Below are 72,089 nucleotides of genomic sequence, written 5' to 3'. Positions count from 1 at the left end.
GTTGTTGTTAATCTTAATGTGAGATGAGTGAGAGACTTGGCTGCATTTTACTGCAAGAAAAAAATGTATCGTTCATAAGATAGTTACTTTCACAGGAGATATTTCATCCTTATTGTTGAAGCCCTATTTTAATGCAGTGGAGTGCTGTTTTATTCTGTGCAGCATGATTGTATGGTGTTTATTCAATCCCTGTGTGTCCACATGGGTTTGATGCTAATCAGCTGTAATTGCATAATTTACAGATGATTACTGAGAAATCCTCTACTGGTCTAGCAAAGACCTTCTGTGTTGCTGGGCTCTGTAGTTTCAGGCCATCATTCTTGCGGTCCTCAGTCTTTCACAATCCCATCAGCTTGGCAAATGCCCAAAACGTATTTAGTCATGAACTCATTACTGATACAACAGGCAACAGAGTGCATGAAACACCATGCTGCCCACAGCATTCCTAAATAATATGTTCTGGAATGCTTATCTTAAATTCCATCTTGTTATTACTTTGGCACATTTGAATAAGTGGACTTGTCAACAAATAACAATCAGAAGCAACGGGCAACGTTTCATTCAGGTTATGTCATTGCCCTCCAGATTTCATCGTCCATATGTGAAAAGCATTCTGTTCATGGGAAATAAGAAACATGGGAAAAAATTTGTGCATTTTTATTAGTATTTGAGAGCAATTCATGTGTTTGATGACTAAAGGAGGCAGCGATACCAATCTGACACAGCAGCATTATGGTAGCCAAGACCAGTAGCTTCTACTCGGTACATCACCAGTGAGTCACTGCCTGATGTTATCCAAATTGCCGCTTGCCACCAAGAGAATCCTTTGACCCTGATTGGTGTGCAAAAACAGCAAGAGGTGGCCATCTAGAATTTTGGAGGCAGAAATTAAGAAACACTCCGAAGAAGTATGTTTGTGATGACTCTGTGCTTCCTTGCATCCTTTTATAAGGTACAGAAACCAATCTTTACTTGTGTATGCGTTCTGGAACCTGCTTTGTTCATCGGAAGTTACTGAAAGTGCACGTCTGTTATAAGGACCAATGTGCTCTTCAAATACATTGCTGAACAAGTACAGTACCGAGAGAGGGCTAATTTTCTGTGTGTGTGAAAAGCAGCAGCAATGTATATTGCAAACTGTGACCATGACATTTTTACATGCTTTAGAGGTTTGAAGATTTTGGTGAGATTTACAGTCTAAGATTTAAAGTGAGCCTTCACAATATTTCATGCTTTAGGAAGCAGCTATTTCAGTCATAGGATCCGTGTGTGTGGGAAGAGTGTGGGAAGGGGTGTGCGCATAACTGTGGGCCTTCTGAAAAGAGTGAGGAAAATGCTTTCTTGGTTTACACATTTTTAAAGAAAATGATGTGGTTTTAGGGTTTTGTCTTAAATCCATAGAAGTACTTCTACTCTGGGTACTGGGAAAGGCACATAGAAGGGTTAAACATGACATTGAACGTGGAATGGTGAAAGAGAAAGCATGAGTGGGTAGCAGATAAGGCAGAGACACTACTGCTGATTGTGTGTGATGTGGAATGTCATCAGTTATAAGATAAATAAAATAGGCACTCTGTGAGCTATCCCTCTTTTTCTGTCACTAGGAGTTATCTCCAAATGCAAAGCTATTAGAAGCAGGAACTATTCTGGTGTATGCAAATAGATTCTATATCCCAATACATCCAAATATACTCTTCCAAAATAATAATAAAAAAGGAACTGTAATTAAATATTTTATTGTTAGCATGGTGTTATGCTACTTGGAGAGGCAGTTGTCTGCTTTGTCTTCAATCTTAAGTGTTCCTGCATTGCTGTACTTCTCTTACTTGAGACTTTCTTCCAGGTGATACCAATTTTGCTGCACTGAATCTCTATTTATGGCCAGTCCACTGCTGAAAAGAAGACTGACGTTTTCAGCTACGCTGGGTATTTCCCATTGTAACAGCCTACTGTTTCCATAGAAATCCTTCAAAGTGTTTTAATAGAATGCGATTAATAAAGGAGTTTTGTTGACACGTTTATTCTGCCAGGTTTTTAACAATCTGATTAATGTCTCTTCAATATTCACTTCTTAAAAAAAAAAAAACAAAAACAAAAATGCAGAAAACATACAGGCTGTTTCCACGGCACATTCACTGTCCATTTCTAGGACCCCTGAATTTGTTTCTTCCTTCTCTTTTTTTTCCTTCTCACCACCCATTACCCTATCATCATTCTGTCCCTGAAAGCCCTTTTCTACATAAAATTAGTACTCACAAATCTACAGTGGTGACAGAGAGCCCTTAAATCAGACACTGAACATTTTATGATTCATCAGAAACTCTCTGTGTCTTTGAATCAAGTTACTAAATGGTGGCTGCGTTATGGGCAGAGCGAGATGTGAGTAACCCATGCCACGCATTGTCAGAACTTTTGGAGCCCGCTGGAGATACCCACATTGAGCTGAATACATTTTGTTTTAAGGGGGTGTTGATTTAAATGTTGGATGATTCACTGCCTCCTGCTGTCTCCTGCAGTGTGGGCATAATACTCATACATTTGAATGCAGTGCTTTTTAATCTGTTTCATTTAATGTCCATCCTCCTCCTCTTTGCCACCGCATGATACCAGTTACCTTGTGAAATGTTCCAGCTACTCTGCTTCACGCTCACTCCTTATCAGGCCCCAAAGTTGTACTCCAACCTTCTTAGGAGTCATAATTCTAGCTTTCAGCATCTTTGTTATTCCTGCAAGATATTATTACATATAGCTGTGTCAATCCTTCTCACGCCTTGCCTGCGTTTGCTCAGTTCACAAAAAAAAAGGATTAGTTGTCTGTCTTTGTTAAATATGACAAATAGAAAATGCTGGCAATGACACGTATTAACTAGGTTTCTAATGAAGTTTTCTGACATCTGGAAATAAGCTTTTGGTGTGAGTGTCATGATGACCAATAGAATTTTTTAAAGCAATCAGCTGACCTGTTTGTTCATGACAACAACCAAACTATTATGAGTGACTTCTAAGTACTTGTTTGTTCATAAACCTGAAAGATAATTGGAGTTCTAGCACAGAGTGAGTAGGTTCTAATTTTTTTCTACCCAGTATGTAGTTTTAAAGATTTCAAGCTAGTAACCTGCTAAGCAGAAATTCCTTGGTCTGCCAGGCTCTACAATGCCCCCCAGCCAGCGAAGCAGGAGATTCCTTAACTAAGCATGTACCTGTTTATCTTTCCTAAACAAAATGCTTTTCTCGTTTCTGACTGCCTCCAATCATTGTGCATTTTACACATCTTGAGATAAGTTTCTGAGTGTATGTAAAGCTTCCCTCACTAAGCATTTTATAAGTTAGATAAATATAGGGCTTCTTCATTGCATCTCCAAATGACTTGTGGTATGAAGCTACCTTTGGTACTTTGATTCCATTTCCACGGGACTAAGACCCTTTTTATAGCATGTGTGTCCCTGGATCACAAATGCTTTGGATCCTGAAAACTTCTTTGACTATCCTGTATTATTTTCACTGTTATCAGAATGAATTGGTGTAATTAGAACACAAACCCTTCTGGTCGCAGAGATGGGCTTCTGCCTATCAGTTGCTAAATTCTATTCGGTGTGTGTCAGAGACCAAAACTGCAGCTGACACCCAGCGATGATGATCATGTGCATGCTCTGTGCACGTCCCTGGAAAGACAGGATTTTAATGTCTTTCTGTCACGTGAGTAAGGTGCAGTTATTGCCAGGGGACTTTCACAAGAGTAACAAGCCTACCAGATATCAGGCAGTCATTGTCTAAACAGCACCTTCATGGCACTCATTTAGGGTTTTCTCCATATGACTTGTTTTGAGGCCTCAGCAGCAGTAAATAAATGTATGGATTGCTCTGTAGTTGCAGGTAAACTAAACTAAGATTTATGGGGAAACTAAGTGAGAGAAAGCACAAACTAGGAAAGTCTAAAAAAACGTGGAGGAAAACCGAGAGTAGAAAGTCAGTGGAGAAGACTGACAGCAGATGCAGTTCTGGAGAAAGACCAATGTATTGTGGTTTCTTAGCAAGCCAATCCAGCAAATGTATGCAGCCGTTACGTGAAGAAAACTGGGGAACAAATTAGTAGGTGAAAGGTAAGATATTGCACCTCTGTTCCTGTTAAAGTATCTGTTGTCCATTTAAATACTGAACAGCACAATCTTGTCTTATACATGAACCCAAGCACGCATCTTTTTAAAGCTCTGATATCACAAAAAATGCTCAATGAATGGCAGCAGGTGAATGGTATAGTATAGTATGGGTGGTTATGAGAGCTTTCAAAAACCCATTTAGGGTCTTCTGAGTTGTCTTACAGTTATTCTGCTGCTAAAATTCTTTGCTTAGGGGATAGAAACAGCTCATTAAATTAAATGCAGCTTCTTCAAGATGTGACAGAACATAATGAAGTTAATAGTGATTTGGATTAAGGAAATTTTGATACTGATATTTTTGCTCTGACTGTTGGCATATATTGAATGACTGGATAATTCCTTTGCAATGAATAATGGATCATCTTGTCTAGCATACTGTAACATTATGCAAATTCTTCACGCACAGCAGCAGTACAAACTTTGCTATTCCTTCTTGTTACATCTGGCCTGTGCTGAAATAGAGGATCTTGAATTCAGAGAAAAGGGAAGAAGGTTGTCTAGGGTTGCAGGTTTTTGTAACAGCTTTGCCATGAAGAGCATGTCTACAGAAGCTGTATGACGTTTTGTCAGATTTTCTCCATTTAGTCAGATCAGTATGACGTGAAAGTTTTGCCTGCCTTTTGTTGTTTAAGCGAAATTAAGCTCATCTTTAGCATCAATGCGCAAAGTTGCTTCAGCTGAACTATGAGCACAATGGTAGTTACACAAATCTAATGTCTCCTATCACACCCTGTGAATCTGAACATACCATGAATTTTGCTATGCCTTCATTAATATTGCTGCAGAACTTACCACTGGTAAGCATTACAGTATATGATTACTGAAAAGTGTTTTTATGTTCTCAAGTGAAAACATACAATAGCAATGTGGAGGATTGTTGAATTGGACAAAAATATTGGGAGTGGGGAGCATATTGGTTTATCTGTGTTGCCTGGGGAAATACAATTTTGCACAATTTCAAACGATCCATCCAGTAATTAATAGAAAGAAAGAAAAAAAGCCTGTGCCCAAAAAGCCTGCAGATGAAGGCTGTAATTGGGAAGCTCTGAGGAATGTCGGTACTGAGTATACTGTGAAAGTGCAAAATTTTTAGGCTTCTTCTCTCCTATTCACAGTGTGGGAACTCCTGCTCAGTGGGAGCTATTCCCCACAGAAAGGGAGAAGAATAGATCCAGCCACTAACTGGGATAATTAGATCCTTCCCTACACTGTTTTATTGACTTACACATTTGACTGACCGCATAAATAAGTTTTGCCAAATATGAAAATATGTCTTTGCCTGTGAATTTGATGGTTAGCTAAACCATGCTGACGTCAAGCTAAAAGCAGCATATACATTTTCATATGTGGGGCATTAGAAAGTTCTCTGAGGGTCTCGCATGGAACAACTGCTATCCGGGGTGCGCAGCACCCTGCCACCCAAGTCCTAGTGTGCGCTGGAGCAGCTTCAAACGCAGGCAGATAGATGAGTTTGGTGTGTCATCTTTGTACAATGCTGAGAACGCTGATGTTACCTCTCTATTAGCTGAGCTGAGGACTCAGCATCCAGGAGGAATACAGGGAAAAAAATCGTTTGGGGAGGGAAGAACAGAAGAGAGAGCAAAAAGATGGGGACTGGATAACCGCACTGTTCTCTGAAGGAAAAGGTACTTGTGTTTGCACAGAACAGGTAGGTAGCTGATTTGCAAATTCATTATTCTCTGGTTTCTTCTCAAACAGCACAGTAAGAGCTCAATTACATATTCACGGACATACGTTTTCTAGAAGGGATGGAAAGAAGCAGAGAAGGAGATTTCTGTTCCTAAGAAACCATAGCTGTAAAGAGATACCCATTCTTGTGCTACCAGTGCTTTCTACAAGGAGTGGCGAGTACTACCAGGGGCTTACTGGATGGTCGGGGACCAAGGTCATTGCTACTAGGAGCCAAGTGGAAGGAAAGAGTCTGGGAACTGGCCAGTAATCTTTGTTCTTGAAATACTTAAATGAGAGCTGTTCATTGAAATGCAGGCTCTTGTGCCTCTCTGGGAATTACAGGTGACTCTTCCTCTGCTGGGCAGTGCTAGAAAGGCTTCTGGGGAGGAATAAAGGCTGTCTTCAGAGTGCTGTCCTACATCCCCAAAGGGCACTACCTCTTCAGAGACACTACCTGAAAGTATCCCTCAAGGGATTTATTGCTTTCAGCGCTACTGCTCACACAATGCGTTTAACCCTGCTCTTCAACACAGCTCTGCCCCTTACTAGATAGGATTAAGTCCTTAGCAAGTGTTGTGTACTACAGTGGGCCAAGAGCACTTTAGGAACCTTTTCTCTTGTGTTGAATCCCAGACTTTACTCAGGCCTTAATCTGGGTGCAGGAATTGCTTGTCTATGGCCTTTTCTGACTGCAAACCAGTTTCATACTATTTAACACTTGTTATTGTCTCTTTTCCCTTAGAATCATAGAATCATAGAAAGTTTTGGGTCGGAAGGGACCCCTAGAGGTCATCTAGTCCAACCTCCCCGCAGAGAGCAGGGACACCACTAACTAGATCAGGTTGCTCAGAGCCCTGTCCAACCTGGTCTTGAATGTTTCCAGGGATGGGGCCTCCACTACCTCTCTGGGCAACCCGTTCCAGTGTTTCACCACCCTCATTGTAAAGAATTTCTTCCTTATATCCAGCCTAAACCTACCCTGTTTTAGTTTAAAACCATTACGCCTCGTCCTGTCACTGCTGTCTCTACTACAAAGATTGTCCCCATCTTTCCTATAGGCTCCCTTTAAGTACTGAAAGGCTGCAATCAGGTCTCCCCGCAGCCTTCTCTTCTCCAGGCTGAACAGCCCCAACTCTCTCAGCCTGTCCTCATAGGAGAGGTGCTCCAGCCCTCGGATTATTTTTGTAGCCCTCCTTTGGACCCGCTCCAACAGTTCCATGTCCTCCTTGTGCTGAGGGCTCCAGAGCTGGGCGCAGTACTCCAGGTGAGGTCTCACCAGAGCAGAGTAGAGGGGCAGAATCACCTCTCTCGACCTGCTGGCCACGCTTCTCCTGATGCAGCCCAGGACACGGTTGGCCCTCTGGGCTGCCAGCGCACGTTGCCGGCTCATGTCCAGCCTTTCGTCTGTCAGTATCCCCAAGTCCCTCTCGGCAGCGCTGCTCTTGATCCTTTCATCCCCCAGCCTGTATTGATAGCGGGGATTACCCCGACCCAGGTGTAGGACCTTGCACTTGGCCTTGTTGAACCTCATGAGGTTCACACAGGCCCACCTCTCCAGCTTGTCCAGGTCCCTCTGGATGGCATCCCGTCCTTCTGGTGTCTCGACCGTACCACTTCTGAGCTTGCTATAACCTAACACTAAAAATTGCTGTAAGCAGTTATGTTAAATAGGTCTGACAGAAAGAGCAGCATGAGCTATAGCAGATTATATTCTCCACATTTGTTGTCTGTTACTGCAGATATGTTAGCTTTCTGCTGTTAGTACCAAATACATATGTGTTTTACTTGCACTTCCTTTTTTGATTTGCTTGCCCTGAAGCAGCTGATTTATGTGTTTTTAAGTAGTTGGTGTAAACAAATGCAGTACATGAGAGCTTTTGCAGTAATTGTGAAACCCCTCCCAAGTCCATCTGTCCTTTGCAATTGTTCCAAGCCACAGAAAGGGGAATGTGCACGTACTTGTGTGTGTAGATATAACTATATATAGCTGAATAATAATCAAGCCTGTACTTTTCCTATGAAATTGTACTGGAAACATCTCAGTTTTAAATAAGTCATATTTTCAATACAGGATTTTTTTTTTTTTTACCTTTTCACTAGAAATTAAAAATGAAAAAAGATCACATCATACAAAGTTGCACAGTTTGCTGAAGAAATCTGAAGTGAATGTCATAAGCGAATGTACTGCCTCTTGACTTAATTTATGAGAAAGTTAGGAAAATAAGCAAAGACTGCAAATGGGGCAATATCTTCTTTTTATTTTGAGTAACTCATGATGTCAAAATACCAGAACAAATTTCTTCTTGATGCCCAAATATTCCTCTCCTCCCAGTCCAGATGTGCCCCCCCCCCAATAATACATAAAGGAATGTTTTTAGGTATGCATAATTCAATAAGTGAGCAAATTTCTCTGCGTAATGTGACAGTTAGACTTGTCCAGAAAACAGAGAAAACTTTTCATTCAGATATTTGCTGGTTCCTTTCTGAAATTTATAATTTAAAGAGCAAAACCTCTTCAATATTTCAGATATTTGAATCAGAGTGTTGTAACTGTGATGAAATGTGTATTGAAAATGTGGGACTTTTTCCCACTGAAATTTCACTGCTGATGAAAAGCATTGCCACTTTTTTCATCAGATCCAATGCCATTTTATTTAAAATGAAGTGAAACAGCAAATTCCTGACTACTTGATGGATTGTTAAACATTGTTTAATAGGTTGTCTCAGCTCGTTGGCATTTTTAAGTCTTGGGGTTTTTTCTTTTGTGTGTGTGTTTTTTCAGTATGATGATTGTAAACCCCTGTTTAGGCCATGCTGTAATACAGCTAGTGGCGTTTTGGGGATGAGATCTGAGCACCATTTAAACTAATACACATTTTGTCATTGCTGTGGAGGAGACAGCATGCTTAAATAAATTCTTCCACAACTAAGTTACACTGTTCCAAAGGTGCTGTTTAACGTCCCTATGTGATACTATAGTATTACTGGTTCTTTACCACCTAAGGAGTGCCACTTCAGTGCTTAAACATGAATTTATTTTCAGTTTTACTTCTTGCGTGTTCAAAGATGTGATATGCAAGGTCTATGTGAGCCACAGTTATTGATAATAATTTAGGACATCTCCACTGAAATATTCTAATGTGTTTGTAGGTAGAGTGTCTTGACATTTCTTTATGTCTAAATAACATATAATGAACTACAATCGCTTGTTCCTCAGCATAAATGATGGAAGCACAAATAACAACGTTGGGAATTGTTTTAATCAAGCATTTACAGTAGACTTTCTCTTCTCTTATTAATGTGATTTTAGTGGTACTTCATGTTTCCGTTTTCTTCACATAATGCTATAATTGAATGAAGCTTGGAAATGCAGAGGGAGCATTACGAGAAATATATACATAACTAAAGAGGTGAGGAGAGAAAAGAGAAAGAACATATTAAGGTCTCTGAAGGGAAAAAAAAAATCCATGTTCAGTTTGATTTTTAAGGTGAGGTATTCATCTGTTCTTAATTTATCCACACTAATACAACCTTCCCTATTCAGCTCATCATCTTCTGATGAATAATACATGAATAAATATTGCTACCTATATACTCTGTGAATGCAAAAGTAGTTTATAATTCCCCAGAAAGGTTTTATTAATAGTACGGTGTTAACCACCTTGGTTTGAGTCATAATTAAATTGTTACTGTGTATTTGTGAAACCCAAGGGAATGAAGGCAAGAGGAGGTAGAGGACAGGGAAAAAAAGACGCCCTGGAGTTAGCTGCATTAAAAGAATAAATTCTTTTTAGTCTGAGCAGGAAGCTGGTAATAGTTGTTAATGTAGTCATTCTTTAAAATAGTCTTTCAGATGATTCAGTCAGAAATCTTCATTGTGCTCTAACTATTAACAGAAACCACCTGAATTTCTGGACAGAAGTCCAGTGGAAAGAGAGTTACAATATCCAGAAGCCTCTGTAATGGCATGCTAAGTTTTCCATTGATTGGTTTCAACCCTCATATTCCCTTTTTATTTTTAGATTATAGTATTAAGGAGGGGTTGAAGGGTAGGCAAGTTTGACATCTTATGGCTTTGTTGCTTCAAAACCTATTAGAGACAAATGTATCAGTTTGAAACAAATAAATCTGATCAAGTAACATTAAGTTGTGTGATACACACCCCATTAACCTTGTGCTTCACGCTGTCTCCAAAAAGTTTGCATAGAAAGGTGGCACAGCAGGTCACTAGCAGGACCAGGAGTGAAACCTGAAGATGCAAAATACCACTCAAAGTCCCTGTGTTCCTTCATCAGTGTGCAAACTTTGTGGGTGATAAAATCCAAGGGACCTCTGGCAGCAAAGCAGAGGGAATTCTGCTCTGAGTATAGCTGCATGGATTGGGCAGAGGAAAAATCCTGGTAAACAGTGGAAAGCACCAGTAAATAAATACAAATGTAACTGTCTGAACTCCACTGAACCCTGACAGTGGCAATTCGCTCCCAAAGAATACCTATTTGTCATTCCACCCACTGCTGTGCTATAGCCGACACTGAAAACATATTAGGAAAGCGTATGTAATGTTCAAGGCATCTTCAGGCTCTTTCAGATGTAGGAAAATCCAGACTGGGTTGCTCAACCACCTTTTCTACCAAAACACCAGCTGGAGAAGAGCTCCTAATTATTTGGAACTCAGTGTGCTAGTATGAGCCTGAACAGATGAAGACTACACCGAGCCAAATTGCCCTTTCACACTACCTTTACGCTGATACAACATCACCGACTTAGAAACCATGAAGTGACAGATGAGTGGATCTGCATATCCAATGTAGTGTGCAGAGAGAAATGAAAACTTTTTCTTTAAAGTGATCTGTAGGAACTGCTTGGGGCAGGGGAAGGAGGAGGAAGCACAAAATACAAGGTGGTCAAAAAACTGAAAGCAAGGACTTCATGGAGGAGGAGGAGGGCTGCTCACGAGAGGGACAGAGCTCCTGTGTTTAGAGGCCTCTGTGTACGGTGCGCTTTTCTTACTGTCGTGCCTGTAGTATGCCGCAAACACAGAAACACTCCGTCAGTGTTTGCAATGGGTGATTTATCGTTCCTCTACTGTGTTACGTCCAGGTTAAGCTGCATGAGTACTGAACGTGCATGCCGTAAATAACAACGTTCATTCAGGAAGCTGCAGAGGTTTTGGCAGCCACTTCAAAATTAACACAGATACTTGGAGGCTTAAGGGACTTGGACACATTTTGTTCTCTGTGAGAACAACACTCCACCCTGTTATCTCCGGCCGTGAATTGATTCGTGTGGGAATTTTCACAAAATCTATTTAAGGAAATAGAATTTTATAAAATTAATCTTTCTGGAATTGTAACGCTGCTGGTTTCGCTTTTCCTTTAGCCCACTCTAGCATGGAATTGGCTGGATTGTACCACTTCACTATTTAGATTCATATAGCTCTAGGCAAAATCTCAGGCAGGGAATATGTGTATCATCCCTGAAACCACTGATCGCAACACTGTTAACGTGACTTATCGATCTGTATATTTTCAGCAAGAAAAGCTAACAGAGTTGGACCCACTTCATTAGCAGAATGCAACTGTGAGCTCCTGAAGCGTAAATTAAATCTGTCCTTGCTGCCTTTATCTGGCTCTCCAAGCTACAGAGGGAGTGTTATTAAACCTTTTCTTTACACTGCAGAGCAGCATTACTCTTTGGAAGATCTCCAGCAGACGCTGAAATGAGCTCTTTGGGGGTGGCTCTCCACAGCTCTTACTGCTTTCTTAGTGACACGCAGTCAGAAGAGGGGAGTGCGTATAGGCAAGGTTTGGTTTGCCTCCGTGCAAAAGCCTTGAACTTCCCTAAGAAGTCCTCTCTGCTCTAAGATGCCCGAGAATGAAAGCCCTAGTTCAATCAAGCTGCTTGTGAAATGCTAAAGCTAAAAGAATAGGCAGCAAACGGTAGACTATTGTTTTTTTCAGGCGTTGTAAACAGGTAAATAAAAATTCAGCAATCTGTAATTTAGAATGTAATCTCAGCACTATAAACCTGCTAGCGTTATTCAGTATTGATTTATGATTTATGTAGAAACAGTATAGACAATGCACTGAATACGCTATTCAGGGCTTACGGTTTCACCTGTGGAGAGCTTACAGCTCCTGTGTATGCCAAGGAAAAAATGTGATTATAGATAGGACTACAAGGAAGCTTGTATTATCAAACAGGCAATAGCATGTCACATCTTTCAGTCTTTAAAACTGGCATTTTTAACAAAAGATGTCAGTTTAATTTAGTTCTTAAGCAGAGGACATAGGCAAATATTTTCCAATTCTTTGGGCCACAGGCCCAGAGCACGGAAATAAATTCTGATGAGTCCTGTCACCACGTTGCAGTTCCAACATTGCTGTTTTCTGAAATGAAGCAGACCCATGCCACCCTTTGCTGTGCTAACGTAGCTCCAGATGCTTCCAAAGAGTTTCAGTGAGGCTGCATTATAGTGGGAGCCATCATACAGGAGGCACATGGGGAATGCAAGGGGTGTTTTGCCCCACGTAGCTGGTTTGAGATAAGTTATGAGCTCATGAATCAGGAAAACAAGTTTCTTTCAGTTCATGCTCTCTGCCGGGTTCTCTTCTTGATGCCCACTCTTATAAACATAATTATTCTGCATTCATAGCACTGGAACAAGAGCAGGGTTTGAGAATCTGAATATAAGCTGTGGAAACTGCCTCAATGTAAGGATGAGGAAAGAAGAAAGTCACAAAGTAAGTGCTGCAGCTTCTGTGTGTTTAGGAAGGAAGAGTTCTATCATGAGCTGCCGTTGGAGGAGTTTTCTTCCTTTATTGTGCCAACTGGCAAACCTCTTACTGAAACTTCTGTGTCAGTTGTCAGCATTACTACCAAAAATCAGTTGGCTGGTGTAATCTTTTTGTTTAGATAATTGTGATCCACTGTAGAACAAAAGATTTACGTCATCTGCAAAAGTATGCCAGTTTGCAGAAAGTGCATGGAGTTTGATTTTTTGTTATTGTTGACATTTTCCTTTCAGCCATTAATACTTATAAAGGAGCAAAATCTCTCAGTGCAGCTTGCCTGGTGATTGCATTCAGGTTAGACATTTAGAAACAAATACTGCTAAGCTATAGCATTGTGGCTAATGGTAGGTGAAGGTTGTCTTGTGTGAACTGGTCACAGAGGTGGGCGCATACCTTCTGCATTTTTCCTCTGTTTTTCTGAAACAATACATTGTGAATCGGAGAACACTTCATTTAGCATAAATTGTGCAACAAACGGCTCACCTAAGGGAAATGGAGCACACTGCTTAACCGCAAAGATTAAAAATATTTTTTCAGTTTTTCAGATCTCGCTAATAATTACACAATTAATGGTGTCTTTGTTTCAGCCTCTTATAGACGCAATGCAGGTATTTGGGAAAATAACTCTGCTTTCCCGAGACCCCACCTGCATCCAGTTCTGGGGTCCCCAGCACAAGAAAGACATGGACCTGTTGGAACAGGTCCAGAGGAGGACCATGAAAATGGTCAGAGGGCTGGAACACCTCTCCTGTGAGGAAAGGCTGTGAGAGTTGGGGTTGTTCAGCCTGGAGAAGAGAAGGCTGTGGGGAGACCTTACTATATATTTCCAGTATATAAAGGGGACTTGAAAGACGGAGAGAGAATTTTTACCAGGGTCTGTAGTGAGAGGACAAGGAGCAATGATTTTAAACTGAAAGAGGGTAGATTTAGACTTGACATAAAGGAGGAATTTTTTTACAGTGAGGACGGTGAGACGCTGGAACAGGCTGCCCAGAGAAGTGGTGGATGCCCCATCATTAGAAGTGTTCAAGATCAGGTTGGGTGGGGCTTTGAGCAACCTGATCTAGTGATAGATGTACCTCCGCATGGCAGGGAGGTTGGACTAGGTTATCTCTAAAGGTCCGTTACCAACCCAAACCATCCTGTGATTCTGTGAATATTAGACTTTCATTTATTTCTGCCAAGATACTAGGTCCAAAGGGAAAACCATGTGATCCAAAACTGGGCACAATTGTTCTCCCTTCTGCTGCCCAGCTGCCTTGACTTCAGTGTGAGTTCAGTCATTTTCTAGTAATGTTGATAGAAATGGTATTCATTTCATCTTAAGAGAGGAACTTTAATATAGTGCAAATAAGAAATTATTACCCAATAATGAAAGTGTCCTGGGCAGTGAATTTGGAATTAATCTTCTTCCAGTGGCTTTATACTGTGTCCATAAAAAATAGCACCACATACAGGCATTTTTCAGTTACTGTGGTTTATCAACTGATAATATTAAGAAGATTTTGTAAAAATCTGAATATTTGAGTGTATGTTTCATGTAATTCTCAACTATGCTTAGGAAATGAAAGTAAACTTATGTGTAAAAGTATTGTTTCCCACTATCTTTTAATGAAAACTTGGATCTGGTTGCTGATCAAAATTTTCAGATCAGCAGTGCTAGGTACTAAGCTCATACTTCTTCCTAAAGTACTAGAAGTAGATGTTTGTTCTTTATTTCCCTTGAGGGAGATTTTTTCCTAAGGGTTTGTCACAAGAGTTTTTTAGTTTGCTCCATGATTTCATTGCTATGACAATAGAAACACAAGTAACATGGCTGTGGTTCCAGTAGTTACCAGTGCTATGTTAAAGAACACAGTTATCACCCTCATAAGTATTTTAATTTATCTTCTGATGTAGATCTAAATAGCACTACACCCCTAGATCCTTCAGTGAGCATTGAAAATACAATAAATTGAATTATGTTAGCTACCCCACAGCAGAATAATCACTGAATTTTACACTACTTCATCTAATATAATTATTATTTACCTGTTAGTTCAGAAACAATTCACTATGGTTCCTGGTTAGCAGGATTCTTATGTGGATGCCTAACTCCTGTCTTCAATTCTTATTAAAATCAGTGAAAGTATGTAAGTGCTTAAAACTCTGTGTTTTGAAATACTTTCCTGAGTCAGATTTGTACACCTTAAAGCAGTGGAAGTATTTTAACTGACATTAGTAAGAACTGTATGGGAATACAAGGTACAATAATAAGCGAATTTTTCCCATGAGTGGTATGTAGGGGTCTCATACTTGTCTTAACAACGTGTATGTGAACTGAATATGCTATATTTTTTTGTTCTGTTGAACTCTTGCAGAAGACTTGGTGTAGCTGCGCTAATATATTTTTTGTGGGAACAGCTTCAAGGAAGGAGATCTTCTTTCATTTTTCCCTTTTAGATGAGTAAATAGGTACTTCCATCTTGGAGCAAGGAATGTCTGGTTTTGGTTGGTTATATTTTTCTATCCCCCAGCCAACATACAACCTCAAATATGCATATGCATTATGGATAGTGATTAAGGTTTACTTAGTAGAAAGCATGAGTTATATATTCAGTTTTGCCCACAAAATAAAGTCCTTTCTTCCAAAGGAATGTCCACATTTCTGCTATGCTGATCTGGTTAAAGGGCACAGGACTTCCTGTAATTTCCATGTTTTGTTGTGTATTTTTCTTTCATCTTTCTTTAACAGTTCATAGAGAAGCTTTTCTATTTTCTAATTTTAAATACTTCCTTGGATAAACTAATGGGATGCAAGAAGGAAGTTTGTCTTATTCAGTAGCCAAAAATAAACATAATTGGAAGTTTGCGGAAGGACATCTTACTGGTCTGGGTCTGGATCCGGATCTGTAGTTGTTGTTGATGTGGTGGTGTCTCCTGCAGCGTCAGGCAAGTAGGTGGAATGGGGCAGGTGGTATGGCTAATTGCCTTCATGTTTATCATGTCTTGCATGAGGGTTTTTATATCAAGACACAGGATGAATGGATCATTAGGAGTTTGGCAAGAGTGTTTTGTGGGAAGAGTAGCCTAGAAGGAATACCACTGTAATAAGCACAGCATAAAATCTAAAGATAAGTGGAAGAGAGCAATGGCAAAACACACTGTTTGTATCAGCTTAAACTTCTGAACTCATAGTTTGGAGAACTGAGAGCGATAGTCATTATCTGTCTAGGATCTGCTTGGGTCATTGAAATCTTGTACCCACAGCCTGTGTGCAGACGGAATTGTCATTGCGTTTCATCTGATAGACAGCAGGACAGAAATTTTAGGCCACCATCGTCTAGATTGCATGATAATGTTCACTAAGGTGATTTCACAATATGTGAAACAGTTGGTCATTTCAAATCCTTTTTAACCTCTTCTCACTATCACTAATAATGAATCAGTGATTCAGTCATTTTGAGGACTTCATCTTCGAAAGATTTTACAGACTTTGAAGTAATTTCTCCACTCAATTTTTCTCTCTTTAATCGAGCAGTATAGAGGAACCCAATCCAGGCACCCGCTAGGAATCATCTGCTGGATGTTGCAGATGCATCTGGGAATCCCCAGCACAGCAGAACTTTACTGGCTCCCCTAGTTGCCCCTGCATGCGCCCCAACCACAGTCCACCACGTATCTGCATGCACCATGGTTTGACAGCACAAATTTCTTCCACAATTTCTGCTAGCAATGTGCTGTTCAAGTGTTCTTCTAATGGGTGGCTTATGGCATTTTTATGCAAATCACTGTATGTCCAGGATTCTAAAGAAGGACACTTCTTAGTTTGGGCTTATTTTTTCAGAAGAACATTCCTAATAAATTCTAGTTAAGGCTTTCACTAGCAATTCCTTCCTCACTCAGAAAGTCTCACATTGTGCTGGCATGAGTGTTGTTTTGTTTGGGTTTGGGGTGAGGTGTTTTTTTTTAGCTTTTTAGTTACCTGTTACTTATGGTGAGCATTCTTGTTCTGTTATCACACACAGTACAGCTTACAACAGTGAATGATATCTGTCCCAATATTTATAAAAACCTGCTTCTTAAGTACTTGCTTACTCAGTTTAAAGGTCACATGGGCAGAACGTGAAATATCATACAGCTGGGCTGAATATCATATCCACTGAACAGCTGGTTATTCTAAATGTTTAGGAGGTACTTCTCTGTGTGATCCCTAAATCTCTGCTCCTTCTCCCTCTTCCATCTTTCTACAGCCACCAACTTGCCTCTCCTAGTTTTTTTTCTGATTAATCATTTCTGTTGAAGACCTAAGTTTGGACTCCCCTTTTTTCCTTCTTTTTTTTTTTTTTTTTAATCTTAGCTTTTGTGCTTTTGACACAGATATTCAATATATAGCCATCTACTTCACTTCATATTGTTTTAATGAAACCCATCTTGCACAGCTACACAGGAGTATATCCAGCATTTGTGACATTTTGACTAACTGAGATCATGAACAGTAACAGAGGTAGTAGAAGACTCAAAGCCTCCATAAAAACAACTGGAAATAGGAGCAAAAATGTGCAACAAACTGAACAACTCCCTGTACCCCCTGCCCCTGACCTGAGCGTCAGGAGAGGCAGAGCTAATTCAAAACTGCAGTTGAACAAATAAACTGTGGAAGATAAAAAGCAGCCCTTTGAAGTTAGAAAATATAACTTATGTTCTCTTGTTTTCCTTTTCTGGATGTCTTGGAGGCAATTCTCCTCTCAGTTCATTGGAAATGGCTAGTCTGCGTATTTTGGTATGTGAATTACTGGCAACTATCTCTTGCATAGTTATTTAACTAGAGAAAAACGTTAACTGAGTAATTGAATGTAATAAAATTCTTCAGTGATAGTAAAGACAGAGGTCCATAGGCCCAACCTAAGAGGAAGAATTGATCTTAGAAAGCAGTTTTACGTTGCTGGCATGAAAGTGTGGCCTAGCAAAAACTGACTGGGCTCTGCTTCTCGTGTTCAAAGGAGGAGAAACAATGAAGCACCATGTTATCTGGTGGGAAAATATTATAATCCAGTTTAACTTTGAATAGTATTATCCTAGTGAACAGAAGTCAGGTCAGATCAATTTGAGACCCAAAATTGTTTCACAAGCCCACTTCAGCATGTTAAAGCTGCCTTTGCCCTCACAAGGGTATTTTGAGGATTAATGTCCTGTCAGCACTTTGAAAATGTAAAGTGCTAAGTATATATTATTATAACCCTTTCCATTTATTACTTTTATTGATGGTCTCGTGGTTTCCATGACGCTATGTTGATTTGCACGGGATTTTCCTGCAGTGTGCATTTCATCTCATGAAGAGTAAAAAAACAAATAGTTCTTTTTAGGCCTTGTGCTTTGTTGGATATCCTCCAGTTACTGGGGGACTTGTTTATGACCCACTATCTCTGTGCCGTGAAAGCCGTACTGCAATACATTATGCAGCTGTTTGTTTTTAGCTTTGTTTTCTCAACTGTATAAGCCTCTGCTGCTACTGAGACCAGTGTGCTGCTTCTAACTGACTCCTAAGGGGTGCCTGAGTGGAAAGCAGACTCTTACCACTCACTGAACTCCCTGTGTTTTTTACAGTAGGTGCCTTTTTCCGAAAGCTGCTTCGGTGTGTTGAAGGAGTGGGGCTGAAGCCAAGCTTGTCAATCACTGGCAATCAGGAAAGATCTTGCTTGTTGAAGTTCAGTCCTGTTTTTTCTGCCTCTTCTGGTACTGGTATTACAGCCAGACCTCCTGGTGGCCGAGCCTTTCTGAGGAAAATTCCAAACTTTATTTCAAAATTTTAGATTTACAGTTTGGCTCAGTAACATGTCTGTCTAATTCCCAGCCAAGTCCCCAGGCGGCATTTACTTTTGGAGCAGTTTGCCTCCTCAGCTCTGCTTTCCTGCAGACTTCAGGGATTAAGTTAGTCCAAGAAAAGCCAAAGGCGTATGAAACCACGTGTACCTTTTGCTTCCTCCTCTGTTGAGAGTCTCAGCAGGGAGGTTGGCCCCGATCTGTCAGCAGCGTTCCCTCAGCTGACAGCCTCAGCCAGGTGGGTTTTCCTTGGCCCCTATCTCCCCTTAAGAAAAGACATAGAGAGAGTTGGAAGCCATGGCTGCAGGACAGCCAACCCCCCTCTTAGAGATGGACACGTGACAGGGCACAAGCGCAGCAGGTTGTGCCTGAAAGCATGCGTGAATTGCCACACAATGCAGATACCAAAGCTATCCAAGTCTATGTTGTTGTCACACTTCTGACATGTTTAGGGCCTGCATCAGCTGCCGTGCCTTTAACTATACCTCTCCTCATATTTCCCCTCAGGGGTCCAGGGTGCATAGGGGTGGACAAAGTCAGAACGTGTTGCAGAGGGTCTTGGAACTGCCACCTCTTGTAAGCTTTCACGTCCCTCACCGAATCATATTGCAGACTGACACCTCCAGAGGGAACACAGACTTGCCTTTCTTCTGTGAAATGCAGTGGGGTTTGTATCACATAGAACAACAGACTAATGTCAGTTGGAAGGGACCTCAGGAGGTCATCTAGTCCACCCTCCTGCTCCAATCCAAGCTAGGTCTGGTTGCTCAAGGCTGTCTCCAGGTGAGTTTTGAATATCCTGGAAGACAGAGACTCCCCTACCTCTCTGGATACCTGGTCCATGCTGCACCACCTCATGGTGAAAAATTCTTTTCTTATATCCAGGCCAAATTTCTGTGGCTGGATTGTGCAAGTGTTGTCTCTTCTCCTTTTGTTGCGCATCTGTGAGCAGCATCTAACTTAATCTTCTCTATAATCACCCATTAGTATTCAGCCCTGTGGAGCATGAAGTATGGGTTCTTTGCCAAAAATCTATCCTCAACATTTTTCTGGACATTTTCTTAGCTTACTTTTGCTCTCTTGTTCAACCTAATGAGAGAATGGAGTGCAGAGAGAAGAGAGACAAGAGGGGAAAAAAGCTAATGTTGCAATCGATGTTTTGTTTAGCACCTTTATGGAATAAAGCAGGAGTGATCAATAGTGAAACAGCAAGACCCCAAATATGATGATTCCTGTAGAGGGACAGCTTTCCAGTTCTGCCAAAGCAATTCCTTCTCTTAGTGTGAGAAAGCCCAGCTGTCCAAAATGTAGAAAAGAGTAAAATATTCTAGCTTCTTACAATGTTGATTAAAAAAAAAAAAAGTCAAACAGCCAGAGGCTTAAACCTGATGCAACTCCGCTTAGAAGTCTGTAGCTCCTTGTTCTCTATAGGGACAGGTTTTCCTGACCCACCTAAATGACTAAATACATCTAGTTTATGTGCCTAGTAGCTGCTGTATGCCCTTCTCGAACTATTACTCTGGACTGCTATGGACTCATGCCCTCATTATTAGTCCCAGTTTGCTGCTACATCTACTTGCAATAACTTGTCCTCCTCCTTCTGTGTCCGCTCCACATGGCTGTGATGTGGAGAGGGACAGAAGTCCAGGCACTGGGACAAAATGTGGGCAAAAAGGAGCCTCTTTGGCAGAGCATTTTTGGTATCACAAGGAGAGGGAAGTCAGTACAGCAATGACTGCTCAGGACACAATTCATTAAGATCTTTGGGCACTGCCCCTTCCATAGAGATCAAGTGTCCCATCACGATGCTCAGAATGTCTGACATGGTTCTCATCCAAGTCAGACAACCACAATCATCTTTATCTCCAAGAGGATCTGTCCTACTCGCGATGGAGAATATGTCTTATCTCTGTGTGTACCGTCTGCTGAGACAGAATATAAACACCAAGACATACACAGAAGAATTGCATGCAAAGGTAGCTTTCTTGCACATCTTCATGGGCTGGCAACTGACCTCTGTGGCTATCAGGAGAGTTAACAAGAAGCATCATGCAACCTGTCTGCATTTTGTGACCTCAGATGTAAGTTGTTAAATGATACAAAGTTCAGGAAACTTCTTGGTCTATGTGTTCATAGTCCATGTTTTCCATGGTAATGGCAATGGTTCGGTAACGCCAAAGTAGGAAAGACACCTAGAAGCGATGCTGTTTATGCCATGCTGTCTCTGGGGCTGTGACTCTCAGGCCAGGTGAACAAAACAGATCTTCAACCTTAGAAGTTCCATAGAAGTGAAAAGGACCCATATTCTTTCCAGGAGCAGAAAGATTTAAAACTAATGTGTAAATGAAGTAATTATTGCTTTATGGATCCCAATAGAAAGAAGGAAAAACAAAGAAGAAAAAGTTGTGAGGTTTGGGGTTTTTTGTTTTGTTTTCTAGATGATTCTAAGGCCATTGTTTAATTAATATATTATATAAGTGAAATCAAACCAGTGGATGAATTCTTCACGAACAAACTCAGATGCTCAAACAGGAGGCTCAAGTCTCTCTCGAGAAAAGGAATTATCTACCACTTCAAATATTAAAGCTGATATCCCTAGGATATTGTTAATGTGTATCAAATCCTGCAATTCCACAAAATACAGCATTTAGCCTTCTCTGCTACCTAGAAGTAAACCTCACAGTGGGTAACACTATATTTTTTTTGTGCTGTCAGAACACCTTCTCTAACAAGACTCTGCCATGTACTTTTAATTCTGACACCTAATATTCAGAAATGTTGTAGCATTCATTCATAAAGTACAGGAGAAATATTTCATGAACTTAAATATCCAAGTTCAGTATTTTACAGTATTGTGGGTTTTGGGACCCATGGTACTAGAGCCATAGTCAGCTGGCCATCAACATGTTAAATACTTTTAACACCACAAGATGATCAAGAACATTTCATATTTTTTACATTATGTCTTTTTTTTAGTTTTCATATTTTTTCTTTTCTTTCCCTCCATAGATTTTCATATGATCACCTTTAGAGTTGTGTGAGAATCCAGTTGTTAAGAACTCTACATGCTAGCACGAAAGAGAATAAGGATATTTATCCATGCACATTTTATCTTTTTTTTTTTTTTAAGAAATAAGATTTTCAAATCTTGCTGGAAACAAATATAATCCTAAATAGAAATAAAAATTGATGTCCAAGGATTGAAGTTTGTTCTGGAGCAGAAGCAGCGCTTTGTGCTTTTTCCTCAGGTTGCTGTAGTATAGTTAAGATGATTCATGGTCTGGGAAAACATATCTGAGTTAGCCCGACTGTGCAGATTACATCAATTAGAGGGAAAGTTGGGAGGCAGAGGATCCTCTGGTGTCAATGTCTTGAAAGGTAAAATTTTTTGCCTGTGCATCTAGCAGGTTGGAAAAAAAAACCATGGAATGGAATTTTATGTTGTGTTACTTAATTGGAATACATGTTCAGCTGACCAAAAATGAGTTTTCCCGTATTCTTGTTTTGCAGAAAGGCTGAGATCTCATTTATGTTGCCCCAAATTGCTCAGAAACAGTTATTCTAACCATCTAAACCCTTTGAATTTTTTTCTGTAAAATACATCTCTGCTAAATGTTAATAAAAGTATTGGGTCTTTGAAAAAGTTTATCCACACTCTGGACTTTAAATGGAATAGAAGGCTTTGAATGGGCCCAATTTCTGTGTATTCTCAGGTTCTTGCATTATCAGAGGAGTGACTGTAGGTTTCTGTCCTACCCCTTAAGCATAGCATAAAACAAAGTGGTAAAGGGAAATCAGACCTCCTGCTTTGTGGGTTATGTAAAAGCATTGGATACGGAGAATGAGAATGACGTATGACAAACATGAGGAAGAGTATAAAATCATCATACACAATACAGCTTAGTTTGCTGTTTCTTTCTCAAGGGAATCCAGGCAGTGCAGCAAGACTGTTGAATCCGGATTATAAAATAAATGGCATTAAAGGAAGAGGGTAACACTTGCCATTATTTCTGCTTTCACTATATTTGTCCGATCTCTGGAGAACGATCAAATCGCCTTCAAATAGTAGAATCTTTCAAACGAAATAGCTTCAATGTTTGTTCCTGTGTATGCCAAGATAGATCAAGTGCTTTATGAAACAGACCCAGAACTTAAATATATCTTTCCTTTTACCTTACACATTGGAATGGCCCCAAGTTGTAGGATCATAGAAATGGAAAAGACCTATTAAATTGTGCATTTCCTTGCCAGTGAAAGCGTACTCTCAGTATATAGTATTTTCCATCTCCAGCTATTAGGTAGCTATCCCTTCACTTGAGGACTTTACTCCATAGCACAATAAAATCAGTGGTGGGAATTTTCCCTACTTCTCAGCCTAAAAATGGATTTGTTCATTTGGATTGCCTTACTCACGTCTGTAAGACACACTTTTCTGTTCTTCCTATTTGAGAGTTCAACCATTAAACTCTTGTAACTTGCCATTATATATACTCCAACCTCTGTAAAGTCAACCAAATGCAAAAGGAAAGTGGGAAATCTGTTTCTTAGATGAACTTATGGACAGACTGTTACACTTCCTATAGGTGAAATATTTTTCTCATCTCTCCTTTCACAAAATTTCTCAGTTGTATCAGTTCATAGCTTGTTGGCCCAATTGTTATCTTTCTCACTATCTTCCCAAACACTTAGATGACTCAGAGATGAGAAGGGCAATTCAGTTCTACACTTGAACTTATTTTAATAGGATTGCATATTTGACTTTGGGAATTACTTAAGAGGTGTGCTTCTTTCATGGAAGAGTGCTGCCTTGTTTAACATCAGCTCCATTTCCTCTGTTCATGGCAACAGAATTAACTGAGCAAGTAGAAGCCCCAGCGATCATGTCACGTGCTGAGCTGGAAGAAGTTCCCCTATAACTCCATATAGCATGTGTAGTTTCATGGGCTGTATAACTTGTTTGTCAAATGGTGCCTGCAGGCACAGTCTTATTCTTTCTTTTCATACTTGACTTTAATCTGAATTGTTCCCATAAGCTCTTTATGCTAGGTAAAATGGACTGTATGCAAATAGTTAAAAAAGACTTTTGAAAGGTGCAAAGAAGATAGAGGCAAACACACTAAATCCCCTTGTTGGAGGAGGGCTGTGTAGTTAATAGAAAAATAAAAAAAAAAGAGAGGAAGCCACCACTGGTTTGCATGCGAATTTGTGGGATGGCTGCCCATTGTTAAATTAAGTTCATCCATTCATTTCCAAGTATTTTCACCACACTACTTGCTCTACTTTTTGCAGTGGATACCAGCCAGGTTAAGGATTTACAGCCTTCTATGGCTACTCTTGCCAACACATAGGTCTTGAGAAGGTGTTTAGTGTGTATAAAGAAGCTTTAAAATAAAACTTGTTTGCTGTAGGCATTCACGGCGCTCTCTCTTTCCTTTCCCTCCTTTCTCTGCCCCTCCGCCACCTTAATTTGTCTATGGACTTGGCTTCTTTGTTCTTTCATGACTAATATTACCATCTGTGACATTACATATCAAGATAGCAATGCAACATATTAAGCACAGGAAAACCCGGAATGTTTGAGCTCATCCAAGCATTTGTTGCTTAAAGCTCCAGCATTACTTGGAGCCACCTGAAGCATCCCAAAGTTTCTAAAAGCACTTTGCAATAAATCAGCAGGTTTTTGTGTTATTATTGAAATGGAGATATAAGACCTTACTGGAGCTGCCTTCTTGAAAACAATCTCGGCAAGGTACTTGCAGTTTTATTTTTCACCAAGGGCTCATAAAAAGAGCTTTCACTTTTATCGTATTAGCCTAACTACCACTTAGGGCAGTTCACTTTGGGAACTTCCCAACTCCTTTTTGTCGAGATCTCCTGTACTACAAGGGAAGCACCACTCCCAGATCAGACCTGTGACCACGGCCTGTGTGAACTGTTGGTCTTGTGCAGCAGGGCCCCAGCAACCAGGCAGGACCAGAAACAAGTGTGTGTATCTGTCAACTTCTGCCCTGCCAAGGATAGATAAGGGGCAGCAAGTGTGGAGAGAAATGTATCAAGTGCAAAAATATCTTGAAATGGACACATCCCAAGATCCAAGATTGAAATCAGAACGGAGGTCTCTCCTCCTCCTGCTTCTCTTATGGTTCTAGACAGATTCAAATCTTACTTACCTAATAGGGGTTGCAGTAACCACCAAGATCTGATATTCCAAGAGACAATCCTTTCCCTCCCTTTGCTGATTCTTCAGACAATGAGTTGCTTCACTGTTTATCTCAAAACCTGTACTCACCTGCAGACATCAACCTGTCCAGCTTTTCGCTGCATTAATAATTCTCCACTTCAGGCTCTAGTACCTGCATGTAGAATTGAATACTGAATAATTGTATGCTTGACACTGTATCTTATTTGCATTATTGCATTCCACTTTTTAAAAGACAAGGGCTTTATGAATAGCACAATAATAGTAAAATAATGAATAATAAAGTTTCGTGGCAAGGTTAGGAGTGTTCCTGCATGTCCATGTTTGAAGCCTGTCACCTACTTCCTAGTTTATCCAGGTTGCCCATTAGCACAAGTAAGGTGGGAGCAAGCTTCCTCCCCTTGTCTGCTCCGCCTGTAGCACCCACAGCTCCTGAGTTGTAAACTAACCCTGCTAAAACATCTTTACTGTCTTTTGATATACAAAATATGTGTGGTTATGTGTATTATAGTGAGGTATTTTTATATTATTTTTCATTCTCCTATGTCTGGACATTTACAAGTCTTTCCTGCCTTATATGACAAATATTCTACTAGTTTCCTGTTGAAAAAAAGCAAATAAATATAATTATTCTTTTTGTAGAAGTCATAGAACAAGAGAAAGATTACACAAGACTGATATAATAGGAACTATGGTAACACTACTATTAGGATTCTTTAATTTGATTAGGCATGATGATAGACGTAGAAAAACATGTAATAATGGTATTATTCAGAGGAAGGAAAAGGTGAACTGGAGAAAGGAGGAAACTGGAAGAAAAGGGGAAAACAAAGGGAAAGAGTAGACAGCAGGGAAAGGGAAAAAGTGCGTGCTTCAACAGAAATCTCCTCTGCTTTTGCCCTGGGCCCATAATCAACCTTGTAGGGCCAAAATGGTTGCTAGTGGTAATGCCACTGGCCTGTGTCTCATGTGGGTACTGAGTCATTTGTGAGATTTATCGCTGCTGTAGGGTAAATGATCTTCCTCTAAACAGGAATTGAAGGATAACCAATGTGCACACTAGACAAGCACACATGCCAACTTGTGTGCTCAAAGTGCAGATGTAACACTATATGTGAAAATTTGTCTGCGTAGAACTTGATGGAGGTGTAGGTGTTGACCCACATGGGGCTCCATTTTCAGTCTGTAGCACACATGTGGTCGTCTGTTGCATGCGTGTGTATTGAAAGTTTTGTATAACTTACTGTTGTTCTCTGCATTACCATGAGAGAGACGGGGTGACATAGAAAGTGTATTCAATATTCAGTTTGTTTATGTTATTCAGATCCTATCAATTTCTCGTAGCTGATGGCTTTAAACCTTTAGAGTAAGGGAAATGCTGATGGTATATGACTGAAAAAGACGTGGTTAACTTCTGGCGTCCACCAGTGTGACCCAGAACCACCTTTGGGCATGGGCCACGGTTAAAGATGATGGTGGCTTCTGTTTCTTTGCTGTCTTTCGGGTCGGGGCCCATGGGACCTCATCAGCTGAGATCTTCCCCAAGGAGGTGGGGCTGGGCGCTTTGCTCAGTGGGGCTGTAGAAAAAACTCAGCAATGAACCATGTCACTCTACCACACCTCAGATGTTTTTCCACCCCACTGCTACCCCTGCCCCGTGGGCTCAGGAGTGGGACAGATGAGACATGTGAGACTTTCCCCTAACTGCGGTCGCTCCTGGCCCCGGGTGCCCATGGGGCAGCAGCAGCCCCTGTGGAGATGGGGCTAGGGAAGGCAGGTGCTGTTCCCACGACCAGAGCCCGGCTCCCAGGAGTGGAAAGCGGGGGTCAGGAAGTTAGCAAAGGTCGGCCAAGTCTCGCTGGCTCTTCCTAATCCTCTTTTCCACCCACAGCCCCTTGAAACTCCCCTGATTCCTCCCAGTACGGTGTCCGGGGGAGTTGCTCTGCTGCTGCAGGATTGAATTTATTTTGCTCGCTTCCAAACTATGCTTCTGCAGAGTCTCAAGTCAGCTTTGCTTCAGCTGGTGTCGAGCAACACACAGGAGAGATGTGGCTCTATTACACTGCTTTGTTTTTCTTTTCCTTTCTTCTTTTTTTTTAACCTTTTTTTGGTTTTACTGTTCTGACAGGAAATCTTGCTCCTTTTTCTCTTGCATAAGTATGAAGTAACCCTGTGAAAACAAATACGGTTACTGCTTGTTTACGTGTGTAAAACTGAAAGGACAGTTTTGCTGATCAAGTTAGTTCTTGCTAGTCTGAAGACTAGAGTTGTATAAAGAATTTATTTAATTGTTTTTGTATGCTGGCCAAACCAACAAATCAACAACAATAAAAACATTTCTTTTGGTCCACTCAGAATTAAAATTTGACTGTTTTCTTGCCAAACAGCAACAAACACACAAATTTGAACGACATGTCATTTCAGGTCAGAAGACGTTTCATTTAGGCCTTTTAACGCTCACTAAAACGGAATATAGGTAAATTTCAAAAGAAACTCTTATTGCAAAGGGAGAAGTGGAAAGTTTCTGGTTTGAAAACATCAATATGATCCTTCCTGGCATTTCAAAATGTTTCTTTTGACCCCAAAATTTCATTTTACTCTAATAAAGATTGCTCCATATAAGGAAATTAGAGCAAGCTTTTTGCTACTGATGACGCTTCCTTACAGAGGACTGGAAAGGTTAAAAAGCAGTTAACTAGCAATCTTCTTAGATATCGCTGGAGAATGTACTTTTTGGTTTTGGCTTTGTACAGTGCATCCAGGCATTAAACCAAATTAAAATATATAGACTACAGTGTCCAGGGAAAGTTTTATCCAAACAAAATTTAAATAAATCCACACATCTCACTAGGTTAAAACATCAAATAAAAAATAATTTTGCACATATGTAATTGTCTCAACATTTTGTCATTTCTCTTCTGCTTTTAAAACAATAAGACCCAAATGTGGATAAAATCATCTTTCTCTTCCCACTCAAAGTGAACAACTTTTTCCAAGTTCTTATGCTGAAAAAATGTTTCTTAGGAATTAATGATTAAAACTATATAGAATAAGTGTTTTAGTGCTCTAGTTAAGGAAAAATAAGCAACTGCATTAGCTAATCTGAGTTCAAATAAACAGATGCATAAGCTGGGCTATTTCAAAGCAATGCAGAAATGAACAGAGACCATTAACACTCAAAACACTTCATCAGGTTCAGTGAAGGTTAACCTCTTCAAAACAAAATGTACCTAGATCTTGTATGGCTGCACTGGAGGAGTGAGGAGTAACACCCGTATCTAGTGGCAAGCTGTAACTGCAGATTTGCTGAGCATGTATGTTGGTGCAGAAGGCAGCTCACATGAGCTTAAGTTCAAAGATGAAGAGAACAAGAATATGGTCTCATTTACTGCTCACTGCAGCCAGCGAAGATGACCAGACATAGTGGTGTCCAATGCTCTTTTGAGTTTAGCAAAAAAATCTAAATTTTCAGGAGCTTGAACTCCCACGTGCCAGGGAAAGCCTCTTTGAGATATTGCCCAAATTTTGTGACATGGTATTGACCCTCGTTTATTCAGCGCTGTGTTTAAATGGTTCGTGGCTCATGACAGATACTTTCACGGTTTGTAGGAAAATATTGGCAACCTGCACAGCTTGGTAACAGAGGTTGAAAGTACAAAATCTGTGCTTTGGTTCATTGTGGATTTTAAATCAAGTCTCTCCAGATTGTCCCAAGTCTATGGACTGTTTCCACAACAAAAAGCGGCCACAAAAAATGAGGTTCATATTCTAGTGAATTTATTTGGAAATAAGTGTGTGTGTGTGTTAAATACAGAACCATTTAACTAGCAAAGGACTGAAAGAGTTGTATGTAGGTCTTGGAACACACAAGAAATAAAAGGGCCTCCTTAGGTGCAATGGTGCCGATATCCAGATAGGAAACAAAAGACTGCCAAAGTCTTCATTCGAGAATTGTTTTTCAAATGTTTTAAATTCAAACCAGCATGGATTGCTTTGTATGAATTTTTGACTCAATCAGCCTTCTTCATAGTTCTGTAAAATAATTCAGAATCACTGACGATCCTTTAAAATTTTAGGTGACTGAGGGAAGGGGGAGTCATTTACCACTTTCTGAAGAGCAACCAAACAAGAATGTGTTCCTCAGCAGTCCACCCCAGGTTTTGCACAGAATTTGATACACACCAGGAGAGGATTTTGATGTTTTGGCCAGCACTATGTGATTACACCTAGGAGTGTAGACATGATCAATAAGGCTTCTAGTTACAGAGGTCACTATTAAAACCTTTACAATTGCCATTTACACATCATTAACATTACTGCACGGTTTATAGTATTCCCCACACTATGAATGCTGCTGTAAAGATAATTAAGTAAAAGTTAGAACTGTAAAGATTTTAATTTGTGTATTCCTTAATGTGGAGTCTCAATGCTGTGATTTAAGGAACTCCCAATAACGGCAGAAGCAGCAGGGGGCTTTGCATAGGAAAGGAAGAAGAATAATATTTCTTTTAAGAGCTCCGTAAAACTTTGTTCCACTTACAAAGTCCTCTCTAGTCTGTACTATTATAGGCTAAATAATGTGTATTGTAACTCCAAATTTACATATTGTAATTACTTATTTTTTGCTCTTACAGAAGCATCTGTTTCTTCTGTTAGAAGAATTACACTTGGAAATTTAAATTTCCATTTGACAAAAATAGCTGTAAGAACTCCTGATGTTTTTGAGGTCAGAGCTTTCAAACAGGTTTTCACATTTGCCAGTTCTTACAGCCCATTTTAAAAATACGTGCTAGTGTCAGAGACGCCCAGCTGCTCTGAAATGATGAACATGACTAGGGATGCTTCAGACTGTGGACGACCTCTTCAAAACAAGAATGAGGCTTGACTTTTCAGGCACGGGGAGAGCCAGCACTTCTGGCACCCCAGGGACTCCCTGCATTGTTCTCGGTGGGTACTCACCTGCTTTCAGAACGTGGGCCCAGGGAATGGCCACACGGCGCTAGGGAGCCGTCAGCTACCTCAGCTGAGATGTGGTATCTCTGCGTCACCCCGCAGCCCGCAGCGTAGACAAGTCCTGAGTGTGTTTGAACTGTATAAACCAAACCACAAGCCAAACTGTTCCATTGTTCGATACAGATTTCCACTGTGCTTGGAAACTGAATTATAAATGCCTTTTCATAAAATCATCCTAAGGGTAATGGATGCCTAAAATACATCAGCTCCATTATCGAGGAGTAGATTATCCCAGCTGAATACACAGTATCAGAGTTTCCTGATTTGTATATAATCTACATTCTTAACATTTGCCTGGAGTGCTGTTAGTTTGAGTTAGTAGGACTTATTGTACTCTTAGCGTTGAAAGATGAATAGGCCTATCAACTGAATAGCGTAATAAATTTGTTCGGCTGTGCATGTCGTGCTCCACCTCTCCCTCGTTCTTCATCGTGTATAACGTAGCGTAATGCAATATGACAGCTGTTAGCAGAAAAATGGTGCAGCAGCCATAAAAAAGTGATTTATGTCTTCTTACCAAAGTAGCTAAAATTAAGAAGCTGGTGTTTGGGAGGGCAGCAAACAAGTGAAATGTGAAACACAGCGTATATATATCTTCATGAAACATAGGAAGCTGTGAAATGTTTAGACTGACAGTGAAATTCTCCCTGGGTATCCACTGCAAGGTCGGACTAATAAAGGGGGTAATTGGTGGTGATGGTTGTGGATGTTCAGAATTGCCTACATGTCGCAGCTGCTTATGCTGGAGTATCAGAAGCATGTTAAATGCATCTCCTGACATAAACCCAAAGATCCTTACTACCAAACAACATAAGAAAGCCTAATTTAAGGTGGCAGCTGGCAGAAAGAACAACACATCAAGCAGGAAAGTTGTTCTTAACAGTCACAATGTAGAGAGGAAGCAGTGGGATGGGAGAAATAACTTGGGCATCCTTCTCTGCTTCATTTTTCCGCTGGTGTAAATCCACCAGTTCAAGGCTACAGTCGTGGATTAGGGATTTCTCCCTAGATGCTGAAACTATGAACGTCAGAGAAAATTCTGTATTTGGTTTACAATATGCCTAATGTGAGTAAACGTGATCGTGTAACTTCTTGTCAGTTTTGCCACTGAACAATGTAACACGTTAATCTAAGACATGGTGAATTATAACCACCACGTCAGATCACTCCTTGGTTTCTGTTCAACATACACTGTGTATATGTACTATAAACACACGTATGTCTATGTACATATATACTCAGGCTGCTGCTAAGTGTGATGTTTTTGGTTCAGTGGGTGGCACTCTTTCTTCTGAGTCAGTACTAAACTAGTTCTTCCCTCCATGGTGCTTAATGAATAGTGGAATATGGTCAGGTCAGAGAGGTTAATAGCCCTACTCTTGTGAAAAGTGCCAGGGGATCCTTCTTAGCAAGTGGTGAGAACCTCACATTAAATACCATCTGAAAGACAGCCTGGGACCTGCTCAGAGTCCCAGACTGGGGAGTGGCTGTAATGCAGAAATAGGGGGAACCGTGCTACATATTTAAGTGACTCAATCGTCCCGCCCGCATCGATACTTACCAGATGCAGAGAAACTGTTCTTGTGTGAAGTTACAAAATAATAACCAAGGGTAGTATGGCTGGGAAATACTAGAGCTTCTCTTTGGCATTTTGATTTAAATAAATATCAGAGAGGATGCCTTCACCTGGTAGTGTGTAGTGGTGTTGTAAATAATCCAGGGTGGGGATCTCTCAGACCCTTTGCTGTTGTCTTACTCTGGGCGCAATAAGTACTGAATGAGTTGGAGCAAGTGAGACCTGGGACAAAAATGGCCACATTTTGTGTCATTGCTAGATGCCTTGCCTTGGACAACACTTCCAGTCCTTTTAGGGAAGGGCTATGGAAGTCCTAGTTCCTATGCATTAGATGTCCCGAGTGACTTTCTAGCCACTCGGTAACCAGGGTAGAGATTATTTTAACAGGAGTTTTTATGTGTGGATCATATCCATGGCAAAGTGAAACAGCTAGGAGGACTCTATTTTGTGAATCTCTGTTGAGCTTTTGCTGTTTGCAAGTCAGTGTGGCTAGTAGCTGCACACTGGCAGTTATCCGGGCTCCTGTGAGGTAACAGCCGCTGAAATTCAGCCATTGAAGTTTGTGTGACTACAGGATTAGGTGGAGGTTTTGCAAATGCCAGCAGTGCCTTAATATTGCACTAGAGAGGCATTTGTAACCACAGAGCATTTCTGTATCTAACTCCATAGAGACCTAGCAGGTCACTGCGACCACACTGAATTTTTCAATCACAATTCAAATCACAGTCAGGTCCTCAACTAACCATTTCCCAAGGGCATCAATGACACATTGTCCTCTAACATACTGCTGACCAGTTTCCTCCGAGTTCAGCTTCATACGAGGCTCCTCTCCCCTCCCCAGCCTTTCTCTTCAGTGCACAAGGAAATCCTTTTGCATGTGCAGAGGAGCCAGATTTCTGCTAGCCTGTTGGTGGTGTTTTCTGCCTCCACAAGCTGCTTGGGGATTAAAGTACCAATCGCTGATAACACGCTTAGATCTTAGAAGAGCATATATGATTTTTTGCAGCACTGCTGTGTGCCTGGGGGAAGGAGCACTGCCTTGCACTGGGATGGACTGGCTCGCTGCAGCATCATGCCAAGGAGCTCGTGCTGCTTCCGCACCCATGACTGGCTTTGTCTCTGCCCCGAGCACACTGCATAGGGAGCCTGTAGCTGCTAAATGCGGCAAAACAGCTTAGGAATGATCCTGTCACACTGAGGGAAGGGGCCAGAAGTGACAAGAAACACGTACCTCGCTCACTGGCAATTCTTAAGAAAAAGACTTAGCAAGGACAGCAGGATTCACCCCACTACCTCTGCGGGATTGAGGTACCTCATAACTGCATCTCTTTGCTGTAACTGTTTTCAGAAACTCCATGATTAAATTCTACTGCATAATTAGGATACCATACTATTAAACAGAAACTTTTTCATCAGTTTCTCTGTAATCTCTCTATTAGAGGTTCCAAAATACTATCTTTACATTTCTGGTAAAAAACATTTCATAAATCCTTCTGTTAGTCAATATTGAACTATCATTGTTACATTCTCATAAACACTGTTTGTTCACTAGTTGTCTCCTGCAAAGTATGATTATTTCAGATGTCCAAATTGGATGTTCAGACGAATTCCAAGCATGGAGCAGTTTGTCAGATCATAGGATCTTACACTGGTATGGCCTGTTACCTGAACAGATTCCAGAAACTGAGCACAAATCATGTTAGCGATCACTTCAGCTGTCATTGCTTAGGGGTAATCAAGGTGAAATGAGGCAACTTTTAAAATGTGCAAAGTAAGATTACATAATAATTTAGGTCAAAAAGTGAGCAAAGTCACATAACTGAGGAATACAGTGAATGTAGAACAGCAAATACCATGCATCACTGTCATTCTAGATCTTTTTAGACTAACCATTTCTTGCATTCAGAGTAAAGAAAAATGTTAACATTGCTGCCAGAAACACCCTGCAAAGAGAAAGTTTGATGCTTTCTATTTTGATGGGCACGGTTTAAAACATGTTTGGAGATACAAGGTACAATGCGTATACATACATTGGAAAGCTGAAGAACTTACTCTCTCATGAAGTTAACAACTTTAACAACTGCAGTAGAAAGAAGTGATTGCTGCCCACTACAGAAAGATTTTTTGCCCAATTATAAAAGGGCATGTGATATCAGAAATGGAAGCAATGTAGGTAAATTGAAGCAGGCTGTACTTCTTTGTTTGTCTTTCCTTTTTGGAACGGCTGTGCAGCACGCATGGATCAAAGCAAAGGGTTGTGTGTGTGCCTGCAATGTCTACTGTTTCTTCTTTTATGCTGAATCACAGAAAGGTGTTCCAAAACTGGGCAAATTTTGCCAAATACTCCTAATCCTAAGGAATTATGATTAGATTAAGTTATTATTCTATATAATGGTTTTACTGAGCTATTTTTTTATTAGCTATATGTTATCTATCAGCTTGACCAAGTATGCTAGTGAAAGAGAGTATGTTTCTACCTGTCTTCTGTCTTTCTGTGACAATCTATGCTTTGGTTCTGTGTCCTTCAGCTTTGCACGAATCACTAAAGCTCCAAATCCTTTACTTTTCAACAACTACCTTGTGGACACAAGGCTTCCTTTGAGGGAAGCACCATAGCCACCTTGTTTAAAAGACAAGGCGTGGGGCCACATGTAATTTTGCATCTAAACAAATAAATATGAAGTGTAGATGCAGCTTCAGTTCTAGATCAGAATTTTTATGCTAGTCTTCAAAATCTGTTTTATTCTGCTTGCTGTGTCTTACAATACTTCTCTGACCTCCTGCATCTTTACTTTCCTGCCTGATAACTGTACAGACAAACATTGCCAGGATCAGCCTGAGAAGTAGCTTTACGTGCTCCTTCCACCGCAGAGTTTTCTTCAACAACACCGTGAACATACTTGTGGCAATCCAGAATTAGAGAGTTTCTTCAATAGACAGAACTGAGTTGTACTGTATTCTCTGGTTGAAAGTACCTGGGCTTGGGTCCAGACACCGTACAGTTTTGGGGGAGCACTGTGCCTGTGCTTATGTACCTTTTTGCTTTATGTACCTTTTTTTTTGTGACTGTCGTCAAGTGTTCCATAATGAAGGATATTTCTGCCTTTGTTTATTCCAGAGTTTGCTAGATCCTGATTTCAGTTATACTTGTCTACAGCAGAAATAATCCTAACGCAGTAACTCCAGATCTCGTCTCTGGTGTCCCTGAGATCAGGTCTGACTCACTTCTCCTATAACTAGTATTTAAAATCAAATCTGCTCTTTTCCTCTTTAAAACTGTCATTATGTTCTACTGTACTTGAAAGTGTAGCATTACTTTGAAAAAAGAGCATAAAAATGACATTTCAGGGTTCTATATTTGTCTGACAGTTGTTCCTGTTGCAGAAGTGCTCATTTTATAAGTTAAAAAGCTATGTTTCCTAACACCTAGCCCTGCACAGGGTGTTATGATTCGAGCTATTGGCACACCATCATCAGATTCTGCAACCAGTGTAGGCTGTCTCCTCTAATGTAAAGCCTGTCTGGTTGTACCACCTTGCCTTCTATCAAATCGTGACCTTGGTGACACTGCTGGGCCCTTTGCATTGCGTGAGCATGTTACAAGGCTAAAGGATCGCGTTACGCAAGGAAAACATACACCGCAGAATAAAATGCAGCTCAGGCTTTGTGTTAGAATTGCAGGAATAACAAGCTTTAATAACAATGAAAGTTCACTTCTCTTACCAGATACAAACATAGACCCACTTGGGGTCATTCTTTGGGGGCCAGGTTTGAGGCATAGCACCTTTAGCACAGAGACCTGGTCACCATTCTGCTAAATGTACCAGGAAAGCCTTAATTTCATCTCCAAGGAGCGTCTAAGACATTTAAAGCAGCACCTCTCAGTTTTGCAGAAGTGGTGATCTGTTCAGCTGCTTTGGTAGGAAATGTGTTGCCAAGGGTCTGCAGGCAGCAGTTGGCCGGGGAAGGGGTTAACTGAAAATGGGGGATGTAGCACATTGTGGCACCAAGCAAACTTCCGCATCTCCTTGTAGTCAAAGGTCTGTCTTTCATTTTCTTTTATAAAATGTATCAAACAATTTGGCATTAAAAGTACAACTTTTGTCATATTGAGAATAACAACGTGTTATAAGACAAAGGAACAAAGGCTGGAAGTTGAGGGAAATTGAAAGAAAGGAAGAAACAAAGAAAAACTGAAGATGTGAAACAGTTGTGTTTAGTTTGAAAAAAAAAAAAACCTTCATCTTTCCCCTCCCTCCTTGTCTTTTGCTAATATACTTGAAAAATGCAACATTTAGAAAAATCTGCATGTGTCTAAATGTAGGCTCCGTGTTACTTTACTCTGCATTTCTTTATCACACTTTAGTCATCCATATATTGTTTGGTACAAAGCATATGTGGCAGGCTGATGCATGTCTTTTTTTATAAATATTTATTACCCACTGGTGTGTTCCTATCTTCGAAGTTGCATCCACTTCTCCTTTTCCGTCTATGTTCCCTCCTTTTCCCTATTAAAAAACCCTCTTGTCAAACGATTTTGTTTATGTGGAAATAGTACGAAGACTATCTTAACTTTGGTTTTAGCCTCATATTTGTTTTAGCTTGCCTTGCTTCCCCCCCTCCCCACCCCGCTTCCTTTTTTTTTTTTTTTTCAGATAGTGTAGGCCAGGAATAATAACATAAACAACATAATCCCTGTTGCTGTTGCCTGAGTGCAGCAAGGCCAACCTGATCATTCTTAAGCTGATTTGCCCATTGATCTCTCTCCCCAGGGATGCGTATGGCTTGGGCAACTGAAACAGCTAAGAGGACTTGAGCTTGAAGGAAGTAGTGACAGGCCTTTGAAGAAAGCGCACATGTAATCATCACAGGCTGTAGCTGCTCAGCCATGAGGATAATACAGTTGTGTGATTTAACAGGAAGGGATCTGAAAAACATGTATTAAAAAAAACCCAAACAAAACCACAAAAAAAACCGCTGGCTGCTTCAGAAGGATGCTGTCCGGTTTGCTGCAGCATAACTGTGTTTTTGTCTTGTGGTGTTGAGCACATTCTCTCGGTATACATAGGGTCAGTGCCTACTCATTACCTGGTTCTCTGTGTTGCTCTACCGGAAGGAGTGTGGTGTTATACTGAGGTGAAAGTGACATAACAAAAGGAGAATCAGTGATGAGCTTTTCCAATTGGAAACAAGTTGATCTAAAAATTATGTCTTATTTTTCTTCCTTCCGTCTGTCCCTCCGAGGAAATTACATGAGGGGAGTTTGAGTGAGCTGGACTTTCTTAGCCTGGAGGAGAGAAAGCAAATGGGGAGCCTAATTGCTGTCTCCACCTACCTAACGAGAGTTCCTGTTTTACCCTGAAGTGTGCCATTCTCTTTCGATACCCAAAACCATGTCCACATTTTCCAGCTATACCAGCCTGTCTAATAAGCAACAAACCTTGTCTTGCCTAGTAATCCCTAGCCTGCTTTTCTTACTGATGATGAGAATTTAGCTGACACTGTTATATTCCTCAACTCCCTTTCCTGATGGGCAACTCACTTTTATGCATGTGAACTCAGGACTGTTTTGTGCTACGTGTCCTGTGTTACCTCTGTTACTTTAATGTTATCAGTACTGATTTTTCAGCTGCTCTTTCATTATTTTGTGCAGTTCTTCTGCAATTCCATGCCACTAGCCATTGCCTTTGCTATTTTGATTAACTTAGTATTGTCAGGAGACTTTGTCATTTGACCTTTCACCTGTGTTTCAGATATTTATGCTCATAGCACAGACCCTAATGCAGAGCCAGACGCTAAGGACAGCTCTCCATTTCTTTCATCTCTTTTAATTAGAACTAATAGTGTGTGCTGCCTGCTTTACACCATGATGGGTTGGTTTCTTTAGGAAAAGTTAATGGGGATCTTTATAAATTCCTCCTGGAAAATCCAAGCTGACTCTGTCAGCGTGTTTTCCTTTGCAAGAACTTGTTGATTCTTTCAAAGAAATGAAACAGGTTTTCCACCTGCAAAGCACACACTGACTCTTACTGCATTTATCTTACTTGACCTTGCAACTCATTCTTAGATATTATGGATTTTGTAGAGTACTCAGATTCTTTTCTAACCTTCTGTAATATGTTTTTAGAATTAACTTGCTGACATTTCTGTTCTTTTCTATTTTTCTCACTGAAATATGGTTTTATCCCGCAAACCCATCATAATGGCTTTTGGGGTCTTTTTCAGTACTGTCCCTCTAATACAGTATCCTTAAATAGTCTGCAAGCTCTTTTGAAATATTTTGCCCTTTCATCTGTCCTTTTTAGTTTATTGAAGTTTTCATAGGTTTTTGCAGTTTCTCTTTCTGAAAATGCAGGCTGCTGTAGCGGTGGTAGGTAGATAGAAAGATGGACAAGTACCACTTACCTTTTGCTGTAATAAACCTGTGATAGTTACTGTTTCTGAACAGTAGTTTGATAATAGATTCTTGGGCCAGGTTCTGCATAGCAGTTTGCTTCTTTTCTTGTGGATTCCCTGCCTAGCTGCTCCCTGAAGAGGTCATTCGTGACAGCAAAAAAATTAATCTCTGCATCATGACCTGATGTGACAGTTAGTGCATGGGAGTAATTGAAACCACTCCCCTGTTGCTGCATTTCCTCTCCCTGCAGTCCCTCTGCTCTTCCCCAGGTGCTGCAGACCCTCTCGGTACCTGGGCTGGGTCACTGGTAGGGCTGGTCTGGTAGTGAGCTTCTCCTGTTTGGACCTGGAATCTCTATTCATAGAGAATGTCTCTTATTTGTTGACATAATTAACTTCTTTATCTGATTGCTCTCCTTCCTGCCCAGACATGTGGGAATGGCATAAAGCTCCTGTGCCTGAGAGTATTTTCTTAGGCTATGGAAATACACATGGAGAAGCGAAGCCTGAAGCCTAAACCTAGAGCCAATTTCACCACAACAGCTGTGTACAAATGACCAGGCTGTCCACTGAAAGCGTGAGAAAGGAGTAGGATTTGCACAAAAAGGTATGCATTTGATAGCATGACAAATTTAAACCTGATTCATACTAAGGTAACTTGCCACTGCTGAGACAGGCCTGAATTGCTTCTGAGGGTTGTGTCACGTCCTAGAAATTTAAAAAAATAGAAATAGTTTGATTTGTCACTTGTTAACCAATCTGTCTGCCCAGTCTTTAGATAGATTTGTGGCCTCTGTACGTTCTCAGGGTGGCAAAGGCAGTGAGTGTCTGATTCTTGAAAGTGGTACTGCGTCTTCTTCCTGCATTGCACCATTTCTGAGGCTGGCATGACCCTGGGAAGGGCTGTGTCAGTGACGCAGAAGACACACTGCTCAGCTGAGAACTGAGATTTAGACCTTTGAATGGGCTCCTTATGTAGAAAAACCCAGGGAAATTGCATTGTGTAACTGGAGATTTTTCTACCTGTACCCTGATTTAGGTTATCTTCACATTTTTCAAGGCGTTGAGCTCTGATGACTTTCATATGCGGTTCATTAAAGTGGCCACGTCATCTGCCATCTTACTCCTCGTTCTTTTATACTCATCAATCTTTCTCAAAGAATAGGACTTCATTTTACTTTCGGTTAAGCCATCCAGGTCTGTAATACCCTGCTGACTTCATTAAGATCAAGCCCAGGCCTATAAACTGCATCCTAATGCAGCCGTAAGAGGCATTCTTGTGTGTGCAGAAGTTGTGGAGGAGCAGCCGGCGCAAGAGCCCCTCTAGGGACCTCTACTAGTATCCCTTGCCAACTTTCCTCTCAATGTTGTTCTTTTTTGAATAAAGCTGGTATGTTGCTTTTTCTCTGCTGTTATATGAAATTCTGGATGCTGTGACTCTGGTGATATACATTTTTCTGTCTTCTCACAAACAGAGTAACTTTCTTATGCAATAGAGACTGGATGGTTCAGACATATTCAATAATTGTTATGGTGCTTCCTGATGTGGTGTTGCAATATATACATTGATTTTGCCACTGTGTTCATAAGCTCCAGTGTCACTGCTCAAAGTCAAAATAAACCCATTGCTTCTCACAGCCCTCATAAGACAGAGATACATAGATAGTGTGTAGTCATGTGGACCTTTCTCCCAACCCTTCCGCTGCCGGGGCTCAGAGTTGCTGGCTGTCAGAGGGCAACAGGAAACCTCACTGTTCTCTTATCTCTGTCCTGCAGAGAAGATTTGGGATGCTCTAGAAGCTGATGATTTTCTGAAATATTTTTCCAGTCAATGCAATTGTAGCAAAGCTGATGAGCAGCAATAGTAGACATGAGAGATGTGATCAAATGGTAACAACGTGCGATATAACTCTTTTGAAATCATTAAATGCCCAGAGGTCATAGAAGCTGGCCAGCAGGTAGCCGTGGATCTGATCACTGCGCTGTATTCTGTCAGTGGCATAAGGGAAGACAGTCATTCTGAGCCACAGGCAATACTTGAAATCAGTCTGTGGCTGTATTTCAGGGAGATGGGCAAACTTAAGTAAGAGATCACTGAGTGCAGCCCTTGAGACTACCAAAACATAGACTCTGTTAGCCCTGTGACAAGCACGGAAAGAATTATGATGCACACTGAAACTAGCCGAGTGACTCAATAGCCCAAGCAGCAATGTGAAGACGTTCCTCTAAGGTTTCCTACCACAATTTGTAGATACTACGTGTGCATCTGTTTTGCAAAATCATTTGGTGTTACCTGCCTTTGTCTGTATATTATTAGCCTGGTCTAATCTGTTTAGGACACGGGTTTTTTACAGTGTTAGCAGACTGTTGTGCTTGTACAGAAGGCAGCTCTTAGTTCTCCACTGTTCTTTTCAGATGGGGCATTTCAACAAGCCTGTACAATAGCAACAGTTCTCAATAGCATTCTTAAAATAAAAAGAAAATCAAGTGTCTGGAGAAAATGGAAAAAATCTGGATTACACTATCCGGTACTGCACTTTATGTCATGCCAGAGAAAGGATAACTCCCCATTTTACACGTGAATTGTAAGCTTCATTTATACCTGGTTTATAAAATAGCATTTGGAATCAAGTAGCCCATATGATTTTATTCTCTTAGAGCAACTTCAAGATCCAGTTGGATTTGTCCTTGCTGGCAATAATAATAATGGTGACCATAACAAAGGAAATAAAGCAAATATTCAATCATTTTTCTTATTTATACCCAAATCAAAGGCTTTCTCTAGCTCTGATTGCATTGATTTGTTGAAAACTTGTTCCCAGTAAGAGGAAAGCGATTCATTTCTCCAGCCTTTGTAGAAAGGCTGTCAGTACCTGATTATTAAAAGGCCTGCTTATAGCTGTGGTAGCCTATGCTTGCACCGTGCAAATAATCCATTTAAAGATCAACCTCAGAATTCTTGTTCCCTGATTCTCACCCCACTGGAATGTAACATGAGTCCATTTATCACCATAGGAATGCAATGACTGGTGAAAACCCTCCAGAAGTTCACTTTACTTTCAAACACGAGGATATTCAGATAATTTCTCACTCAGGTCAGGCGATCAGCTGCCAGTGATCAGCCCTCTTTGATCACTTCATCTGACTACTAATCAATTTATGAATTAGCGCATGTGAGCGGACAGCCTTGCAATTTTGTCTCGGTAACACAAATTCTCCTTTTATCTGCGTAAGCATCGAATTTTGGGTTATTCCAAGGACTTGTGGTGATGGTAGTTGAAGACTTAACAGCCTGCAGGCAAAGGGAAGTTGCAGTTGGCTTTAGCTTTTGTACTCGGTGTGTTTCACAAGGAGGAGTGCAAAACCTAAAATTCCATTACATGTAGGGCCATGAATTCGAATGTCCATTTAGTGTAGTCACACCGAAGAGAAAGGCACCACAGTGTTCAATCCAAAGAGGCACCCACATGTTTCACCTCTTACAGTTGAATTTTCTTCTGTCATTTCCCCAGCTCCTGTGAATTCCCCAACCAGGAAGGCACATTAAGGGACAATTACACAATGCTTGGTGAAACTCCCTTTATTTATTTCACTTGTGTTGTTGCTGCTGTTGTATAAGAAAGAGCAAAATAACAAAAAGAACAAAGTAAAATAAAATAGTAGCTGACCCAAACATTTTTAAAACTTTAGAAATCCTCTTCCAAATGCAAAGACTTTCTTTCTTTCTTTCTTTCTTTCTTTCTTTCTTTCTTTCTTTCTTTCTTTCTTTCTTTCTTTCTTTCTTTCTTTCTTTCTTTCTTTCTGTCTGTCTGTCTGTCTGTCTGTCTGTCTGTCTGTCTGTCTGTCTGCCTTTTCTTTGCATTGATTTGCACAAGCATTTTCTCTGTGAGCCAAACACATCTCTGGTATAACTTCACTGAAGTCACTGGACTTACACCAGAGGTGGTTTTGGTCCTCTGTCCTGGGTAAATACAGTAGGAATAAATTGGTCACGCAGGCAGAGTGTCTGGCAATAAGTGCACTGAGTGGTCCTGGCAAACCAATAGGAAAGACCTACAATAAAAATGCCAAACAGGTTTTTTAATTAACATAGGGCCTAAAAATCTACCGGGAGCTGCTGAATACTGCCGACTAACTGTACAAAGTATAGGTAGCATGCCTTCCAAATATCAAAATACCAGACGGAATGCCGTGAAAATAAATAACTTCTAATATAAACAAATGAGAACATATCAAACTGTTACCTCTTTAAACATAATGTAAATAAAAAAAATACCAGTCCTTCTACACAATAAATATTAAGAAACCATTGACATAGTTGAAATGTACTCATATAAATTAACAACTTTAATTACATTAGCCGAACAGACATTGGTTAAAGCACTGCATGTAGTATGCAAAATAATAATAATAATAATAATAATAATAATATCAACAACAAAACACAAAATGATAAAAACAAAATAGGCTTCATAATATCTTGGCTTTCATAATTTATATATATATGTATATACATATATATATAGTTGTGTGTGTATATATATACTGTAGAGATATATATAATATGTATATATACATACTTATATATATCTTCAACCCAACATCAATGTATTGTTTTTGAAAGTATTTAAATACAAAGGAACCCATGGAGAATTAACACAGATTCACTATTTCTCAAAAAATAAATAGCTATATAACCCAGAAGCGTTTTTTGTTTCTGCCCATGAAAATGTTGCTTATGCTTGTTCACGAAAGGTCAAATTATGGTTCTGTTTACTTGTACTGAAAACCTTTTTACTCCACATGTAATGCAGTGAGAGCAGATGGGGAGTAAAGCTTTTTTCAGTGTAAGGAGAGCGATTAGCATCTGATACTCATAGTGATGCACACTGTTGACATGAGGTTTGATTTAACGAGCTTAATTGTTTCCATCACCTCTCTTCTACCTACACTCCAGAAATAGATTTTGCTCACTTTATTGATGCTGACTGGTAACTTTCTAGGAAAGGAGACCCTCTGGAATCAACAGCATCGCTTACAGAATAAGGCACTATTCCACACGAGTAACTGTAGTCCATAAAATTTTTCATTTTGCACATAGACTTTACAGATGCCTGAACTTCTCTTCTTCAGAGATATTGCTGCTAGCTTCTACGTGGCCTTGTGGTGTCACAATTAAATGAACTTGGTGGCTTAAATATCAACTAAAGACAAAAAAGTAGGTATGTATAACGAAGTCCTGTCTCGCAATGATGTGCTAAGAGACTGTTTCTATTGAAGTCAATGACAAAACTCCCATTTCGTTCAGTTCTACAGTTTTGGGCCCTAGATCAGTATTCTGCTGTGACATATGGCTGCAGAATAGTTGCAAGCGTCTGTAAGCATTTCCTTTTGCTAAACCCCAAGAGTACAAATACATTCAGCCCTCCCGAAGAAACATCCTAACGTGCACTTCTGCCAGTTTCTTAGGCCTTGTATCCAGTGGGCATCTGACATGGAGAGGGGGAGAGACAACCAAATGTGGTCAATGCGAAGCAAAAAGATTGTGGAGGCACTAAACAAACACATTTCTGTGATTAAATATATACTGAAAATACAGTTGCAATATAAACAGGAAGTAGGATATATGGAAAGGAATGTGCTAGTAGATAAAAGCCTCTTTTTTTTTAGTATAGTCATACCTGAAATGAGAAGTAATTTTTGAGACTGCATGCCCTTGGACAACTGTTTAAATATGGTAACAATTTCTAATGCTATTTTAAGTACATACAGATTTAATTAAATCAAATTATCAGGGGTGGGGTGTTTTGCTGGAATCAGTCAGTCTTGATTAACATCCCGATTTCTTATTTTATCATATAGTTTTTCATTTCCCCCTACTTTAAATAACTCTGACCACAAATCAAAACCCCATGACTGAATCTAGGCACTGGGGGGAGAAACGTTTAAAATTTGTGACTAGTATACATACACAAATGAAAGCTAAAAAGCAGGGCATAGAACAGTTATTTCTTGGTTTGAAAACCTTCTGGTTTTGGTGTATCTGCAATGAAGCATGCTCACCACGTCCAAAATCTTATTTTCTTTCCTCGCTTGGAAGTTGTCTCAGGCTAGTTGCATGTTTTCCAGAGCCATTCCCCATTCACCACACAAAAGCTGGTATCAAAGTCAGCATTAGACTACTTTTTAAAGGCTATTTCTACTTTGGCCAGGAAAACTGTGAGCCTAAACTTACTCTGCTTGCAGCCAATGGGAGTTTTGCCATTGTCGTTTAGTCGAAGGTGCTGGGATTTCAGGTCTCCAATGCTCTCAGAACTGATCACATTTGAGAATAATTTTTACTAGTGTGAGCCATCTCACCTGCTTCCCTTGCCACTACGTTCGGAGATCAACCACAGTGCAAGCAGCCTGGTTTAAATAATTGAATGAAACAATGTTGGACATGGTGCCATTCATTTAAAATCCTTTCTCTGCCTTCTCACTGCCCACAGCAAAAGGAACCTGTGGATTCACCTAGGCTTACCGTAGTTTTACTACTCTTGTAAGGAAACCAGTAGACGTCAAAGAGCCTGTTGACATGAATAAGGGTTCTGGGACAATATGCATCCAATTTTAAGGCCAGGTCTAAAGCCCAGTGAAATAAAAATTGCTCTCTCAACACCTGTCACAGGCTATGTCCCTGCTGCTGCTGTTCCAGAGCCTGACTCTACTGCTAGAAAAATCAACAGTAGTTCTGCCACTTGCTTCAAATGAAGCAGGGTTAGGAACTTGATTTGTTTAAGTTATAAAGATAAATTAGTTGTGCATCTTTTTTTTTTTTTTATAATTTTCCTACTAGCATTTGGTATCCCTCCCTTTCCCCAGGAAGAAAACACAAAAAAACCCAACAAACTTCTGCAAATAATTTAAATCAGAAAGCCTTGATATTTTACAGAATACTTTAGTGACAAATTTAGTGTTTACCCAATTGTTATAATTCTTTGATTTTATTTTTTTTGCAAATTGCAAACAAGTCTGTAAAAAAATGCGTTGTATAAAAAGTACATAAACGTATAACCCATTAGCTGTACTATGCAATCTAAATACTGTGGAATAAATTAGATAGAAAACTTAGCTATATGCATGTATGTTGATATTTATTCGACAGAGGAAAGGGGTTTTTTTTTCCTTTTCTTTCTTTTTTCTTTTTTTTTCTTTTTTTTTTTAAATCTCTATCAATACGTACAAATACAGACATGTGCCCATGCGCACACACATATGCTCACACCAAGAACACCCACACACACACGCACACACAAACAGTTTTGGCTGACAAAAAATGAAGGCCCTGATTACACTGTTTTAACATAGTTGTCGCCATGAAGGTGCTAACACAGTATCCCTAGCCAATGTGACCGGGTTAAATTGTGCTATCTTTTTTTTTATTTTATTTTTTATTTTTTTTGTACAGACTGTGCTCTCAACGAGGTGGGGAACCATGTTAGTGCTTCTTTCCGTGAGAGGCCTTTTGAAGCCTGTCCCATCAGAAGGCAGCTAACAGGGGCTTTGTCCTGCAAACCTGTGAGAGTCCGAAGCTTCAGGCTCAGGGTTATCAAACTCAGTGTAAACAGGGCCTAAAGGTTTCTCCCATTCCCTCTTTGTCGTCTCCCCCTACCCAAAGACAAATGTAACTTTAACATTCTTTTAAATATGACAGCGATAGAATTTTTTTAAAAAACTATCTACCTATGCCCTATGGGTTGGACCCTTCAGGTTAGGTGTTGACACTGAAAATGAAGTCTTACAGGTAATGTGCAAACCCATTAAGAGTTGCCATGCTAGAGGGTGGTGGTTGAGACAGCCAGTCTTTCGCTGAAGACTGCATTTCAAACAGAAATCCTACCACAACTGCCATTTTCTCTATATTTGCAGGGCAAAGGTGGGCAGGGCCCAAAGCTGCTTGCAATTTTACATCCAGACTTTCTAAGTGTACACCAGCACTTTCGGTTTCTCTCATACAAATACCATTTTGAATGTGTAGCCTCCCACTTGGTAGTAACAAACAAAAAATCTTTTCACATACTGTGCTTTGCACACAAACATTCATTGTTTTAAGAACATTAAAGTGAAGCCAGAAGTGCTTATACCTTGTGTATACATACATATATACATCCAGAAATATATACATATATATATGTATATCCCTTGTATAAAGTTGTTTCCCAACAATGCACAGTTGCTGTGCCTCAGGGACAAGTCTTAGTGTTGTACATGCCAAAGAGTACAAGCATGATTAGATGGACCTCGGATCCAAGCACCTTGGATCCAGATCCCAGGGCTTTTCTGGGCTTGCTTCAAATGGCGATGTTCTGTTGAGGGCACTATCTGAATTTAACTGGTTAACAGATATTCTAGCCTGAATGTAATCAACCCGATGACCCTTAATTCAAACCCCAGCTTATTACAGGTGAATGGTACCAACCACAAACAGACCGTTTAGAGGCTCGCACAAATGTCTTTGGTGTATGTGTCTATTCATTTTAAGGTACAAAATAATAATAATTATTATAATAATAAAAATAGCTATTTTGTGTGCTGTAGCAGTTCTTGTATAGCTCACAATAAGTGCAGCTCTCAACCCCTCCCACACCCAACCACCCTCCCTTGCAAATATTTGTTAAATAAGGATTAGACAGGTCAGACACCATTGTAGTGCAAATAGTAAACGATTAAAAATTTTTTTTTTTACAAAATATAGAAATGTTTGGCTCCAGTAACTGGACAAACATGTTCCTTTCAAGTATCTCTCACTGAAGAATTTTTTTTAAAACAAGTTACTTCCATTTAAAAAAAAGTCTTTTTTTTTTTTCTTTCTTTCGCAGGTAAACAGTTTCAAACCAACTAGGTTGCATAGTTCTGACATTGTAAGCACCTTTACAAAATGTAACTTTTATTCTTTCATTCATTCTTTTTTTGTTCTCTTTTTTCATGTTTTTTCCTTTTTTCTTGTCTTTTTTTGTAAGTGTAGTGCAGAAGATGAAGGTGTATACACCTGCACAATATTGTCCCTTTACCAATGTTAAGTATACGTATGTGTATAGTGTCGGTATGTATATAAATATGTATATAAATACATAGCTATATATATATACACACAAACACTACACACCTACTCAGTTCCTCGGTAAATCTGGGGGGAAAGTGCCAGTGAATGTAGTGTTCATACACATGGCTTTTCAAGGAATTTCAATGACATTTTGGACTTAGTCCAAACTGCTGCAGGTTAGATGAGCTGCTACCACGGCTTGAACTGATGGGTAACTAAGGGAGAGAACATAACTCCCCTAGTCATAATTAATGTTTAATATATTATGTAGTAAGATAAGGAGCATACTGAAAGGAAGGGGAAATCCCCAACCCATACCACCATTCAGACGTATCTCATTCAAGCCCGGGTTCATGAAGCGTTCTTCCTTTTTATAGCTGAAGTCTTTTTTGATCCTTCGTAAGTTTTTTTTTTTTCTTTTTTTCTCTCTTTTGTTTTTGCTTTTACTTTTGATCATTGTTTCATTCAAAAAAGGTTGTACCACATCTGGTCTTTCCTCTTCTTGGGCTTTTGATACATCTTCTTCTCAACAAGAAGGATCTTGCGCACACATGTGTCTATGAACAGCCACACTCCTCCACAATCATATTCTGTATGTCTTTCTTAATGATGTTCTGGCCGTCGTCATAGTATAGCATGGACATGGGCCGCAGCTTGGTGGGCACGCAACATGACTTGAGGTTAGCAAAGGGGCTATGACCCCGCATGCGATAATGGTTGATGACAGTGGAGTGGAAAGATAATGATGAACCAGATGTGCCTGCTATATGGCTGGGGCACTCTCCTTCGCAGTAGTTGGCGTGATAACCTGTAGGTGCAATGATCCAGTCACTCCATCCTATGTCCTTGAAGCTGACAAAGAACTGCTTCTTGCAGCAGATGTTGACTTTGCCATCACACTCCAGGCCTCGTCTCCTCCGCCTGTGCTGGCGGTCCTCTGAGTGTCGAGCAAGCATCATCAGGAAAGGCCGATGTGATTGCTCCTTCTCTTCTTCTCCTGTGAATTCTCCAGCTTCCTTTTCTTTCCCTTCTCCATCATCTTCCTTTTTCTTCTTCTTGCCCAGTAGCACCAGGCTGGCTCCAGTCTCTTGGCACAGGTCACAGGCAATCCGCACGTCTAAAGAGCTCTTGCCTTGGTCCAGGAGTCTCTGGATGCTGCTGGAGACAGGAAAGATGTGCCAAGTGCTCTTACGGGTGTCCACTGCCTTTTCCGAAATCAGTGTCTCACACCTTTCACCTTTCAGCCCCCCGTCCTCCATATCTTCTGCTGCTTCAGAGTTGCCTTTTGCCTGCCGCTGCTGCTGAAACAGGCGGATGGTGACTTTTGTCCTGCTCCGGTTGGCCTTGGAGACCTTCAGGAAGAGCCACACTTCAGCATGTTCCACCACTGATAATTCACTGCCTTCCTTGGAAATCTCAAAGTGCAACATTTTCTTGGCTGTGCCTGATTTGGTAAATGGAAATAGACAGGAAGAACTTGTTAGTATGTCTGCTTGCATTCTGTTAAAGAGAATTCTGTTACTGTTGCCACAGTCATGAAGCTCCCTAGGTTTCCTACTTGGCTCTTTAAATTTTTATGATTCTTCTGCTCTAACCTTCCTCCACCTCATCCCTTCCTCAGGTATTGTGAAGATTGTCTCTTTAGAAAAGTATTTCTTTGCCTGTTGTTCTCCAGTATCATATTTTAACCACTGCATTTTGTTACAGTAATGATATAGTCATTTATGTAAAGCATCTCATGGCAAATAAGCATCAGTAGCTGCTAAGAGTTCATTTGCCTAAGCTATCTTTGTGATCACTGTTAGCTGAAAGGCAAAAATGCTTTGGTGATGACAGTCCATGACTATATGTACCACGCGCACACAAATCTGCACCTAATAGCTAAAGTTAGGGAGTGAGTTCCAGCCCTGCCAATTCTTTGGCGATGCTTTGGAAATTATGTGGGGAAGAGGTCTGCCCTTGATCCCTCCATAAAATGCCATTCTTCATATGCATCTTAAAATGCGTTGTAAATGTCAATTGTTTCAAAAACAGAGAAATACTAAAATATGAGTCTCAGCTTTGAGAGGTTTGCAGAGTTATATTGTCAAGAATTGCAGAATTGCAGTAGGTAGGCTCTTCATCCTGTGAGATGTTAGCTGTAGATCCTGTTCTTAATTTAACACGCTGTACTTGCTGTGATTATAGTAATGGTGAATACACTGAGAAATGAGCTAAAGAACTGTATAATTATGGGGATGGTTCTCTGGCATAATTGTATCAACTTGCTGAGATGTCATGATGATGATTATGATGGTGAGGGGGTGTTTCTCTGATACAGAGCTCATATCCCTGGCAGAAGTTGGAATGAATAATGAGGGCTGTTTAATGATTTGATCACTAGAGCATGGAAAAGTTAAGAGAGAATGAATTGGCTGGGGGATGGTGGTGGTGGTATTTTTTTAAGAGAGGTAATTTTCTATTTTCTTGACAAAAGGAAAAGCCGTGTTGGCATCTTCTGTTCTTTCTTAGCGTGGAGGCCAGGATGGACTGGGGTCACAGATTTGAAATGCACAGATATCTGACCTTACTGAGACAGAAACAGTCTTAATTTCCCATTGATATTATTCTTGAGGTACCCACGGTTGTTGACCCGGTTCTCTGTGCAGTGGTTCTGCTTGTCAGAGAACCAGAGCTTTGCACCCTAAAAAGGGAAAGTGGTGATCAAAACTGGATCACAAGTGGCTGGACACACACCGGAAAAATTGCTCTTATGGCAGCAAGGCACTCCTCCTTTCTTCCCATTGCCGCTGAACTCCGCTAGTCTGGACTCCCTGACCATCTCCCTGCTCACCTGTTCTCAGGTGAGACAGAAGTGCGGCAAAATCACCAGAGACATCGATCCCTTAGTCACCTGCAAATTCAAGCGTTCCTGCTTTCTAAAGTCAGTAAGCAAGCTGTGCTGCCCTTTGAGCTACCTGTTGCTTTCCTCCTCTGTGATGTGCTGGCCCTGGCACATGCAGCTTTCCCTGGTGGCATTCCTGGGTCAAGGAGACAGAGATTTCGGAATTACAGTGGCCAAAGGGCGCAGCATTTTGTTTCTGTTTTCCTTCTAAGCGGGAGTGTGAAATTGCAGACTTTAACTGTGGCTGAGACAGGGAAACACATGGTTTGTGTTAGCGGCTTCTCACAGACCTTGCTGATGCCGGTCTCTGAAGTGAGTTACATTAATCTCTCAGGGAGCTACGTGAACCTGTGGGACTGCGCCTTACAAAAGGAAGTGGCTTATAGAAAAGACAGAGCAAGGTGACCAGTACTGTGAGGCATGGTAAAGTTACTGGTTTTATATTATTTTTTAATTAAGAGTCATTCCATAATGACTGAAAGTTCATTAGTCAGCTCTTGCTGGCTAACATTATCTTTTTCCATTCTGGAAATGAAACTATGGCAAAGCTGCCAGCTGTGCTGGAGCAGAAGGCAGGTGGTAGGCATCAGTCCCACTCCTGCCTGGGTTTCAGAGCCCAGGGAGATGTACAATGACATTCCTCTAGTCCAGGGGAAGTCTGGTCCAAGAGGCTGGTTGCCTTCTACGCAGGGATGTTATAAAGAGCATTCTCTACGAGAATGGATACTTCTGAGGCCTGCAAGAACCATCCAGCCAACCTGTGGCTTCATTCCCCCAAGTCTCTCTTCTAAAGCAAGCTTCTAATTTTAGCTTATCCCTTTCCTTGGCACAGTCCCGATAAATCCTTTCTCAGGGGGACCTGGGCTTCAGGGGAACCTGAAGGCAGGTGACCTACCAGGAGTGGGTTGCTGCCTTCAGGACTGTCCATGCAATCCCTTCTGCTTGCTGTCCCTACCAAAGGAATCCTTGGGGGAAAAATTATGGTTTAGACCAAGAGGCGGAAATTGTTCTGGCACCAGCCGCCTCTTCCCAGCTGCTCTTTCCCAGAGTTCACAGGCTGGTGCGGGGAATAGGCATATATTCTGTGTTCCAGAGGTACCAAGCTGGGCACAGACAGCAGTTCTGGCACTAGGAGGGATCCTGTGCATGAGCAGATCAGCTCTGCTGGACATGAACGTGGAAAAGTGGCCCATTTATGTGATCTGAAGAAGGGAGCCAGGGTGTGCAGACCTGGCTCAACAGGGGAAGAAGCTGCGTGGCCCATCTGATCAGAAAAGCCAGGCAGCCTTGTGTTACAGAGTAAGCTAATGCTGTTAAGTGATAATGCACGATATTTCACATTTTGTTATTTCCATGCTAGTGGGAGCTGAAAATAGTTACAAAGTGACATATCTGCAACAGTAAATATTCATATTACCGTGTCCACTGGCCAGAAGTGTAGCAATGCAGCCACTCGTTTTGACAGATATTACATGAAAGAAACAGGACCTCAAGAACTCTCTTAATTAGTTTCTCATATATTCCTGTACGTGTGAAAGTCAAATTCTTCCTCATTACTAAAAATATTAGAACAGTACAGCGAAAATACAGGAGTACTTGCTTTTTCTTCACTTGAGGAAAGTGAGTTTGAGCAAGGTAGCGTAAGACCTAGCCTTATACAGGGATACCAGGCTTCCTGTCGGGTGTCAGCTACAGTAACAGTCTCTCTGGATGTGGTTAGCTACATTTGCACACACGAATGGCCGACTCTGATTCTAAAGAAAAAAGATGCAGGAAGCTCACATGAGCCTAATATCTCTGGATGAAACAAAATCCTGAGTCCTCGAACCTGCACAGCTAATAAAGGTTTCATAGCAATCAAAAACCCCCTTCCTTTTCACAGATCTTTTTAGAAGGAGACTGGGAATGGTGCAAAGTTGGGGATAAAAAGCATGCTTTCACGTTAGGAAAAATGAAGCTTTTCTGAATTCTCTCCACATTCACAACTAGTTTGTTACTATCACAAAGCACAAATGGTATGAATCCTGCAGTCTTTACGAGGTCGCTATATTCAGACAAGCTCATTTTGAAATCGGAGTCTGGCCTGTGCTAAAGCTGAATTGAGATCTCTGGATCTGGCTTATTATGATTACACATTCACTTTATAACAGGATCTTTATTTCCAAAAGGTTCGGTGCTACAATAAAATAAATTCTTCATGTGTTCTGAGACAAAAGAATCGCTGTAATTCATTTTCTTCAAATATTGCTTAGGGATTTAACAGTCTTTCCTTCTCGGTCTGAGTTAATAACCAGGTTCGAAGCTTTGGAAATATGTACTGTCCATCTAACTGAAAGTAAAAAGGACACCTTCCTGAAAGTTGAGGATGGTATCACTTCCATAATTACACTTCGTTTATCCTCTTGTCCTGCCTATTCATCTGCCACAGCTGATTTGCAAGGGTCTTTTTCCATTTCTAATCATCCTGCTCCTCCTGCCTGACTCCTGTGGAAAGACCCACAGCCCAACAGTGGTAATGCCTTCACTGCTTCCATGCTCATATAAACGGCGATGTCAACAGCCCGGATTGTTATCAGAGCAGAAGGCAGCTGAAAAAGGAGACGAGGGATTACTTTGGGCCCACTTTGATTGCTTTTCCTCGTCTCCCCTTCACAAAGCCTTGGAGAGGCCACCTCTCTGCTTCACTGCTGAGCAAAGCCCCTTCCGGGAAGGGGGCTGTGACGCTGAGGGAGCAGTCTAGCAGGGCGAGTGACACTGGCATATGCTGTGAGAAACGGTTAAAAATACAAGCCCAAAGAAGTAGTGCATATATGGTAAAAGGTTTAATGGAAGGAGTTACTGAATGGAAAGAAAGTGTAGCATCAGTATATATAGCACGAGAGTTTGCTCGTATCTGTTTTTCTCTTCAGTGGTGCTCACACACCTTTTTAGGAGAGAAGCTTGAATGTGCAAGCGGAGGGGCGCCTGCCCAGGTACCCTCCTCTCCACCTCCCGAAGGGCTGCTGGGGGCTCGTGCGTGGGACTCCGCGCTTGGCACCTGCTCCCGGGTGGCCCTTGGCGCGGGGGGCTCGGCAGGGCCCCTCGGGCCCCGGCACGGGGGGCTGGCGGGGCAGCCCTGCGTGGGGTGGCTGGTGCCGGGCTTGCGGACAGAGCCTGCTGCTCCAGCGCGCTCTTCCTCGGAGGTGAAGGATCCCTCCGTCGGTACCGCTGGCTCTAAAGGTGCCGCTGAAGGTCATTTATTTGCAACTTGCAGAGGGGTTCAAGACTGAGCCCTACTAGTTCAAGTGACATACTAGGTAGGGTCTAAGCTGTGCAGTTAAGAGGATTGTTTTTTGAGTAAAATGCTAAGATACTTAAAATTACTTTTTTTTTTTTTTAAACTGTATGCTGTTACATGATTAAGGCTGTTTTTTTCATAATGAAAGTGATTATCCTTTCTGACATTATAATGTGACTTATTCTTAATTTCTCTTAATACACAGTATTTAAATTTTCCTTTGAAAAGTGCTCACTGCGTAAGAAGGTGCTGTTACTTTAAATTTCCATGCTTCACTGCTGCTTCATTTTGAACCGTTTTTGCATTATACTGTAAGTGAACTGTTTTTCCATACAAAGCAAGCTTTTTTTTCCTTTTTTAGTTGCTAACTTTACTACTGCCTATGTTTAGATTTGGGGGAATTTGTACTGCGTGCCAATCTGTAATTACATTCAAAAGCATCCTTCTCTTTACTTCTCATTTCCGTTCCCCAGGAGACAGAAAAAAATAGGTTACTAGAAAGGTTCCTCTAAAGAGAGTGAAGAGAAGACCACGGTTATTGAGAGATAATTGCTCAAAATGTTTACTAATGAGTGACCACTAGAGTTAGGTGAATTGTTCACAGCGTAGAATTTATTCAGTGAATTTAGCACTGTTACCGTCTGGCAATTATCCCCTAGGCAGACTGATTATTACAAATGTGTTATTACCGCGATTAGACGGTGGCCGTTTCTGTGAATGCAGTTCAGCCTATGGATCACTGGCAAATGATTTATTGTAACTGTTCATCACCCCTCGTATTTGACTGGTCATCCAGGTTGCGTACTTTCGTTCCTGCTCCCTGACTGCCTGACTGTTGCCTCTTACAAAGGAAGGAGCAATTATAACACATATAACAAACACGTTATCTTTATGTTCACATACCCTTTGCTGAGAAGGAGATTTTTGCTGTAAGAAAAAATAAACCAAAAAAGAAAACCGAGAAAAAGAACTATTCCCCAAGCATTCATGGGGGGAAAAGCAGCAGCAACCTTATTTAAATATCTTCTCTTGAAAAGTTAACCCAAAGGGGCATTGACAAGGTCGTTCAGAATGTGAAATGATTCAGTTCTGGTGAACCTTGACTCTCCTCTGCTCTTTTGTCAGGAGGGAAGCACTTCACTTCCACAGCCTGGAGTTCTTTCCAAATTGAAAGCCCTTCCCCCACATGGCTTTAATATTTAGAAACAAAAAAGGTGTCTGATTGAAGTTTTTTGTTAGTTGATTTTTGCATGTATGTCTAACATAGCTCAAGCAAAATTAAAGGTCACTTGCACCAATAGCATATTTTGAAGTAAAAACAGTACCAAGTCTTTGTCTTTCATAAAAGAGAGAGCAATTTTTTTGTACATACAATAATTTTTTGTAAATTCTAAAATTCAGTGGATCAGAAGGTGCCAGTCTGTTTTCATTAAAATATTTCCTTTCTATGCACTGAAGCCCAAATCCCAGGCCCACTGAAATGAATAGCAAAACTTCCAATTGCTTCCAGTAAACTAAGCTTCAATCCTAAATCAGTCTTGCAAAGCTCTGTTGCATTAAGTGAGATTTGCCTTTCCATAGCCGTATCAACATCTCTAGATGAATCATTTACACATACGCAGTGTAGATACATCCTGCACACAGGAGAGCACATGAATGCCTATACCTATCTGCAGGAACATATTCATATTGCAAGGATGCAGGTACAGCCACGTGCGTATATAAGTGTGTCTGCCTTGGCATACCCGTACATACAGACATACCTGTGCTTATACACACACACAGGCAAACGCATGTTCTGATATTCCCAACTGCATTTGCATACAAAACTGTATGCATGGCTACACACAGAGATGGACACATACAGTACTTTCTCTCTCAGCTATCTTCTTCTAAACTGGTTCCAGCCTTCTCGGATTCATCTGTGCTTTTTCAAGTTGTTCTCAAACCAACCAACCTCCCCAGATTCTCACATTTTGTTACAGGGAAAGAGTTTAATACAGAATGGCTTTCTTCTTCTGGAAGTAACTTGCTTTCATTTGCTAAACTTGAAATCTTTGATATAGTATGCCAAAGAAAAAAAAAATCAAGGGGAAATAGGCATGTATTCTAAAAGCCAAGGAGACTGCATTAAAAAAAGATGTGAGAAAATCAGCTCAGATGATGATTCATGGTCACATTCTCAGTATCTTGTAAAAAATAATAATGATAATTTTGGATCTCTCTAGATTTCCAGAACTTCTAGCATCCATCAGTTTATCTTCTTCCCTTTTGCCTGTTTCCTTCCTGCATTATTTTACTTACAGTCTTCCACTCCAGTGAATGCCTGCCTTTTAAACAAACTAGAAGAGAGAAACAAGAGCTCCACTCAGAGAAGCTACAGATAAGCATAAAGATCTCTGGAATTCAGGATCCAATTAGGTAAAATAGGAGCTTGCTGGAAGGTTGCCTTCCGTGGAGCAAAAAGCCTTTGGAGTGTGCCCTCTCGTGGCCATTCTTTATTTAGCATGGGTATCTATACCATTAAATGCATTTGCCTTCAAAAGAAAACTGATTAAATTACTTGCCAAGGCATAAACCACCCATCCTATTTGTTTCCTCCTGAACTGCCAGCCTGGATGTATAGGCATAGGTATCTTCTCGGGAAAAGGCGTGAGTGTGTGTGCACATGTATCTGCATATGAAAGTAGGTGTCACATGATCATCAGTTCACCTTGAATTCAGGATGAAGTGACACAAAAAGGTGTAAGTGGTCTAAATAGCTGTCAGACTTCTCATTTTTTTCCTGACAGTTCTCCTAGCCGTAAGCCTTTGCATTTCAGTATTTCCATCCAGTAATTCCTATCACCTTCTCGGGGGCTGATGCTAGCAACTCATTTCATTGGTAGTTTAGTTGCCAGGATCAAATTCACTTGGCAAAATCCCAGGTCTGCCTAATAAGCTATCTACTTAAAATAATGAAAGAGTTAGTAGCCTACTAGATTTTATGAGCATTAGGTATCTCAGTTATAGAACCTGTTGAATTTGCTTGTCGCAAAGTTATATGACCCCTCTCCTCAAAAGACTATTTTTAAGACCTTGAAGTAACCCACAGAGCTCTGGCACAGCTACCCTCGCAGCAGAACTAATCGAGGTTAGTAATCTTAGTTTGATACGCAAGTAGAAAATCATTTTCGTGTTTTACTTGTAAGAGTGCCAGAGGACAGTAGGGTGCATTTGTAAACTTTTGCCTAATACTCGCGGTCATTAGTTTTGCAAAGATCTGCCTGGATTTGTTAGCTGTGAAAACTACCTGCCAACTATTTTGCTGATTTCCTGGACCTAACTACACCTGTCCTTCAGACAAGCTCATTGCATTTAGTTTCCCCTCTAATGGTCTGGAGCCTGTGCTCGTTTGAATTTTGTCTGTTTTTGAAAATAGCGGTCTCAGGCCAGAGTCACGTGCACAAGGCACTGTTTGTTCATTCACTCTATTTTATTGTATGTCCGAGGCTACAGCTGATGAAGGATGGAAATACAACTTTTTAATGCAGGCAAGTAGTAAATGCAGCTTCTGAAATGTAGGGGGAATGGCTGGCCTAAGTCAAGTCATACACAAAGAAACAGAAAGGTTAAAGTCTTATTTCTCTTTCCATAGACCTTTATTTGATACAATGTGAGATGTTTCCATTCATTTTCATTGACATGCTATTGCCCTCTTTCGAGACAGAGCAAGTTTCACATTAAAAGCAGGAAGAACATTAACCTGACTGTGAAGGAACGTGTTTATTCTCCTGCTTGGTGTTTCGAACTTATTCATACTCTTCCCAGTTCCCACAAAGTGAGAAGTGGGGACTGTCCATGTGGCTATATTCTGTTCCTGTCTATTTAACTCATACTTTCTACACGACATGTCACTTGCCTTCTTTTTGCCTCACTTTCCTCAACGGGAAAAATAATACTGCTTTAATATTTGACACGCAGTACTGCTGGTGCATGAGTGGAAGTAGAGTTTACTTGAGTTTTTGCAGCATTGGCACCTGTAAAGTGTGGTAGATCCTCTGAAGTTAGCAAGAGACCCAATATGAATGGGCATAGATGAAAAATACGTTTTAGCAGTCTGAAGTTACCCCACAGAGTGGAGTTACCACTTGTGTTATAAGCCCAAACCCTAGAGCTCGGTTTCTGGGTTGCTGATTGCTCCTGTCTCCTCCCAAACCAACGTCTGGCAGGTATGGGGAAAAGGGCCGGAGCAGCCCTCCTGCCTTGGCTTCCAGCATGGGCTTGGCATGAAGGTGGACAAGAGCAGCAGGGGAGAAAAGGCACGGGAACACAGCAGATGCCCTGGCCCTTCAGCTGCACAACTCCATAGCATAAGTCTTCTTAAATTAATTTGGCTGGCAGGGGCAGAACAGGGCTATGTAAATCAAACTCGGTGACGTGTTAGCGTTGGGCAGTCTGCGGCAGGGGGGACCAGTGGCTGGACTGTTGGCCAGCGTGCGGGCAGTGGCACGATTTTCGCTGCTCACGTGACCCCGCGAGCCAATGGCTTCAGGAGCCGCCGTTGGAGGGTGTCGTACTGAGCAGGCATATATCAAATTCCAAATTCCTTTGTGTCAGAGCTCAGGAGAGACAATAATGTGTTTACAAATGATTGGGACTCACACAGTGAAGAGAAACCACTGCTCATGCCATATGTATTTCACTGTGCTCAGAGCAAGCTGCTGAAAACCAGGTGGGGAATCCGACGCACAGATAGCTGAGAGATTACCTTGCTTTTCAAAACTCATTTCTAAACTAACATCGAGCTGCCCCTGCTTCTAATGACCACTGGCATTGACACCTTCTGTCTGCTTTCTGAAGCGGAGGGGACGGAAAAACCAAAAAGCCCGAGCTTTCACACAGAGAACTGATAGTGTGTATATTGACAAGGACTCCAAAGGCAAGGGCTCTTTGTACAGTTGGAAATCAGACAGCCAGCAGGAATGTCTGCTCTTAAAAGCATGCACACTTCTTGTGCATGGCTTCCCTGCAAACAGAACATCTGAGTCAACAGGTTTTCAGGACTGGAAACTCTGAGTGTTGTCTTAATTGTTTATACTGCTGCAGCAAACTTTTAAACAAAAATGCTTGGAGTTCCTTTGCATACTTTGCCTACCATATGCTGTACCAAACAAAACAATGACATTCTTTTAAAACCATCTTGGCAACAGAAAAAATGCTTTGGCTAGACAGCATCATAAAAAGTTGCTGTTAGTTAGATGATAGAGTTATTGCAAGACACTGCTATTGATGCATGTATAAACATACTCATATATACTAACAGATAAATATGCACATACATATACATTGAATTAGAACGGTTTCTGGTCCTATTCATGTAGGAACAAGACAGTAAAGTACAACTTTAGAGCTGTTTCCTATAGGCAGTTGATGTGAGTCTTAAGCCATTACTCAGTAAACATCTATATTCTGAGCTCTCGCTGTGTGAGAGTTAGGGAAAACAGGACTGTGAAAGAGTTCAAAATATACCCTACCAAGGTTGCATTTTTTTGGCAGGAGCATTTTCAGAACAGAATCTTTTTTTTCCAGTATGCAGAAGTCTGCATTACAAATTGGATCAGCTACAGCAACTTGTCCGGTTCTATCGAAGTCATCTGACAGTCCCTGCAACTCTTTATTGCCAGAGATGTGCTGTTAAATTAAAAAAGAGTAAAAATAAAAGCCCTCTCACTTCTAAAAGTTAAAGCTTTTTCATCTGATTTTATAACTTCCACTATAATTTTTACATGAAAGGGTTGTTTCTCAAGTAGTTTGCAGCTCACTTTCTGTCTTGATAAACTCCCTAAAAGGCTTCAGCCCTTTTTCTTTCACCATCAGCTCTGCAATCCAGCACTTTACTGCAAATACTCTGGCTTCACAGGCACAGTTTGGAGGAGCCCGCTGCAGCCTGACTTTCTGCTCGAGATTGGTGAGAGAGCTTCCTCCCTGTGTGGCTGTCTGTGCTTAGCAAGTGTAATCTGTAGCCAAGACTTAGTCAGAAAAATCAAATTCCTTCAGAGTCCTGTCCCCCCATCCCATTCCTCCTTCTCCCTTCCCCCAAGTCTCATCCCACAACCTTGCAGAAAACATTATTGCTGAGGAGAAGAAAAGAAGTTAACTGCAGTTCTGGCACAAAGGATATTTTACAGTTTTGTTTTTCAAGCACTCACCTGATTCCGCAAAGGTGATGATTTCTGAGGTTTGCTCCACAACTTCATTCATTTCGGCTCTTCTTCCAACATCATCCTCTATTTCCACATAACCATCCTCTCCCACCTTTCCCACGTGGAGTTTTTTGATGGCGTTTAAAAGTGCTGCCTTGGGCACCGGCTGGGTGATATTAGGTCTGTCCCTCAAGTGCAACATGTTCAGTATGTGCTTCTTTACTGCTTCCACCATCTCAGGCTGGGAGCTGGGCACATCCTTCGAGAGCGTGGCGAGGGCACATGATGGACAGTCAGTGACTGAACTGTGCCCCTCGGATCCTGGGGTTGGGGAACTCCTCACTATAATCCAGCAAAGCACCAACAAAAATCCTCTCTTCCAAAGCAAAGGCATCCTGGCAGCAAAAGTTGTTGTGATTCCCTTTTTAAAAGGCCCTGCTTTTCCTCCCCCTTCACGCACAGTTTTTTTGGGGCTGGTTTGGTTTGTTTGTTTGTTTGTTTGTTTTTCCTTCTCTTCAGCAAATTCTCTGGAACAAGAACCAAAAGTTTTCTGTGAAGTTTTGTCTGCAGGTTCCCTCTCTGAATGCAATAAGTGCTGTAGATGTTTGTGGCTGTCAGGGAGAAGAGTTCTGACTCTGTCTCAGAGTAGGAGAGAGACACAGAGAGAGGGAGAGAGAGAGAGAGGACGGATTGGCCTAAAGTGAGTGAGTGAATGAGAGAGGGAGGGAGTTTTGTCTGTGAGTAAAGGCTATGATTAGGAAGGGGGAGGAACAGGCAGGCTGGCTTCCTTATGCTCATTGCTCCCCTAACACACACCTCTCTTCAAATATCACTACTTGTGGTTTCTGCCCTCCCCCCTTTCTAAATTCTGGTTTTGTTCCTGTAAATTTACTTTTTTTTCCTCTCTGTTTGACCATCGTGGCTCCCCCCCGGCTGTCATTCCCCCTCCCCCTCCCTTTTTTTTCCCTTTTTTTTGTTTTGTTTTGTTTGTTCTATTCCTTCAACAGTATCACTGGCTTAACTAAACAGAGGAAACACGAATGAATGAAAAGAGTGAAACCTTTTTATTAGCAAGCACCTTGCTCTTGGTCCTGCCTGGTATTGTTAGGGATAGCAGGAGATGTTAAATACCTTGTGGATGAGATGAGGATGAGGGCAGAGGCTCACAATATTTTGGGCAGAACATTATTCTGCCCTGAGGAGAAGAGAAAAGATCTTTTCTACTCACTTCTAAATGCTAGAGGTTATCAACGCTGGCAAGAGATCTGACGGGAGCAAAAGAACACTGTTGTTTGGAGGGCTGTATAATACATGATACGCTCTCCAGCTGCAATACATGGTCAGGCACTGAAAGCCTAAGCAGGAGCTGGTACTGGACGTATCTGTGACGTGCTAAGGTAGTGCCCTTGCACCAGAAATATCCCCACTTCTATACTAGTCTGTGCCTAGAAGTTCTCAGGCAGACATATTTAGGTTCGGGGTTAATCAAGTAATGTCCGGAAAATGCTTTGAAGGTGAAAATTGTTCCATGTCATCTGGCCAAATCATACGTACTCCTGACTCAGGCAAATCCCTCCTGAATGCCAATAATAATTCTGTCTGAGTGAAGGCTGAGTAGGATCTTCTACATTTGGCCCATTGTTATTAGAAGGCACTTTTTTTTTTTTCATTCAGTTAAACCCCACAGAGCAACCATAATATTAGAATAAGACACTGAGAATGAAAAGCAATCTAAAACACTGCTAAAAGCCAGAGTTTCAACCAGTGTTGGTAGACCCTTGCCAGTTTATGCCCTTGAGGGTTTTGGTCTGCAGTGAAAAGGCATTCTCTGTGTCACTGCCATGCCTGCATGTTGCCTTTACTTTCTGTAGGCTCTCCGTTCTGTTCCTTACCCAGCAAGGGTGATGTTAGCAAACTCCCTCACATTGGAAGGTGGTAGTGGAAAATGAGCAAACTAATAGACTCCTGACTTTTGAGGTTCTTCACCTCCAGACTTTAACGTGTACAGATTTTCTTAGAACAGCTTCTGCTTTTTTAGTATTTACCCTCTTTCTTTTCCTTCCTTTCATTCTTACTCTCTCACATCTCTGTCTTCTCAGGTGTGCCTACCTCCTACCCAGCAAATACTGCACTTTCACTGTATTACTATCAACCATTGCATTTTAGTGGAAAGGAGTAATTTATAAATACAACCATTGTAAGGTCTCTGATTTCTATGAGATGACTACAGGCACATGGGCTGAGAGACAGGCAAGGAATTAGGGTAAATGAAACATACAGAAGTAATTGAACAATCAACCAAAGTTTTACAAATGTTATATATTGCAAGTCCTTTTCAATTAAGCTCTTTTATAAGTCTTTCACTGTTATAAGGCATCCACAGTACACCCTCATCTGTGTTTTACTGACCTCAGTTGCTATACTCTTATATACTGTTACACTTACAGGTCTGTCAGCATTATAAACCCTGCAGCCATTCTTATAAACACATCTTTGTAACACAAACCTCGCTATAATACATCTAAATTTCTTGGATCTGGTGAACAGCCCAAAGTCTATTGTAATTATACGAAGTCTGAAAGTCAGCGTGAAATAGAACTAAAAGTTTAATTGGATGAAAACATAATTTCAGATTAAAATATGCATTCATGATTAGATGTACTAACAGATGACATAATTAAAGGGGTTATTTATAGTTCTAATATAGCACCTATCCCAACAGTGTCTGCTGAAAAGTAAGGGATAGGCATAAATCAATATAAAATACAGATATGTGGGTTCTTGCTGTGGGATATACATTGCTTGCCATATATAACAGGTACACTTACCACAGACAATCTCTATTACATATAGGTATAACATATTTTACTTGCATGCCATGATGATGACAGATTTAACATTAAAGCATAACTTTCTAAAAACCACGGTTTTCTAAAAGTAAGTCTGCTGATACCGCTGATACACAGTTCATTTGTACTTACATACATACACATATATATATGTACAAAAATACACATTGTTTGAATAAGTACAGAAATAGTGGTTCACACTCTTTCTGTAAAATGACCTGAGCTGCAAAGCTCTGTATATGCATTCATTCAGTATAGCCCTAACAGTATGCAACAGCATGCACAGGAATTAAAAGTTTCAGTTTGAAAAGAAAAAAAAGCTGATTTAAAGTTTTACCTCTCTAGTCCTGACTCTCAGAAGAAGACTGCTGTATTGTGCATTAAGAACTGCTGAAGTTCCTCTTTGTGGTATTTATAATGCGAAGCTTTATACTGTACTTCTCATGTGTACACTCACATATAATGTCTGTCAAAAGTAAGTGGGCCGGATCACTGTGCTGGATTGGTTAATCCTGTTACATCAGCAATTGACTGGTTTTCCTGTATGAGACATACTTCTGGTAATTATCTAATGGAAACTCCTAATTGTCTAGCATGACAAAATATCGTGGATTCAACTTGTAGTGGTGATCTCTGTATCCATTTAAAGAATAGAACTTCAAATCAGACTGAAAGCAAACATGATGAGTCAGGAAGACACGCTCCAGCTTGTTTTATTGCATAGCTAGATATAGATATTATTAGATGTAGATATCACTGATTTAGTTCAAATACAGCATTTTCCAGATACTAAATAACTAGTTTGCAAATTGTCGTCTTCTTCTTTCATACTTAAGGATATACCAGATAATCTATTTGCAAATTTGGATTCTTATCAAATTCAGGAAAATGCATTTGATTAAGAATCTTTTTGCTGTGGATGAGCTTTTTTAATTCGATCTTTGTGTAAATATGTCCTTCTGTTAACTTAGGGATCCCTTTAAAGCTCTTAAAAAGTGAATCATATTGTTCTTGTCCAAGTGTCCTGGCTTCTTGACGTGCAGATTGCATCACACCATTAAAAACTGTTTAGACATCTAAAAATAAGTTACAGTGAATGACAGGTCACATTTGTTGCAAGTGTGATATTAATACACATAGAATAAAATAAAATGCAATTTTCATTTCAGTTTACATTTGTGAAAATCAGAAATAGCTGTATGCCAATTAGACAGTACAAAAGTAATATATGTAAGGTCAAAAGTAAATCCAAAATCCATCTCCTTTCTTAAGCACACATAATAGCTTGCTTTATGTGGTACCGTTTATGACAAATGGCATGATCATGCAGTCTTTACTCATTCAAAACACCCACTGATTACCAGAAAATCCCCATCCTTCAGATTTTTTTTTTGGCCTGAATCGTACTTTTAATTGTATTTTTATGTCCTGTTGGTAATGTAAGTTTAATCTGTCTTGGAATATGGCTAAGCTGGATCAGGGAAGAAAGATGTAAAATTTTCAACTTACGGTGATACCAGGGAGTCCTTATAGCAGCATTGGTTCCAACCGGTGCGTGTGCTGTATTCACACAACAGCTTTGGTAGAATGAGCAAAAAATCAGGAGATAATGGGAAACATATGACCAGATAGGTTGTTTTGTTTCCCAGGTTTAATATGCATATAATAAGTTTTCAGGCTGCAATATGCTGTGGGCTGAAGCCTCTTGAAACAGGTTTCAGTAGCTTTCCTGCAATCTGACGTTGGTGGTTTCAGTTGTTATAAAGCCGAGCTTTTATTCCTCCCCCCCACCCCCCCCCCTTCAGGGACACTGAGACATGCTTGAAGAAACAAATAACAAGCATACACATACCTAGTTATTTGCAGGACCGTATTTTTAGCGGGGATCCTAAAAGTGAGTTTTGGCAGAGGACTTTTCCAGCACGGAATTCTGTGTTTCTCAGGACCAGACTGAGTTTGGTTTTAACTGGCACCCTAAAACTCTTTGAAATTAGCTGCATACTGGTAGTGCAGTGACTGTTGTAATTTGGCAGCAGGCGTATACTCAGCAAGAGATCCTGTACTGCACTGGTTTTACAGAGAGTGGAAAAATTGCCCTGAAAGCACCGGAGTTACCGTCTCCTTGGACTCCGAGTAGCGCTGCGCTCCGCTCGCAGCAGCCGGTGCGAGGGCTGCTGACCCTCGCGCCCCAACTGATGCGGCACCCGGCCGGTCCGTAGCTTCTCCCGCAATGGCAGCGGGTCAGAGGATCCTGAGCGCGGCGGTGTGTGGTCTGTGACAAAAAGAGAAGGCTACCGAGTGGAGCACAGCAAACACGTACGTGATTTATAGTGCAGGATAACTTCGGAAGGGAGATTAGGAGAAGTGAAAAGCATTATTCATTTCAGAGCATGCTCCCTATTGCCTCGGGGAATTTGTGTATAGCTTTACCAAAGGCCTAATGAAAGCTTTACTCAGTGACTAATTTTTTTTCACACCTATTTCTCTTTATAAATATTTTTCTCCTCACCCCTCCACTTCTTTTCATTTTGTTGAACACAGCAACACCTGCTGGCAGTGGTCCGGGAGTACTGCTGGAAAGACCCACTGATCTAACTCTTCAGACCAGCTGCCATTAAGCACTGCCAAGCCATATTAATGAGCTGCCTCTATTTTTACCCCTTCCTGCCAGAAAGGGCAATTGCTCTCGGGAAAGACTGTAGCTAGTTTTTTTTCTTTCTTTCTTTCTTTTTTTTCTGGCAGCTTCAGAATCCAGATAATCGTTGTTCATTTAGTGAAGTTGGGATTTCTAACTTAAATTCTGATACCACTGATTGAGACCATGTAAAGCATCGGAGTGATGCCGAGCCTATCTTGCTGGCTTACAGACATATTTTAGTTCCCTGCTGGATCAGAGATAATTAAAGGAATAAGACTGAGAGAGCAAGGTTAGTATTCCAGCAACCTGTCTCTTTTTTTCCTAATCGTGGATTTTATCTTACAAACCATTAAAACAAATGGCCCAGCGCCACTTCATTATTCACCTAGTGGAGACTGTGTGACTTACTGGCTATTTTGGAATCCCAGATTGCACACAGCAGTATTTGTGGGTCTCTATTCCTGCTTTGAAGAGCAGTCACCAGAAAACACATTGGCACAGATTTCTCTGCAAATCAGCTGGAATCTCACTCTGTTGTACCTTATTTTACTGTAATAGCACAAAAGATATGCCAGGAACTTATATTTAGAAGTTTTATGTCTCTGCTTTTATGTAAGTGGACCAATTAAGGCCAGTCTTCCTGTTGATGCTAACTAATGCTTATGTGCTGTTTAGAGGGGCCAGTGATTTCAATCACAATTAGTGGGCAGGTCAAAAAATAAAGTTCATCTGAGGATAAGAACTTGGTCTACTAGAGGGTGGGGTAAAGAGTAGCTTTCAAGTTCTCGCCTTTTTTTTTTTGAATATTAATGGATGACACTTTTTGCAGGGGGGCAGGATAGGTATAAATGTTCTGTTTTAAGAGAATCCTATGTAAAGTCAATCTAAATAACAGAAGCAAGAATGTTAATTTTCTTTCTAAACTATACCTATGTCTTCTGCCATGCCATTCCTTGATCTTTTTTCTTGCCAACTCATGGAACAGTGAGCTGTTTCTTTAACAGGGATATTTTAATGTCCATGTTATTTTAGCATATGTGTTGCCATTTTACACTTACAAATAAAAACCAGGAGATATGAATACATTAGCCAGGTGACACAGATGATGTTATTAGTGTAAGATTATATGTCACAAATGTGTTCTGTAATCGGAACTTGTTCAAAACATTGCATTTGGAGGAAAACCTATTTACAAAAAGAATTTTCTTATAGAGCATGAATTTAAGTTATAACTGTAGAGGGTAGTCCAAAGAACTAAAGTTGTTCACACAACTTGTTCATTTGACAGGCAATTTTTCAGTACATTACTGGAGAAGTAATTTTTTTTTTTCCTTGAAGAACAGCTCTGTAGTGTGTAAAATGTCTTGAGTGATGCTGTCTTCAAAGACATTTCCAGAGATTATGATTAGAGTCACATCAGTGATTTAAATTGAACAGAGAGGGAGGTCCAGATGACAGATCCTATGTGGTTCCAAGTAGGGTGAAAAATTTATGGCTAAAGTTGGAGCACCATTTGATATTTATAGGTGAATTAAAGCTATTATTAGAAGGTAGATTCCACTAAATTAATTTGCACGTTGTGAAAGCTTCGACTGTTGCACAAAACATGCGTCAAAATAATTCCTTATGTAATTGTACTTTGATCAGTGGAGTTTTATCAAGGATATATTTGGGCCAGCTGCAAAATAGTGGGGAATGGTTTTATTTCTCTGACAAGCCCTGAATTCTCTGTTCTGTCTTTCTTTTACTAAAGTTAGTCAAATCACAGCACACACAGTGGTCTAAGTAGACTCCTGTTATCTTTTAGCTTTTATGGCAAATTCTCGATGCCACTGAAGTTGTGCTGACTGTGAGAGCAGAAGTCAGTTGAATCAAGCTTTAAATTTGAAGGTTAATATTAACCATTGGTGGATAGAAAGAGAAACAAGAAAATGGGTCTTAGATAAAAGCTGCTCAGATGATCATTCACTGACGTACTTCCCAAAGTAATATTGTCTGTGGGTTTTAGAAAGACTTACAAGTCTGTTTGCAAGAGGAGGGCTGGACTCTTAGTTAATGTAGATCGGGGTAGCTCTCTTGACTTCAGAGACCGGGTTACATCAGTAGAAAGTCTGATCTAGAGTCCTTTTTTTTGTTTAACTTCTTATTAATGTCTGGTTTTTGGGCTTTCCTTTTAAAAACAGATCCTGTTTTTCATTCGTAAGAAAGGTCCAATTTTGTCCTGTTTTAGCTCCCTCAATGATGGGGCTACGTTTTGCCTCTTATGTTTTGATTACTTCTAAATCTGCTGATGTGTGGGAGGGAACTGAATGAAGCTCGTAAGCTTGCCACTTTCATTGAGCTGAACTCAACAGGAGGTTACGCTGGCAAATCTTCCAAGGTAGTCATCATGCACAGGCCATTGGGAAAAGCTGAAGTGTGACGCATCAACAGATATTGCCTCTCTGTGAGAGTGGCCAGCAGAGAATTGGCATAAGTGGAATCGTGGGGACACCAGCAAGTGCCTTCAAAAGGATATGTTGACCTTGTGCATCGCTGCGGCTTTGTCCACTGTAAATCCCCTGTGGAGCAAATCACTGTGGAAAAGTAAATACATCCTGCAGTGAAAATGGTAAAGGGAAACCTGACTGCTTACAACTGTTTACTGAACAGAGTATTAGATGGGGACCCAGGAAATCTGGATTCTCTGGCTCTGCCCTTGACTGCTGGGTAAGGAAACAAGTTTCTTGTTTCCCCATCTGTAAAATGGAAAGAATCGAGATCTTTTCTGAGATTTGTGGGTCAGAAATGACAAACAAGTCCTTGCGGTTGTTTGGTTTCTCATGACCCTTCAGGATCTGAACAAAAGAAGCCACAGGGGGAGGCAGGGTGCGGGTGAGGGACAGGCACCAGCTGAGTTTGTTTGACATTGAGTGGAGTGTCAGTGCTCCCCGTGCATTCTGCCTTTCCTTTATACCACCTTGGTGCAATCTTGGCACCACCTTTCCTTGCTGTCTTTCAGTGCAGTGTTCTGAGGCACCAGTGAGCTTCTAGGAGAGGCAGCTTCTACACTTGCATCACACAGGAGGACCTGCTGGGGCTCTCCCAGGGGCAAGCACGAACAAGTATCTGTGTCCTTGCTGAAAACCTCAATACAGCATTTTTGCCATTAACCACCCAATTCAGGAGCTCCTTGACTTTACATGATGTCCAGCTAAAGCAGATAATGTGCAGTGAGTAGTGCTATGCTGCGTTCTTACTGCCATCACTGGTTTTTGTGTTGGTTATTTAAAATAATGTTTGGACTTATGTCCAATACAGACACAGGTTACCTCTGAGGGGTGGGTTGGCCTCTAGTGGCAGGACATTTCTGAGAGCATTCAACGTATGGGGAGCTGAGGAGAGTAAAATAAATAGTCACCATTTGTTGATGTAATGAAGTTGCCCGCCTTCCCTACACACACACATGCCCACACCCACCCCGCTTTAACAAGCACTGGAGGTGACCCAGTTTCCAGGTTCAAATGTAAACCAGCTTAAGTTTTGAGAATTTGTCTCAGAATTTTCCTCAAATCTGGGGTTGTAACACTTGAGATTTGACTTGGTAGCACTGAGGTTAAACCTTTGGAACTGATGTGGGTTCCTCCAATCTGGCTTTAATTCACTAATCCACTTCTGTTAATTTTTCTCATGTGATGTCACATTTTATGGTTGAAATTTTATACCTGTAGTTCAGCGCAGGTGGGAGGTATAAGACATAGACAGTTAAATACCTACTTGCCAGCTGTCTTTGCCTACAGACTACAATGTGCGTGAACAGTAAGATTTAAGCTGATTTATCGGTGAGCACAAAATTGCACCTTCCAAGCTCAGAGGTCTTGTAGAAGTGCTTTTAAAATGAGCTTTATAACATCCTGTAACAGTTAGGGGAACAGAGGGCTGATAGGCAGCAGTGATGGCCAGTTGCTTAGAATATCAGTTCTTCTTCAATAACTTTTGTATGCCAGCTATGAACTTATAAACAGTTATTTTCTTTATTCATTGTCTGCTTATTGGTGTCATGCCCTTGTGATGACTCCTGCTAAAAGGGGTGACATAAGGTAGCTCAGAATAAAGTTTTTGTGTGCAAACAGGGCTCATCTGTGTGTCCGTGCACACATTTTTTAATTGCTCCTTTGAAGCTGCCCATTCAGGGACAGTAACCAAGCATCTAGGAAGTATAAAACTAACAAAGAAGTGTTCAAATGTTTCTCATAAAGCAAATTCTTTTTAGGGGTTAGTTCTGGTTTGGTTTTTTTCCCCCTTAAACTGAATTTAGCTCCTACGATCAGAGCCAAAGTGACAGCTTTGAACAATAATGTAATCTGCTTGCTCACAGGAGAGATGCAGCAGGGACAGCCACAGGACAGCCTTCCTCACCCACGTTCTTGGGTACGCAGAGGCTAGCTCATGCCCTTGGTTCAACGAGTTCCTGGGACGCTCAGCAGAGCTGCCTGCTGTAGTGTCTTGCTTTGAGTGGGAGCTGAACCAAAAGTGAATCCTTTCAAACAAATCAGCAAAGAGCCAATCTGGAAGTGACATTCAGAGCATTAATCCTAAGGGATATCTGCAGCCTAGGGAGAGAGCGGTCTTGGAGGTATCATTTCGAGGTCTCCAAACTTACAAGTTTAATGCGCAGTGGCAGTCCAGAAAGCCAACAAAATGTTGGGTGTTGTCAGGAAGAGTGCTGAGAGTAAGACAGAGGGCACCATTTTGCCACTATATAAAGCCCTGGTGCACCCACAAGGTGGGTGTTGTGTGCAGTTCTGGTCTCTGTATCTCAGGAAGGACATAGCAGAGTTAGAGAAGAGCCACGAAAATGATCAAGGTTGTGGAGCAGCTGCTCAGTAAGAAGAAATTGAGAGGCAAAGACTCTTCAGCTTGGAGAAGAGAAAGCTGAGAGGAGATATGCTTGGGGTTTAGAAAATCATGAAGATGGCAGATAAGGTGAATGCCGAACTGTTATCCACCAAATCCTGCAGTACTAGGGGGAACTCGTTGAAACTAGTAGGAGAAGATTTAAAACAGATACAGTGCTTACACAATGGAGACTGAGCTTCTGGGATTTGTTGCCACAGGAGGCTGTGCAGGCAGACAGTATCAGAAGACTCAAAAAGGTCCATAAAAAAATACCAGAGGGAATAGGCAGGGACATATCCTGTAACATCCTTAATACAACAATTGTGGATGCTGGGAAGTTTGAAGGGACAGGCCCGCCGAAAGTGGCTAGGCTCACATTCTCTCTCCAAATAGCATCCACTATTGCCGCTGTTGGAATGAGAAAGGGGGGTTAGATGGACCACCATCAGGACCCTGCAGGGAGTTTCTCATGTCCTTGTGTGACAGTCAGGCGCTCCTGTCTCCATGCTGTGGAAAGAAGAAGAAAGCTCCTCAAGGTGATTCAGAGTAAGGTCTAACTGTTCCTGACCTGAATCACCCTCAGAAAAGTCTATCTCTCGCCATCAATTTCAAAGGAAATCTGCCCTAGACAGAAGTTAGTCTTGTGAATAACCACGTTAGTCACAACTGACACAGGTTGGGTTTGAACTGCTGATCCAGAACTGAAGAAAGTGTCATATACCAAAACTCAATCCAGACCCCTCACAGTCATTTTGGTGAGTGTTTTTAAGAGCAAAAAAACTGCATCAGGGCTCAGTATTATTATAATGATTATTGGTTAACTTTGATCACAAGGAATTGGAAACATTTCCTCAGCCAGTGATGTTGAAGCAGTACGTCAAGCTCTGGTTAAGATGAAAAGTTAAGAAAACATCTTTTGTATACATTAGCCTGCTTTCTCAAAGCTGAATCACTGGGAAAGACTGCCTCCGCTGTCTAGCTGCAAAGCTGTTCTGAATTGTCCAGGTATGGCCGAATGTCCTAACGCTTATGGGAAGCCTGCTGCGTGTCACCGTCTGGAAATGGAAACAGGCTGTGAGGCTGGAATTGCAGGATGACATCTGGCTCAGAAAGAAGAGTGAAAGTCAGGAGGTGATTCTTTGATATAAAGCTATCCCAGTAGCTTCCTTTGAGCACTCCAGCTGATAGAAATGAAATAACTGCTTATGTGAAGTTTGATATTCCATCACCTGATCTCTACATACAATAAGCTATTTAGACATGCAAATGTAGACATTTTTGGACATACATTACTAGAGTTGCAGATGTTGTGAGACATTTTTAGGCATCTGCTGAAAATCTAGTCACTCCAGAAAAAAACTAGATTCTTCCCAAGCATATTCTGAGGTTCAAGAATAGGCTAAAATACAGTACAAACTGCTCAGAATCTAAACTTGTCCTTTAAATGAGTTCTAAATGTGAAGTTAAGCGTAAGGGGTAAAACGACTGATGACTGCTGGCATGAAGACTTGGTATTTAGATAGTATGTAGATCTTTTCAGAAATCAACTGATTAATCACTGTGTCCTTTGAAATAGGTATGTGTCTTTTTAACTTGGAAGATATAAGGTGGGAGCTTGCTCACAGTGCTTAATTTGCTGTCCAGGGCTACCAAAGAAGTCTGTGGTCAGGATGGAAATTGGATCCTGCCACAGTTCCCAAGCCTTTCTCTCTACTTGCTAACATATGTTGCTACCTACTTATGAACTGTAAAACCATTCCAAACTGCACAAAGCCGCCAACAGAAAATTTTAGGATACAGTTAATTGATCTGTGGTTGAATATTTCAGTATCTGTAGTACTCCTCATCTCATCATCTCGTCTCATCTCATCTTCTGGCTGAGTTTCCAGATATTACCATTGGGACCGTTATTCACTGATTCAGTTTAGAATATTCTTTTTGCTTCCCTCACAAGATGTCTTTGTGAAAATTAGAAGCACAGTCTTATTAGTGTTTGGACAAGTAAATGGTTAGCTTGCACACTCTAACTTTTGTTTAATTAATGTTCAGAAAGGTCATTTGAATTGTCCCAGCTCAGACAATTTTTTGGTAATGTCAAACCTCTGAAGCTCCCATTTTGAACTGTTCTCTTAGTGCTTGTGGGATAGAGAAGATGAAAGTAATGTCATATGCCCTTTTTATGATCAGTGCCGATGCTGTCCACTTTGCATGAAAAAAGTTAACTTGATATAAAGAGTCCAAAGTATCTGATCTTCTTTCAGGGCGCCTCATAGTTATATTCATGGCTGTGCAATGCAAGAGCTGATACTCTACAGGGGTAAGATTTCAATTTACACTGGCAGTGCTTTCACAAGAGCATTTCAGTTTAGTTGGTGAATACTGCCAGGTGGCCAAGTCTAATTTTAGGGAGGGGAAATTTGCAAACGTTTAAATAGAAGGCAGGATTTCTGTAAGTGTCTATCAATTTGATAAAAGGAAATGTAATTAAACATAGCATTCTTCCAGAGATTAACTGGAGGCTCGGCATTCTGCATTCCATGTCTAACCTTTTTTTGTGTTGCTGCTGTTAAAATCCATGCTCCAAAGATGCATTAAGTTCCTTTTGTAAAGCTATTCTGGAATTAGCAATAAAGAAAAAAGTTGTTATAATACCAGCAAATGAGA

The 72,089-nt window shown here is 40.8% G+C and overlaps 1 protein-coding gene across 2 annotated transcripts; it reads right to left on the bottom strand.

Moving 5' to 3' along the window:
- Positions 1 to 41,212: 41,212 nt before the first annotated feature.
- Positions 41,213 to 62,315, bottom strand: INHBA (inhibin subunit beta A). 2 transcript variants are annotated; one of them, XM_009943042.2, is made up of 3 exons: positions 62,247 to 62,315; positions 59,067 to 59,587; positions 41,213 to 48,158 (listed from the first exon to the last, which is right to left on the bottom strand). In XM_009943042.2, exons 2-3 carry the CDS (start codon positions 59,452 to 59,454, stop codon positions 47,272 to 47,274), a joined length of 1,275 nt encoding a protein of 424 aa, XP_009941344.1. In that variant the 5' UTR covers positions 59,455 to 59,587; positions 62,247 to 62,315; the 3' UTR covers positions 41,213 to 47,271. The 2 variants fall into 2 exon arrangements, with proteins under 2 accessions (XP_009941344.1, XP_009941345.1); XM_009943043.2 differs by lacking the exon at positions 62,247 to 62,315 and having other exon boundaries at positions 59,067 to 59,619.
- Positions 62,316 to 72,089: the final 9,774 nt, after the last annotated feature.

Source organism: Opisthocomus hoazin, chromosome 4, assembly GCF_030867145.1.
Source record: "Opisthocomus hoazin isolate bOpiHoa1 chromosome 4, bOpiHoa1.hap1, whole genome shotgun sequence".
Classification (NCBI taxonomy): Eukaryota; Metazoa; Chordata; class Aves; order Opisthocomiformes; family Opisthocomidae; genus Opisthocomus; species Opisthocomus hoazin.
The sequence above is the reverse complement of the archived record's forward strand: the minus strand, read 5'-3'. Positions and strand labels throughout refer to the sequence as shown.

Coding starts and splice junctions, on each gene's coding strand:
- INHBA (XM_009943042.2), bottom strand. CDS start 59,454: ATGCCTTTGCTTTGGAAGAGAGGATTTTTGTTGGTGCTTTGCTGGATT. Junction 48,159..59,066: donor CATCACCTTTGCGGAATCAG/GTGAGTGCTTGA, acceptor TTACCAAATCAG/GCACAGCCAAGAAAATGTTG.